Source organism: Plectropomus leopardus, chromosome 12 (assembly GCF_008729295.1).
Source record: "Plectropomus leopardus isolate mb chromosome 12, YSFRI_Pleo_2.0, whole genome shotgun sequence".
NCBI lineage: Eukaryota > Metazoa > Chordata > Actinopteri > Perciformes > Serranidae > Plectropomus > Plectropomus leopardus.
In genome coordinates, this window is record NC_056474.1 from 15594210 (window position 1) to 15665207 (window position 70998).

Sequence of the window (70998 nt, forward strand, 5' to 3'; positions counted from 1 at the left end):
ACTCCTTACTCCAAAAACAAGGTGGTGATGGCCAAAATCCCTAACTTGAGGCAAGTCCACACACCAATAGCTGACGTCACGGCAGTTGAGTCCACTTCTTCTTTATAGTCTATGGAGGAAGACAAAGAGACCGGAGATGTCACATTGTGGCAAAATCAAACATTTCAAGCATCAATGAATGTAACTTTACCTATGAACGCTGTTGTAGTGTAATGAGAGGCAACACATATCAACTGTTAAACCACTGAACACCATGCTGGGGATAGCTCGCTCTCTGTAGCCTGCAGCAACACTGAAGGCCAAGCAATCGACCAGTTTCACACATTTTAACAAGCACTACTCATAAATGGTGAAAACAAAGTCACTTGAAAAATGTAGTGAATCCTGAATTCTATTGCCTTGATTTTTATAGCACTGAAATGTAATTGTTACTGAAAGCCAGTTACAGGCATGGGGCAAAAAATATTATTATTATAAAATATTAAATATAAATAATTACATATTGTAATAATATTATATATCACAAAGCCTATAGTTAAGGTATCTTTCAGTTGGCAAAGCTAAACAATGTTTACTCAGGTCTGGCTGCATTCATACTTTATCTGGCCATTTGGGGGCAGCAGAACAAGGTGTAAACATCTGACAGTCACTATTGCCTGTTTACACGGTCAGCTGACATGCTGCGACATTGGCATTTTTTTGGAGTCTTGTCTTATGTCATTAGTCATAACCTATCACATATAAGCTCAGGGAGATAAATGCTGAATCAGAAGTAGGATCACAACTTAGAAAATCACCTTCTTTCTGTTTTTGGAAAAACTTAAAGCCATACCTGAGTAGCAAAAATCAATGCTGAAGCACCGCTTGAATAAAGTTAACAAGCTACCAGCACAACTGACACTACAGAAAGAACAGTGTTGGTCTTTTTAGCTCAAGGCTAGCACTAACAACTGAAACCACCAACCTGTCTTATGTGTTTTCAGCAGCCTTAAGCTGGATGATCTTGGAGCCTTTTATTTTTTTTCTCACATTCTCACCGATGAAGCAGTTCTCCTGTTTAGCCAAAGGGCTTTGAAGTCCCTGAACCCAGCGTACGGTACAAAAACTGCAAAGGCCACATTCCAACCAGCACAGACTGCTGTTGATTCATTTCAATGTCTCACACTTGTGGCTCGCAAGCTCACAACCTGATGTCTTAAAGAGCGACGAAGGATTGTGAAAACCCAAATAACTTTGATCCTGCAGTCAGTCACTCTTTCAATGAATTCATTCAAGACCGTCTGGTTTTAAGTCATTATTAAGTGCTGCAAAGCAAGCCTGAAGTTAATAGGATGAACTGAAAGTCAAGTGTAAGGTGATCTCAGTGATGTGAACGAACAGCCAAGAAATGGGGAAAAAAAGCAAAGACGTGACTCAGTTGACTCTGAGAGTTCCAAGAAAAACAAGAAGACAATCCAGCATGGACAAGTTAATACGTCTTCTGACTCTGAAAGCAATGGACGAAGGCATAATTCCATTTTGTGAAACTTAAGAGAGGATGAAGGGTCTGACCACTCAAATGGAAAAAGAGGTGGGGAAGACAGAGCAGGCAGAGAAGAAGCTACAGTGAGAGTTTGGAAAAAAAAACATCAGCTTGTGACAGCCTCGGCCACAGCCCGAGACAAATGCGAGGCAGTATTGCTGCACCTCTACAGCACTCGATCACCCCAGAGCCTGCAGAGTGTCCTCAACATCTCTTATCATCAAACAATGCCACGCCACGATGTGACAGGTCAGAGACCCATGTTGCTGCTTCCTGACAGAGCACATCAGTGGCGGTGGAGTAAAGTAGGGTGGAGAAAAGAAGCAACCAAGCAGAAAAGAGCATACAGACTCACACTCACTCTCTCTCTCTCTCTCCCTCTCTCACACACACACACACACACACACACACACACACAAACACAGAACATGTTCGGCAAGTTTGTATAGTGATAACTTTGGTGGTTTTTTTTTAACCTGGACCTTATTTTCTCATACTTTTGTGTTTCAGTGACTAATGGAGACAACAATTTTTGAAATATTAACAGAGACCTTTCCAGCTAGTGGGAAAGATCGGGCTGCAATGTAACCACTTGGGCATTTGTAAACTTTTACTTTCAGTCCAATTGTAATTGGCTGTTTTTGCCACTAACAGGCTCAGATTATTATTACAACTGACAACATGATGGGTAGACTCCCAGAGGTTTTTCTTAATGAGTAAGATTCTTTTTGTTTAAATGGAAAAAGTCCTGAATTTGCCATCACAATTGGTCTAATTGGTTTAAATACGGGTTAATTTCACACAAAACCAGAGCTGGATGATTGTTGGAACAGTGGAAATATAAACCAAGACTGTTTTGTGAGTTTTACTTGATTTCTGTTGACTTTGAATAAAGTGTTTCATACAGTACTAAAGTTATTGATAATTTAAATGGAATCTGTTGGGTTTGATGATAAATGATTTCAGAGTTGTTTCTGGGCTCAAAGAAAGGATCTTAATCTCAAACAAAAGAGTCTATCTCTCTAGGATCCTTGCCATAATGCTGTCAGATGCCTGCGGCAAAAATAAGCACTTCAAGTGGACGTAATTGGTGGTGCACAAATGCCCCAAGTGGTTACAATACAGCCTGTTTGACTGCTGGAGGCTGTAGTCACTCAGACACAAAACATAGGAAAGTTATAAATTTACCCTTGAATAACAATATAATAATAATAACAAAATATATCTTAGAAAAGCAAATTTTCTTTTACCCATATATTATGTGTGAGATACTAAGACAAGAATGCATTTTGCAAGTTTTAGCTTTATCAATGTAAAACAATTAACTTGGAGAAGAAAATAAATCGAACAAAAGTGGAATAATTTGTTTTATTTGTGATGGACAAAAAGCTCTTCATTGGATTTAAGACAGTACTTATTTCTTCTTATTATTTCTTATTTCTTAGTATTAGACAAAAGTGTCTCCCAGGGCTACAGTGCTTAATTGGCCTTTATAATTGTATATCATCTATTCGTCTTCCGGCATGTCTTCCCCAAAAGAATGTAAATAATTCTTTCTACTTTTACCTAGCATGTCAATCAGTGGGTGTTAGGCATTTTAAAAGAGTCACTATTATCACAGCTGTTGTTAGCATATTTGATTGCCAAATTGTTCATATACCAAGCAAAGTTACAGAGGGTCATTTAGAGAGTAAAGCTATTCCAGTTCCAAAATTCAAGCCTGTCTGGGACTTTAAGTGTTAATTTATAATCATCCTTGTTAAAGTGGATTGTCAGCATCTTGCTAATTATACAGGAGAATGTTGTTTAATGAGTTCATCCACCTAATCAACCATCATGGCAAACAATAAGAAAATCTGTCCTTGCATCATTGTTGTAATTAGAATTTCCTGTTTATAAATCCTGAGCAGCACATCCCTAAGCCTAAAATCACAGATAATTGAGTCACAGTCGAAAAAAAGAGGAAAAACTTTCAGATCTGTGTAAGGAATCAATGCACGCTGTTAATTTAAGCATTTTGTCTTACATTTCCTCCTCATTTCCTGGTAGATTTATGCACCTCTGAAATCACTTTGATATGCCTTTGATAAGGACGGCCTGTGTTGTACCTTGCATTGAAGCCGTATAACCTTGTTCTTGTAATTTTTGTTCTTTCTTTTCCTTTAATTTAGCGTTGGAGCAGCACAGAGGACTTGGCATGACGTTATTATGAAGATATTGTGGGGGGACAGAATCAGAAACAGACATGGACAGGGTTTATTATTAGTCTTTTAACACGACAAGAACACAAGAGACTTTTACACTGAATAAAGTATGACCTCGGTGTTCCATCTTTATTATTTCATAGACAGCTGAGCATGTATGGCGTTGCACAGTGTCAGCATGCATTTGGCTTTCCCATTTCCTCTCGCTTTCTCATCGTCTCAATTTCAGCCTCAGGAGAGTTATTTTGAGAGATGGCTCAGCCAAGAACAAATTCTCTCTCATTGTTGCTGTTGACTTATTCAGTTATTCGACCATGTGGCAAATGGACACAAAATCCACAAATGGAACCTTCAGGTCTGAATGATTAATTGTCAAAAGCCTGGTGGCCATTTCTAGCTGCAAGGGCTGTTTTAGTGTCAGCCACAGAACCGTATGGCCACTGCTAAGATAAATCAGCAGGACACTCACACAACAACAAAGAAAATGCTGCAATGACTGAATGTAATTTCACTTTATATTAACTATTTTTAAACCAAAATAAATGTACTAAACCTGCTGGAACAAACTGTGACTCAGTGCAGGATGGAATTGGGCCTGATTGCTAAAAGAATTGACTCACATTATAAGCCAGTTATCTAATTCTCTGAGAGAATGTTGACTGCCCCAGATATTTATGAAGGAATAAAAATAAGGATGAATAATCCATACGGCTTTCCACTCACATACCGTGGATACTGTCAAATGTATCTTTAATAATTCAGTGTATTTTAAATGCCTGAGTTAATAAGATTACGTTAGCTGTGTTTCACTGCAGCTCCAGGACTTCTGTGTCATCAACAGCACTGCACCACACGGAGAAAACTGACAGTGATGATACACACGTGGACATAAATGCACACAAACCCTCCACACCCGACACACTCTTGGAGCAAAATTCCTCTCTTAAGCAGTTCATCCCAGGTGGAACAAGCCACAGGTTTAACTGATATATTGCCATGCCATAACAGTTTAAATGAGACAACATTTTGATCCTACTTGGATCTTTCCACAGGTCAAAATGTTTAAAAAGGTTTTGACTTGACAATGTCTGAGTAGGATCAAAACATTGTGTCAATCAAACTTCTGTGACATGGAGAAAAGTGTATTTTTTCCTCAGTGTATGCTGTCTTTTTATAGCCCCGCACCTACGGTGTGTGCACATAATTATTGTCCCTCAACTCGTAAAAACTGCTAACAGAACGATCTCACGATTGAGCTTCAGATCATTTTTGATCACAAGAGATTGATCACAGCTACCAGAATGAGATTTTCCCTTCATCACGTATGGACATTCACACATTTTACTCAGATGATACTTGTATTCATAAAAAGCACACAATCTGGATCGTCAACTCATCCAAGTATTTGACTTAACACTTATGAGCAGGAATGTACTTGGACAATAACTGTCTTCCTGGGAACAGATGGATTAAATTGTAGTTCAAGACTAAACTCTGCGTACCTACCAAGTTAGGAATGTGTATGAGTGCTATTTTAACCAAACTGTAAATAAGCATGTTGTGCAAAACTGCACACACTCCACTCCTACAGCAGCTCCCTGGTCAAAGATGAAGCACAATTCTACCAAATACAGTTGTTGAGGTCCTCCGGCAATGTAAGAGTAGCAATCTTATGCACAGCCATTATCTATTTATAGCACCAATACTTAATTAATCCTCTGATTCATCCCAAATGCACCTTTACACCCTCGTTAGCAGTAATACTGTATCTCAATCACTGTCAGCAAACATTGGAAAGTTAATTTATTAAACAACAGTAATACTTTATAATAATACAAGGAAAAAAACAGTAAAAAGATCAATAATAAAATGGGACAACAACCTAAAAAACGAAGCTCATAATGCACATAATTTAAATTACTATCTGTGCAGAATGCAAAATATGCACTCTTGAAACACCCCAAATGGTTAAGAATGCATATTAGATTCGGTTTCTCACATTATTTTTCCATCTCAGCTTTACCGCATCATATTCTGCTCGCTCCAGAAAACTGTGCGTATGCATGATTTGTAGTGCATGTGAGGTACGCACATTCTTTTCTTATAAATATGACAAAAATGGCATATGCATGCTTTCTGTGTGTGTGCAATGTTTATGCATCTGCCCCCTGGTGATGAGTTTGCACAGGTTAGCATGCAAAAGCACTTCCAAATAAACACTCACCGCTGTGTTTACTGTATGTGTGACTTTTCTGTATGTGCTGAGAACAATCTGCCAAGTTCCTCTGCGCTGCTGCCCCGAGCTTGTGTGGTGAAAGCTGGCACTGGCACACAGGATGATGCGGGGGCATTAACCTGCTCCACTGTCACCTACAGTGCTGGGCTGCAGTATTTCTAATGCATAAGCCAGAGTAGTGAGTGGAACCAATGCTGGTGTGATTAGTCTGGCTGGGGGGTAAATGAAAACCATTATCAAGGTTTTTCTCTCTGCCGCATCCTAATGCAAAGCACAGGGGAGAGGTGATTTGAATTGCTAAAGCTGCACTGGCGATGCTCATTTGGCACTGGACAATCTCGATCGGGGGCTGCCTTTCTACGTGCTGACTTTGTTTTGTTTTGTCATGTGTCTTGAAATGAGCATCATTATCAACTGTGACACTCTCAATGGGCTGATGTGCCACTGGTTGGGTCCCACGGTGAAGCAGCCTTGTAATTTTGGTTAAAAAAAAGTATGACAGAGATAAGCCATTACGTTCCAATTCATTGATAACTGAGAAGCAAATGAACTGATAAAATGAACATGTCTGCCACATTGTCAGTCAAAATAACTTTGAATGCAGAGATTATGCTGTGAACGTGTTTTTTCAGAGTCTGAATAAATCAATCCTGTAGCACCTTGTTCCGGGACTAATGTCCATGCATATTTAATGATCCACTATCTGAGGCAGAGGTTGTTAATTCTGCCCACTGACTGACTGTACTGCAAGTTATCGCTGAAAAAAGAGACAAATATAGAACTTCCGCAGCATATTTTCTCTTCTAAAAGCACCCCCCATCTTATAATGAGCCCCATATTTGAATATGTATTCTATTTCCTTAATATGCCAGGCTCAATTACAATTGTAGCCTAGAAAATAAGACATCTCAGAGTGAATTAGGGTGTTCAAGTAACTGTCTTTGTTTCCTAACAAGAATGAAACCTGCAGGAATACAGCACACACAACAAAACACGCTGACAACAATAAAGCACAAAGTCGAATCCACAAAACAATTTACCATCACAGTTTCTCTGTCATCGTTCCAAAAACAAGATATGTATATTTCAGAGAATAAAAGTAAAAACACATTGTGTGCTCGTCTATGCAAGTGAACTGGAGTAACTACAAAAGTACACTCACTGAGTGCAGAAGCATTAATGTTGTGCTATTGTGGCTAGTTTTTTTAGTTTTCAATTTGTTTCAGCTTGTAATAATCCCAGATTTTAGACACTGTCTGCTTTTTTCTTTGGCTTGTCTCTTTTCCTCTCAATATTTTCACTCCCTTCCTCCATTCTGCCGTTATTATTAAATCATTTCATTCATTCAAAGTGTAAGTGCACTATATGACAATAATAATCATTCATGCTAAACACAGTGTGTTGTACATTATTCTATAGATTAAACAAAGTTTGATGAGTTTTAGTAATCAAATTTCAAAAGTACTTGTTAAGCCATAATTGTGAATCGCCGTAAACACCAGATGTCCTTTAACATAGTCATATATGTGCATGCAAAATATTAGGCAGACAGTAGGGTGCAAGATTAGTTGCAGACAAATAGGATAAATTGATCCTGTGCAAATATGTAGATGAAGCCACAAAGTGGAATAAAATGTTCTCAAAAAGTAGTTTCTGTTTTCATTGTGGCAAATAGAAAATAATCTTAATCTGTGTTTCCAGGAATCAATAGTTTTCCTAAAAGCTCTATAAGTGATATTAGCCTGATATTCAATTTTAAATATGTAATTATATTATTTTTCATATGTATGTGACTGCCAGGAGTTGCAGTCCACACCCTGTAAAGTTCTAGAAAAGAAAACATCCAGAGTCAATTTGCCTAATAAGATTTTGGCCTATGTGTATATGAGTATTTTCTTTTAATGAGCAGTGAAGCATAGTGTGCTGAGAAAAGCTTAATAGTCAAAAAGGGACCTATTTCGAATGATGAAAGAGACTAATCCTAAAGACGACTCACTTCCAAGAGAGAACAAAAGCTTGTGCATGAAGAAGCCTTTCTTTGGCAAACACGATAAGCAACGATTTGGACTATGCAAAACAAACTCATTGTTAGCAGGAGGGTAAGTACACAAAACAGCAACAACACTTGTGAACAATGCAAAATGGCAGAAGCGCTGGAGCTGCCTGCTTTCAGCAAATTCCGGCTGGCTTCCTGGTGGTTGGCTACACCTGTTTTCTGTTTAATTGTCATGAAGCGAGGGGCTCTCTCCTCCTTTTTCTTTCCAGCCTTTCTCCTATTTTTACCTCCTTGTACTCCCTTGTTTTTCCACTCTCCCAATTTCATTGCTGGGCATCCTCCCATGTATAATTCATGAGTGGCATGCTTGTTTTTACACACCACGTACCAACAGCCATGTTGTGCCGCCCCGAGGGGGTCTCAACTATGCCTGCCTGTAATCTGCTTACACACAGAGCAACCAGCTCACACCTCTCCTCACCAATTACACTCAATTCCTGGAATGGCCCTCTCCCTGACATGAGGTGCATTGTGATCATCGTGTCCTTCAAAGAGGCATAGACAGAGAGAGTAACAACACGGCATACATGTTTATGTGTGAAGGGGAGGTAATTGGTTGAGTACTCAGCGCTGGGGCACCGCACCCGTCCGACAAAAGCTCCTCTCTGAATTTGACAGTTGGTCTACTCAATGCAAGGTTAGAGGGCCTCGGCAGCATCAACACACTATCTGACCATAGAGCTCATTCAGCAAGTCAGAGACTGCAATCCAACCTACAAGTGCTCACAATTTATTGTGTACAAACGAAATCATCATAAGCTCCGCGCACCAAAACACGCAGAGTGACGCACAAGCACACACCCTAGACATTGCAGGTAAATGGGGTAGAATGTAGTGCTGTGTAGTGGGTAATGAGTGCTGATTGTTTGTGACGGGGCTGTAGTAAGGCTGATTTCCCAGCTGAGGAATGGGGGCTTTGTACACATCACAGGGCTGTCAGGGAAAGACAGAAAATGGGCGCATGCCTCACCGCTCTTCAGAAATAGACAGCCAGAACCACTTCACTATTTAGCTTTAGAAGGCAGACACAGGCAGAGAGCGATAATGTGAGTATTTTAAATATTTTGTGATGCAATTCTAGCCTATTTGCATGGAAATGTGCACTTGGGTGTTATACATTTGAGATGTAGGGGGGGGGACATGGCTGTTATTGAAGGGCGTAGTCAATTACTGACTCACAGGCAGTATTTATGCTCAGATTTGCATGACATTTAGGTAGACATACAGAGGAAAATCTCTCTTTTTTCCACTGGGGGGGTATTTTAATGGTATCATTATCAACCCTGTGATTAAGTATTGATTTTTTTTAAAAACAATCCACAGGCTTAGAGTGCCACACATGTAAGGTTTCTTCAAAACAATACAGGCATTTTGCAGTTTCCCAGAATCTAAAAGGCTGCTGTTGAAGAATAAGTGCACTGTAAAGATGATTTCTTTGTTTTCTCTTTTATTGTGCCCAAGTTACATTTATATTTTGTCAGGGTAATAATTCTTTTGATTAGTGACCATATAAAGTAAATGGATTTTGTTTGCATACATTGCATTACGGCCTGGATTGATATCACTTTTTCATTAGGGGTTTCCTTACTTGATGACACATAGTCAATAATTCATCGATCCTGGTGTGTTTTATTCATAAGTCTTACAGTGCAGAGGGGATCATTAAAGATACTTTTTGCAAGCTTTGACTACCACTCAATGGAGGCAAATGATTCCTGCTGAATATGTGAGCAGAGCAGCAGCCTGTTGGTGTTAACTATCCGTATTATCTACGCTGATGACCCACTATAAGCTGTGAGTTCAAACAGAGTTACAGGCTAATCCACTCAACAAAAGTCAGCAACAGTAAAAGAATAAATCTTTGTTTATGTTTTTGGTTTATCTGATCACTCCCAAGGAGAATGTAAACAGTTCACGTGGAAATGCCTGAACTAGACAGACAGTATGTCGTAAGCAGGTCAAGAAGAAAAGGCGATACGTGACCTGAAAATGGGCCAGATGACCTGAATTTATTTTTTGAGAATAGTTATTGGACATAGATTTTGTACTCACTGGCTGGTCAGATAGAGGTGTACCTAAAAAACAGCCTTAAGTAAAATGAAAATGGAGTAAAACTATAAACATGAGGTTAGGTCAGTCATTCAGTGACTAAATCCTCAGACTCAATCAAGCCAAAATCAAAGATCCTCTTCTGCCCTCACTATTACGAATAAGGGGTCAAAGGACTATCAGCCTGGCCAACACTAGGGGCTGATATTTGGCATTTTGCCAATTATCCGTATCAGCATTTTATTTTAATGATCACTGAGAAAATTAATAAACTAAAAAGTGCAAAGAAAGTGTCAGCATGGGAGGAACTTTTACTTTGTAAAACCTCAGAGAGCTATCTCACTATTACAGATGAACTGGGCGTTAAAATATTGCTGTAAACTTTTGGGAACGAAATGGGCAGTGCAGTAACATTATATTGATTTATATTCAATCAGCACTGCCTAGTTTTGCCATTTAATCACATTTTGGTCCATTTAAGAGGGAGAGAAGGGAGGGTAAGTCTCTTGATCCAGCTCTATACTGTTTGTGTACGCAGTGGCAGCACGGGTGGCGGGCAATACAAAAATGCAGAAGTACAGCCTGTAGTTCAAGCAACAGCCTGAGAGCTGTGGGGGGAGGAGGGATATCTTGGCATATCTTAAATAGAGAGACGTTAACCACAGTTCATCTACATAGGGTGCCCTCACTGTTTTGATACAAAGCTGGTTGAAAGGAAAGTATCCCTATAATTAGTCTAAAATACAGCGTTGTACTCAGTGTTCCTAGTAATAAACCACTTTTGTCACAAACGTCACCAACTACCTTGTTGAGAGATGGCCGCGCCCTGAGGGTGAAAAGGTGAAATACTATCTAGTTTTCCGAGTAAATATGAAGTTACATTACGTTTTTATCTGAGGTAAAAATCTAAGAAACCACTGTAGTCAGATTGTTCAGTCTATCTACACTTGAAAAGTTACTTAAGTAACACACTCACCTCAGACTGGTAATGCCTGGCTTGGTTTCCAGAGAACTAATTGCAGGACATTAAATAAATAATTTACAACTAAATCCTTTTTACTCATTTGGAAAATACTGCAAATAACTGATCCAATCAAATGCAGTTTTGGTGTCCAATTTACATAATAATTGCAGGTCTTCCATCACTGTAAAAGACAAGACAATGTAGAGCTGCCAATTTAACATCAGACTTACTAAATTGACTGTAATCATACACTCACACTCATGAAAGTTGACATTTGAGGGTGTTTGTTTTGTTATGTTTTTGCAGTAATTTGAAGCTGTTTGAGCAGACTGACAGGAAGCTCTCTTTGTTGCATGTTGTCCAGTCACATGCATTGCCTCTCACAGGACCGCAGCAGATGGTGAGTAATCTGACGGGCTAAACAAGTGAGTTATGACAAAGAAACAGCGCCTCACTCATCTAGCTTGCTATATATGAAGTTGTCAACGCCACACTGTGGTCTATAGCCTAGCTCTACTGCTTCCAATTAGGGGCACCACATGCCAATTAAATATTCCTATGATGAAGCATCTAAAGCACTTTTGCATCTTACATCGCAAATTAGTCACTATTTCAACAACGTAGTCCCTTTTTCTTGCAAATCAATGCCAAAAATTAACACAGCGCATTGTTGTTGGTATTGAAGAGTACGAAACATGGCATCTAACCACAGAGAAGTGACATTTGCAGGTGCATTTACATGCTGTTTAATGTGCTGCAGCTGAGCCGCTAATTAGCAATGTAGCCTTCAAACTGCAGTTTGCAGTGCACTTTTCCCAGATGGATGTTTGTTTGGTCACTTCAACAAGCTAAGCTGCAGGTCAAGACGTGTGTTTGCTCATGTTTGTAAGCTGGATAAGAAGGAGAGTTGATCAGTAAAGCTAAGTGGTTACTGTTCAAAGTTGTTCTTGTGCTCTTGTGTTGTGTAGCAGTTGCAGTCAAGCTCAGTGTACTCGGCTCTGCCTATGACAGAATACTGACGTTACGCTATGTTGCTTAAAGGCATATTTTGTCGATTTTCAACCAGCTTTGTATCATAACAACAGAAGCAGATCAAGAAAGAGACCGGTCCATCTCTCCTAAGTTTAGACCAAAAGTAAATGTTGCAGTGCTGATCAAATATAAATCAAGGTTCTGTTTCAGTCAGCCACCATATTGTTTCCTGCTCCAAAACAGTTTTATGAAAAACTATCTTTCTAGCAGTGATGTCCTTCTTTAAGATTTGATTGCCTGTATCAAAATAAGATAGATGCAGGTACTGAAAAATCATTTCAAAACTACGAACTAGGGGCATCATCATGAAACCAAAAAAAATATAAAACATACATTTCTTCCTTATACTGTCTGATTTTTTTCTCAACTGAGAACACAGGACAGGTAATTTACAGGGCATATATTTTACTGTAGCAGACCTAAAAAGCAGTTTAACTTTCAGTTGGACTTGTTGGATTTGTTAACGACTTTTATACCATAGTGTGTGCTTTATTTTAAAAGCATTTTCTTTATTATTTATATCTCCTCTGGCTTCAACCAGCAAAGGTAACGCCTGCACACTTACTCCATGGCATGGAGTAAGTGTGTAGGTGTTACCTTTTTTCTTCATGCAAGTTTTTTGAAAGCTCTGCACCTACGCAATGTGCGTATAACTATCCTTTTTTCAACCAGCGTTGCCCCAAATGAGTAAACTAAGCTCTTAAAAAGTGCAATTAGCTAAAAAGTGAAATAAAATACAATAAGGTCATTATTTCAGTATAACTCTAATATGCTATAATATGAAAAGGTTGATAAAAAAGTATTGCTGCAATTCTGTAAGTAAGCATAGTTATATACTGCTTCAAAATGTCTCTTTTTCTCTCTTTTCTGAGGTGGAATCTGTCTCAGGCTGATACACTAGAATTAAAGGCACTTTCTCATGCAGCGCTTTGTGCCTGCTGTGAAGAAACTCCCCTGTGCCCTCTTGCCTGGCTCCCTGTTTGGACGTCTGTATGCTGCTGGATGAGGCAAAATCGTTTCGTAATTGTGTGCGCATGTGTGCGTGTGAGTGTGTGTGTGTGTATTTTCATGCAAGCCTTTGAAAGTGTGTATAATTAGTCAAAAGACTAAAAAAGAAAGAGAACACCCGAATCAACAACCTGCTAACATAATGAGAAATCAAAAAGATTACCACAACATAATCAACAGCACAATTTGAAATTTCACAGTATTTCACTGAATGAATATTCAGAATGATTTTTGTAAAGCGTGTCCCCATCCAAATGCATTAAATATGCAAAGTGTCCCACCAAAGGATATGGACACAGAGCATCCATGGACCATATTCCAAATAATATCCATTGCAGATCCTATTTAGCATCTGTTGATTACATCTGCAAAGTTGAACACAAGAATGGCATCCAGCTTTCTGCAACAACAGATCTCAGGGAATAAAACATTTACGTATGAGTAGTTTAAAATATAGATACTGTTCCTTCATTTGTTGTTGTTGGAGATACTAATTTGCATCTTTAATAATTCAAACAGCATGACGAGAAAACACTGTTACTTTTTAATATGAAGACAAAATGATGCAGTGTACTGTAAACACAACATTTCTGACTTGGAAGATCCCAAATCTAGGGATGAAATGATTTCAAGAGAGGGCCGTAAACACACCAAGTAGCGGCAAAGTGCGTATTTATTTCATGTTTATCAATGGCGAGGACATTTTTTATAAAGTAGGTCAACATGTCACAACAGGGGTCAGAAGACTGTTTACTGTTAAGGTGCAAATAATCTCTTCCTACAATTTGCTGCTAAAATCTAACCTATGCCTAACTTTTAGTTTGGTCGCATTTTACAGCAGAATAAATGGCTGCAGCTCGAAGCGGCTGCCCCAGCTTTCCATAGCCACTTCAGCTCATTGCTGAATGCATTTTGTTGCTAATGTATGTTTTAGGCATGAAACACATTGAAAGTTCTCAGCATAGTTTAGTTTATATAACTTTATGCTTCAGTATCTCTGCAGAAAGCATCCAGTCTACGTACGTATGTACACGAAGCAGACCGAACACAAGGTAACATTAACATTTGCATATAACGTAAATTAAAATCATTGCTAAATGAGATGAACCCACCTCCCAACACCGGAGTTTGCACTGGCTGAATTCAAGGTGCTACAGTGTGAGAGTGAGGCACCATGCTATTATTGTAGTTGTGTAACGTAACTAAGTACATTTACTCAAGTATTGCACTTAAATACAAATTTATAGTATTTTAAGGTACTTGAGTCTATTCTTTACCCTTATTCCATCAATGAAACTTATCTAGTATTGAAAAGTATGATTATATTAACCACAGATTTAAAACTGCACACCTTCCTATTCTGCTCCTACATAAGTTGCACTATGATGATTTCCATCCAAGATGCTACTGATGACATTTGTATCAATTATTTATATTTGGTATTCATTTATGCTCAAAAACAACCACAAGAAAAAAATACAACACAGAGGCAGGCTACATCAACTTGCTGCCCCAGTCAACAATACAGGATTTACTTTTGCATGAAAGAAAAGCTCAACCCCTGCCTCAGGAAAGATTAGCGCTTGTCTCCAAAGGACTCACCTGTTTACTTGCATGTCTCACTGTATGTGTGAGGATTTTGCCTGAAAGAAAGGCTGCGCATAACTTTTCCCTTTAAGGGACAATAACGATAAAAATTGCTTTGACATTTAGCTGATGATGTGCCTAAAAAAAAAAAGTTGGGTTATCGTCATGTGTCTTGGCTCTGATAGCCGAACACGAAGACAGGCAGAGTTAAGCTCCACTCCCTGGTACAACACCAGCAGGTGGATAGTTTTATGGTCATTATGACCCCCAGTCTGGTTAGGTGCAGTGTCAACTGGTCTGTGTGGGTTAACAAGCAATGGTGATGCAGTCATTTAAGCAAAAGGAATAGTCATCCAGTGGCATTTTGAGCCCTCAAGTGCCATTTCCACTCATTTGAAGAACATTTTTGGGGCTGCAAGGATGTAGCCAAATGGCAATCAGCTGTAATGAGCTACCCTCAAAAAGTAAAGTGAAGAAAATGTGCAGGGAAGCCACTGGAACATGAGGTAAGCATGTTACCGCGTAAGCCACCAAAATGTGAAGTAAACATCTTTTAAATCTAGCGTGGTAAACCCTAACTGGGTTCTACTACTTCCAGTAGCTTTTTTAAGTCTTGGCTCCCACCTCTTTAGTGTGAGCTCCCCCTGTGGTCATTTAGTCAACTTTAATGAGTCACTGCCAGGATGCATAAGAGGTGGCTGTGTGGGGTTTAGTAGAAGCTGTTTGTGCTGGTAATGCTACCACCTTTCTGCCATGTTGCACTTGATTAGACAAAAAATACAAGAGCTGAAATAATCCTAACCTGAGCCTCCTTGCTCATCCGCCTGATGGCTGAAATGACACAAATGAAGCTCTGGTGATAATTCAGTCAGGAAGACTATACTTTGCATGTTTAGGCTTGTGATTAATCTCTCATATCATCTGCCAGTCACTACTTGAAAGGATGCTCATTCATGGTATGTTGCTGTTATTACTGTCTGAGCCAGTCAACTGAGATATCAGCTGTTCTATCAGCTAGCACATTTAAACAATACCTGTGGTATTGTTTAAATGTGGGTCAAAACACAAACTTTTACAAATCACAGCAACATCTCAGAAAACACACCAACGTTTCAAAAAACACCACCACATGGCATGAAAATTGTAGTGTTTGGTCAAATGTAGTGTTTTCTGAAATGGTGCTGTGTTTTCTGAATTGCTGTAGTGTTTTAGTAAATGCTGCAGTGTTTTGTGAAATGTGTTTTTTTAAATGCTACTTTCTGAAATGTTGACGTGTTTTGTGAAATGTTGTGCTTTCTTAAATGTTGTAGTATTTTGTGAAATGAGTCTTTTAAGTGTTTCTTGAAATGATGTGTTTTCTGAAATATTATAGTGTTTTGCAAAATGTTCTGTTTTCTGAAATGTTTCATGAAAAGTTGTGTTTTCTGAAATGCTTCAGTGTTTTTTGAAATGTATGTTTTTTGTTTGGTATTTTTTTTATGTTTCAGCATTTTGTGAAATTTTGCTGTGTTTTCCGAAATGTAGTTTTGTTTTAATCATAAGGGCCATCGTAGATAGCACAGCAACACACCTTCATTGTTAGCCACCATCACCTTTCTGCTGTCTTTTTAAATATTACTCTTTCTGCTTTTGGTATGTTCTTGCTGCAGTTGTGCACACCCGCCACCTGTTCACAGATTCGTCAAATTTATTAGACTCATCGGTCTACCAGTCTCAGCAGAGTGACCAGCTACCACCACCAGAGGCTGGACTCCATGGGGGAATTTCTCCTGCTGCTGCTCAGGGCAGACGCTGCTCGATTACTAACAAGTCTAAGAGCAAAAGTCTTTCTGATTTTAATCATCTATTAAACTGTACACCTGTAATCTTCATGAAATAATTAACTATACCCCATCCACACGTCTCTTCTGACTGAAGTACATTAATGGCAATCAATATGTATCCTACATGCACAAATCAAGTCTCTTATTTTCCTCCTCTCTCTTGGATAAATCTGATATGAGGAAGCTAACGTATGTCCTCTAATCGGGTTTGTTAGCATGTAGTCCCCTCCCGTCATCTCAGAATTTACCTTTTCCTGACATTTGCTCTACCATATACTCTTTGCTCTCACATGACATATTGTTCTGAATGTTAGTGTCCAGAATCATGTGTAAGTGGTTTCAATTTTATTCACTCGCACTGCGATTGCCATCCTTTTTTACAGTCCATACCGTGACTCAAATTGTCCTTGGGGATGCGACCGGGGCAGAAAAGGAATGGCCCTGACCTTTGTCACCATATGCCTCTCAAAAATATTAGCGATCTGCATTCATACAGTGTAATTTTCCATATGGCATCAACAGCAGGCCAACATAATGTTGTAGGCCTCTGACTACCTGGTCACCTTTTATATTTATTTTGCTCCCTGGCGTCGTAGCTTCTTGTGACCTGGAATCGGCTGGTTGGTCTCTGACCTTGGCTCCGTGCCTGTCCACAGTGTCTAATCATCCTTTAGCCATGGATTGGCTCCACTCTCCCTCTATCTCGCTTTCTCCCCATTGATTTTGGTAATTTTATACCTGAACATAGTCATTAATCTGATTATGACTGTGTCTGGGTCCAGTTCATTAGTCTGGCCCAGCTGTAGTACAGGCAGATGCCTGCTGGGCCATAAGGATTCATCACAGAGCTATTGAGCCCTGAAGAACACACCACATAGGACAGCACCACACATATATGCACAGACAGACGCACTAAAGCTTTTTCCCAGATTTTGGCAATATGAGAAAGTTACATTTGGAATACTGATAGACAGATAAAGGCTGAATTATGTTTCTGCCTCGAGGCGTTTTGGTTCCCATTTGCCATTGCTCTGTACAAACAGGGTTCCACCATAGCTGTCCTGCACCTCTTCAACAGTATGACTACATAAGGGATTGTTGGAAAACATGTAGCCTGTGGGTTACCTTCCACTTCTCCATCCCTACATGGTGCATTCAAAGGTTACATTATATTTCGTTTTTTGGTTTGTACATTTTTCGTCGCAATTTTACTTGCTATTTAAGATAAATTAAAATCGTGATAAACTGCAATAGAAGCCACATATAAAAGAATAAAGCCGTTACTTTTATATCAACAAAGATCAAAAGGAAAACCTGCCTTATTCTAAATCAACAAAACACATATAGACAGATTAAAAAAAGGTCGCTTTTGTTCCTTAGTCCTTTCTACAGAGAGATCGCGCTGTAGTGCAACTACAAAGTCCCTTAATTACAGCGTCTTTTCTTTTATACATAGAACCAAATGACAGCAGCAACACGTCGCTAGATTTTAAAATACTACATTTTAGATCCCAAAGTAAAAGAGGTGGGACAGGGTGGAGGGTCGGACAGGAGGGACGGGCAGGTCAGGCGATACAGGCAGTATGGGCAGGACAGCATCTGCTTCTAGTAAGATATATAGCATACACGTCAGCAGTGTTTTGTAAACAATAACAATGGCTTAAAAATCATTTACCGCTCCTGTTCGGAGGATATGTTTTCGGACATCATTGTTTTCCCAATTTGGGGGCATTTTTGGCCACTGTTCTTCTTCTTTAAGTTGGCTGATAACTGCTGACAATGGCTTTTAAAATCTCACACGGCTCGGTGGCACACATTACTGTCCCTTTTACACTGACGTTGATTCGGCACTGTAACCGCCTCCACTGCTGGCTCAAAGACTAAACAACCCTGTCTGCTCATTCTGTGATCGTATCTTTTACAAAGAACAACAAGGTGGAATAACAGTGTGACATTGTCGCCTTGAACTGGCAGTGTAGAAGGATTATCTTGATTTTCTGTGAGAAGTAATCGATTACTTTGAGTTTTTTCCAATGTAAAGTCTGGCTGTGAATGAGATACAATACAGATTTTTCAGAATCGTCCATATGATCATGATGACGTTATCATACTGAACCACGGCTTCCAGCACTTAAGCCCCCTAAGGGTGCCGTGAGCGTTGTGATACCTCCACTGCTTGTTCTTACAGGCTATGTAATGTAAGGAGGACCAACAAAAATATCCTATGCCTTAGATATTCCTGTACCTCTGGCAGGGAAATGGACCCACCACTAGAATATTCCATCACAGTCTCCTTATCAGGAAGCATGTCACTTGGGGTTAAAAGCACCTGAAAATGTTCCTTCCATCCTCCAACAATAGCCTCTCCAAATGGGATTAGTATTGCAGGACAATGGTGGTAATGTAATTGAGTACATTTGCACGTCAGTGATTTTACTGAATGATCTAGACAGTACATGCAGTGTGTAGTGCTTTACTACTCTAATAAATTACTGAGAGGTTATATCATTCCTGTAAGATTTCATACATCTGCAATACAAAGTATTCGTCTTTAGAAATCATTTTAACATTGATCTGGATGGCACTGTTGTGAGAGAATCCCCCTCGTTCGTTCCCTGAAAAGCTAAGAGTCTGGAGTAGAGGCATTTTTCACAATTAATGAGTAACTAGATATTACAACATAACTATTCTTATATCCCAAATAATAACCCAATGTACTATAAATTACTTTAATCTTCATTAATGTTTTTTGGTGATAACTAGTAAACAGTGTGATTGTTACGGTGAAAATTGGGATTATGGATGTAAATATCATCATAATTTCATTACACCCAGATCATCCCTCTACCCAGTTAACATATTCCATTTACTCCCAATAAGTGACCCATGAAGGTCAGGTGAAGTGGATGATTATTTACCACCACCTGTGAGGGGGCTGTGCACAGAAACCTACTGACTGTGTATAAATAATGGACCTAGCCACTATGACAACACCTATTTGTTTGTGGACTCGTGTTTTAAAGCCTTCTGTTTGGCATTTTGGCCATCACCATGTTGTTTTTTTGGAGCCAGAAGCGACCATATATGGAGGGTGGAGCTGTGGAAGGTCGAGGGGTAGACCTTACTTTATGATTGGGGATGGCTGGCAGACAGCCTGTCTATCAGAGTGTACACATCCTAAATTATGCATAGCTTTAAGCTTCAATAAAATGTAAACAGGTGAATTCACCACCCATACACTTGTCATAAATGTCAAAATTAGCTATAGAGATAAAAACTGCTTTTTGTAACAGACTGTAAACATGTTTATTTATGCTGTGAAGTTCAGCATTTTTATATTGGTGTCTATAGGGAGTTTAGTCTCAAGTGGCAATTCAAGGAACTGCAGTTTTTGGTACTTCTGTAGTGGCTTAACTTTTTTTTCAGCCAAGGAGGTTGCAGTTTAAATAGACTAGACTCAGAGACACTTGTTTACTCGAAGAACCATGTTTATACGGGTAACCATTGAACTTGTAATGATGACAACTTGTAGTAGACAACAGGTAGTTTTAGCAGGCTCAACTTACCATGCTGTTGTACCATGGTACTTGAATTGTCCATTAAATATTAAAACGTTTAAATAATGTCTAATCTAATGTGTTGCAGAGCTGTCAAATATCAACATTCTGTTGGCACGAAGACTGTGAGACATCATCATGGTTAAAAAATTCCCAGTCATACATACTTATTACCAGGGGATCTCATGCGATTTAGAAATTAGCCCCCAAAGTCTGTGTTCTGTGCAGTATATTTGCAAGTGAAGTTTGCAGTTTACTCACATTCTCTAACCTCATCATGCAGGTATGTTGCACATAATGATTTTTAACTCCACTCTACTCAACAGAGTAACAATCAACAGTGCTTTTAGTAGAGATGTACAGTATAAACCTTTTTTTCTTAACTGTTAAATGTGGGTTAAACAAATGGAACCGATTCTGCCATTGCGCCAAGTCATCAATCTCATCATCTTTTAAGATTTTGCACTTCGTATGTTTTTTACCATTAAGTAAATATATTAATATACTTTTTGGTCCTTCCGTGTGGTAAATTAATTTTGTGTTTTTTTGTATTTTATATTGTTTGTTTTGGAGTTATATATTTTGATTTTGTACTTTTCCTTCCATGGTGTCTGTCTGTAATTTATGTTGTTGCTTGTCATGGCCAGGATATTCTTGAAAAATAGATTTTTAATCTCAAGGGTTAAATTTTTAAAAATTAAAAAAAAACTTGATTTTTCTTCAAATGGTTCTCCATGCTGTGTAGCAAGATGAGCCTCCTGCACCCAACATATTATGGAAACTTTAATCTACTGCCCCTGCAGCCTTGTGTGACAACAAATCACATGACCTCTGTGTTTGGCGAAATATAGCACGTCATTTGCAAGGGAGTTTATATTTGAAAGATTAGGGACATGGCAGATTTGCACATGTCCCCTGAGGATCACAGACATCCTCCGCAATTATTACAAATCACTAGAGGTCCCAAGATAATACTAGTCTCATAAGAATAGAGCCTAACTCTTATTCGCTGAAAATGTCCAACACAAGTTTGTTTATGATCACCATTTTAGATATTATTTAATGACCATGTACTATACGTTTATGTCCTTGTTAATATCTAAGATGTGCAGGATGAAATCTTTTCCTATTATGAGGAACATAGGAGGTTCAAAGAAGACGCAAGGCACCATAGGGCCCTAGAAACAAAGATGTGCTCGCCTCGGGGGAAGAGAAGATAGCTGGTGGGGAATAAATGATGGAAGAAGGGGGACTGAGTGGATGGGGGAGGTGTGCTAGATGTAGAGAATAAGAGATAATGGGAGGATTGGTGGTTGGACTGCTTGAAGGAGGCTATGGAGGGGATGAGAAGGCTTGGTTTGATCAGAAATGGGAGGGCCGAACTCCAGAGGGTAAAATATTAAACCAGACTGAATGAAAATGGTCTTCAAAGGAAGTGGGAGAAACAACAACATCGTTGTCCTTTTCTTTATCCGTCTTTCTCTCTCTCTAAGCACCAGTTTTGATTTCTGTTGTGTTAAATCAATCCTGCCTCTGTCACTTATTTGCATTGCTATTTTTGACTTCCTGTGTTAATAGCTGATGGAGATTATTGCTGGGATTTTGTGGTAAATAAGAAACCGAGTGTTTCGTTTAAGCCTCTTTCAGCCTGCATAGCTCTTTCGATACAATTTTTTCCCCAAATTGAACATTTCAAAGTGTTTTCATTTTAGTTTACTTTACTGCTTTTCATACACTACAAGGATTTTTCTGCAATTTCTTAAATAACCGTAGGGCCTTACTCTGTCACTTTGTATCCAAGATGGAAGGAAGCCCATAAATTGGGCATGGTGGTCAAATGATGAGCCCATTTTGAATCAATAGAACACCGCACCCTTGCAACAGCTTTTTCATTTGACATTTTAAAAGGACGTGTTTGCTGGGTGGGCAATAGAATGGTGGCTATTGTTCCTTTGTGGTGCTCAGATTGTTTATCGACTTGGTGAGCGTGCACCCAAAGCCCTCTGTCAGTGTTCGAGTCCTCTGGAGACAACTGCAAACTCACTGTTCATCTGTGCATCAATACACGAGTTGCATCAAAGAGGTGAGGGTCAGACAAGTTTTACCAGTAATGCAAACACATATATGGTACATGCAGCCTTTAGGCTAAACACACAAAACTCACACACTTACACACTTTGGTAAGCCACGAAAAAAAAGGCAACCGGACCTCCAAGGCAGGAACTATCTTTCTCAGTTCATGTAGTCAACCTGATGCAAGCACAGAGCAAACCACTGTAATAATCCTGAATGGTGACAGGCCACCAAAAGATTAAAATTCTTCCATTCAGAAACACATCAAGTATTCATCCCCATTGTTCATTCTGTTTTTTCATGGCAGGTCTGACTTCAAATCAGTGGCGATTGAGCCTGATCATGATGCACTATAGGATGCCAGAAATATCTGAAATAGGGCGCATCAGTCAGATATTTTCACTGTTGTAGCGTCTCACCATTCACTGAGGTGCTGCACTCTCCTGCTACCTAATTACCATCAGCAGTTATAGATGGGTGCTGTTAGTTATACACTGAGGGGATGATTAAAAAAGATCCCAAACATGCACCCACTCAGATAATTACAAATTAGCTAGTATTTGCATAAATAAAGCAGCGCATCGATTATTAAAACATACCTCCTACCATGCCTATTCTTTATGCATCTCTTATGAATTGCTTTCATTTTGCATTCAGCGCTGCGTTAGGCAACTTCAAATTAATGCCATTCAGTTCCCAAGTCTAATCCCCAATATCATGATTAAAATTCCCATGGCTTTCATTCGCCTTATCACAGTTGCTCCATGTTGAGATAATGTGCGTCTTTGCGACTCTGACAAAGTTGCTGTGCCATTTGTAGCTTCTCCTCTGATATTTGACGGTTGACATTCAAATGCGGTGCTTTCTACCTGGTTGCGGCTGCTCGCTGTTATCTGTTTCAGCTAGGTTGAGCGAAAAGGTGCATAGGTTGGGTGCTGCAGGGGAAGACGGATCTTCAAAACATAATGAGGGTTTGCCAGGGCGCCTCTGTGCCTGGCCCTTTTACAGAGAAGGAGAAAAATACTTTTATTATTCCTGTCAGGGCACAGAGGCCCTACCTTGGGCTAATACGCTGTTGTTTGAATATATGCAGATCACTCAGTAATTAGAATACCAAAGGTTTCGTCTTTTCACTGTTTTTCTTTTGCCTCTTGTTAAATGAAATGAAGGTGCTGCTCCTCTAAGTCCTGCTGGTTGACCATTACAAACTACAGTCACATATCTTTTCTTACAAAAATGTAAGAAAAGGGAACTAAAGCATAGCTAAGAAGTTGTACAGAGAATATGAGTGTATGTGAGAGCGTATGTGTGCGTGTGTGTGTGTATGTGTGAGCTTGTGTGTGTGAATGTGTGAGCATGTGTGTGTGTGTGTGTGTGTGTGTGTGTGTGTGTGTGTGTGTATGAAAGCTTTGATTGTTCTTATATGCTTGACTGCACAGGATTTTGGGCAGGCAACCTTTTTGCTTGAAGCTTCAAGACTTCTCTCCCCTTATCTCTCTCTCTCTCTCTCTCACACACTCTCTCTGCCTGTTTGTTACTTTTTTATTCCTCCCTCTCTCAGTGTAGAAGCTGTATGCCTCAGCTAAGGTGAAACAGCATGGATGTGATTTCTATAGCTCTGTTGGAGACCAGCATCTCATCACAAACTGGTCTCGGCTGGTTGGGTGAGCGAATCAAATCCTGGATAGCACGACCGAAACGATTTCAGTTTGAGACTGGAGACCTGGCCTCACATCTCAGTCATTGGGGCACATTCAATTGGATGCATTCGATTCAATTCAGCTCATATATGGGGAGGAATGGGGAGAGCGGTGTCGAAGGACAGCTGAGGTTATGAAACAAATGCCTGAGAGAGGCGTGGATACATATGGAATTTACTAGGAGCTAAACGATTAATCAAATACAAATCGATATTGTGATGTAATAGAACACAATGTTCAACTTGCCTTGTTCTCTCAATGAACTGTACTTAAGATCTACAACATATAAAACATCTTGTGAACTCAGGTTGGAAAGCGCCAGAGTCCGTCTCACAGAACACTTATGCCTGATGTTGAGCCATGATCTGACACGGCCATTCGGAAGTTAATTCGCCACATATTTTTACCGTGGCAACAACATGCGCTGGTGACACTGATTTCACCAATGTGCTAATCCATTCCACTTCCTACAAGCTTCTGTGATGTCCTTTTAAATAAAGTTACACTGTTACTGATACTGACAAGTATCACTGATTATGAAATCATTTCTCTCTTTTTTATTACTAAAAGCTGAATTACTCATTTGGCATCAATCTGTTATGTTATGTTTTATCAGTCATTTTAAAGTGCTTGCCACCCCACATGCAAATGTTCCACCAAAACAAGTTACATCCCTACTCCTTTTTGCAAGGACACGATGACTACATCCATGATTTCACACTGCCAAAGCCAATTGGTTTAAAAAAAATACCAACAACTTTTTTCCCATATGTCATGTTAATGTGTGCTTCCAGAACATTTCTCTATGAAACAGCACCGTGGAAATAGCTCTGGCTATGTAAATGAAATTGTATTTGAGATATTGTTTTAAATATTGCAATTAGATTATTTTCCCATATCGCTCAGCCCTAAATTTAACCTATGGTATCCTCTCTGTTAAACGTTTCTGAGAATCACTTCACTGGTCTCTCTCACGTATTGTCTTTACATGCAATTACCAAACAATACAGGATCACATGATCAAGCCCACTGGGAGAATAAAAAGAAAAAAAATCCAACAAATCACTGGCTCATACAGTTTACAGACAACTTTTTCATGTGCAACATGAGCACAACACAAAGTCCAGTATTAAATACATTCTTCATGCGTCTATAATTGGCAACATGACATTTCATTTATGTCTAATTCTGACTTTTTAAGAAATGTTTTAAGTGTTGAGGTTATCTAAGACAGAATGAGTCATCCTGTGGGTTTTACAATGCAGGAAGGTCCACTGTGTATGACATCACCACTGCTACTCTTATGCACTACTTTGTGCATTATTAATTGGGAGACTTCCTTCCACTCAGTGGTTAAGTGGCAGTTAAGTCGTCCTGGCTTTTTGGCTGTTTTCTCCCTCGACTCAGCCTCTGATGTCATGGTTACATCACTAGGGCTGCAACACTTTTAAGGTCTAGACAGTGCACTAGTGCGGTGAAAACATTAAAGTTTTGATCCAAAACAAATCTTTTACATAGTATTAAAGCCTCTATAATCAACATTTTTATAACAACAATGGATCAAATAACTATGTGTATGTGCAAGGGCTGGCTCATACTGACAAACCCATGAAGAAGCTCTATGAAGCATTTCAGCGTCTTTTGACTCATTGTTTTGGTTAGACAGCTCTTTGCTCTACTGTTTTGTTTCACCCTTACCACTCTTACATCTCATTCTAGATGCAGCAAGCCACTGTTTTTGGCGAAAAAGCTGAGATAACCCATGTTGGCTATCTGCCCAGCACCATCATCAGACAATAGTGAAGCATGTATTAGATTAAGAACCAGATGTTTTCCTTAGAAGCTGGTAGAGAGCAAAATAAAGCTACAAGGAGAGTGGATATGGACACAAACATATTTCCCACTAAATGCTATGTTGCTCCATGTCTGCTCTACATTAAATGAGTGACTGTTTGCTAACAAGTTTACTATATTAATTCTATATAAACTAGACTAACTATATAAAGTTAATAACATGCCAGTGTTCGTTTAAAGCTTGGCCCCAAGCAGCCAACAAATCAGCTAATGCAAGATTTACATAGCCATTTTTTTTACAAGCAGATCATGGAGTATTCATTGATTGGGTCTTCCTAAAAACTCTGTATTTCCACCAGATGGGCGTGGTTTTGCAGACACTTACACTTTAAATACCGACATTTTATGTTGGTGACTCGGTCTGACTGTCAACCCAGAAATAAGACTCTCTCAGCTATCTTCCACCAGAATTGCATACTGAACCTTTAATTATATTTAGAAGATTGCTCCTCCAGAGTTTTCAAATCCAACACGGGTGGGCAGGGAAATGTGGTCTATTTTGATCATGGTCATGGTGAAATGGCTCAGCAATTTGCAGTCTGCAAGTGACTGAACTCTACACATTTTTCACATTCTCTTTAGACCGTCGAAATTGGTCATTCATGTGTTCTTGTTTGTCTGACGAGTCCATCAGAGTACTGCATATTAAAGGAAATTTGTTGCTTTCTTACACAAGTATACCTAACATTGCTCAGAGTGCAACAGAAGTACTTTTAAATTCTAAACGGGCACAGCTGATGATTTGTTGTGTTTGGAGGACAGAAAGTGGGGCCACACTGACATTGGGCCAGTTAGCTCTGTAAACTACAGCTACTCTCTGTCAGTGTCTGGGTTGACCTTTTGCTGATTGTGAATTAAGTGTCGGTGAGTGCTTCAGGTTCTTGGCCTTTGAAGGTTATACAGACCAACTCTGCTCACTACTGGACCAATAAACAGTGAGTACAACTAGAATCCGTCCGTCTCACGTTCTTTCCCTCCCCACCCCAATGACCTCCTGTATACTTCTATCTTTCTGAAGATGGGATATTTTCACACCCACTCCCTGGGAGATGGAGGGATGCTGAAAATGAAAAGAAAAACAATTAGTAGCGCTGATGGGCCTGTGTGAGGTAATGAAATTGCGTGTCTCATTGTAGCGTGTAATGGAGAGCAGTTTGAAGTTAATTGAGGGGAGATAGGACACTGGGCCACTGTCTGCCGGAGCATTGTGGTTGGGTACAGGGTTTATCAGTGAGAGAATCACTGAACCCAGAAAAAAAACAATTCCTTATCAGACCTCACAAATGGGAATTATCTCACTGTGGCAGACTAGATAGTGAGATCAATTGTTATTGTAATTAAATTCATATTCTTTTCATCTGTTTCTGGGTCAGGTTCATAGGCATGAAAGACTCAGCAGAGCCCTATTAAATGTTCAGCCAATCCATGTCCAAATGTGGTTTTATTATTTCTTATATATCAGGTCCCTTAAATGTAAAATGAATATTCAATTCAGTTTAACATTGTGCATTTCTATCAGTGGTTAGAAATCAAAGATGTAGTTTTTATAATATGGTCTGGCTAGTAAACCTTCAGAAACTTTATTGTCATTGCTCTGACACTAAGGCAGTTTTCAGAAGGCAATAGAGTGCCACCTTCTGGATGAATGATGCACGGTGTCAATGTTCTGCTCCAGTGGCTTGTATTAAGAGTCCTCATGAATGTGGCTTGTTGAGAATGAGCTAAGCAATTAAAAAACTGCTTTAGGACAGTTGAAATAGCTCAAGAACATGAGTGCTTGAACCAGCATAACAAAAAACAACCCTGGTGCATAAATATGATGGCCTCATGCTTTGACATTTTTTTAAAACCAGTGCAGTGCTATGTATGATACTTACGATGGTGTCCACAAAATTTATTTTATGACTTAAGATGCTAATCTTGTCAGTTTCCCTTCTCTTATAACCCTTACACAAACCAACAGCCTTTAACTTTTCTGTTTGTTTTTGTGACTGGAGTACTTTCTAAGCATGCTGCATGTATCAAGAACCCAATAAAGGATCAAGAATGGAATAAACACTACTGTTCGGGCGGATGTGGTGGGTGGAGAATGTTCCTCTCTCCTCCTCACACAGAGTGTTGACAAAAGACAATTAAACGCAGCTTGCCTACAGTATTGATCATGTCTCCCTGATAGGCAGAGCAGAACCACAGCACCTGTATTCATTAAACAACCTGTTTAGCAACCATGCGGCGGAAGGAGAAGTCAGGCTCTGTTTGTGAAACGAAGCGCCACAGGCCAAGAAACACCTGCAAGATTGCACGGAAACTTTCCAGTGGAGCGTGACGAAAGGAAGGAACAGAAAGGAAGGGGAGGATGGCTCATGACCTTGTCTTAAGAAAAGGGAAAAGCAGGAGGAAAAGAAAAAAAAGAAAGCAAAAACATAAACAAAAACCAACAAATGTTAAATTAGGTGTGTTTAATGCAGTGATAACTGGAATGAGACAGAGGTTATTTATTGCTTTATTGCTTTATAAGCACTTGCTCACTTTTGGGGCTTGGGGGTGAAATGTTAACAAGTTTGACTTGTCCCTGTGAAATTAAGAAATGCTTTGGCAAGTCAAATGATTCAATGAATATTAAACAGACGCAGCGTACAGAGGCCTAATTTGTTTTGATAGACATGGGTTGTTTTTTTTTTTTCGAAAGACTGAAGTGATTGCTTTAACCTATAGCTTACCTACTTTACATTCCCTTCGCTGCTTTCTTTCACCCCTCAGTGGTAAATCTTCATTCTAAAAACCTCATTGAAAATAGGTCATTTTCCAGCAGACAGGCTATAAATGGCAGCTCCTGTAAGACTGTGCCCATAAATAGTCAGGGGATTTAAAATGCAATGTTATAGACCCACTTAAGCAGTTACGTTTGTCCTCAACATTCATGTACCTATAGAATTTACTACTATAGTTATCAAGTATATTATTATAAATACATACTATTTAAGTTCAAAGCATTCAATCCAGCTTTTGAAGGCCACACATTATATTCTATAAACTTTGAGGGAGTAAAAAAGACATGATGTGCAGCATTTGGAAATGCCAAAACATTCACACACACTTCAAAGCTGAAAAAGGTGCTATTTATATTCCTTAGGCTGCAGAAATAGGGCATCAACAGAAGAGCTCAAAGATTTACGTTAAAACTTGACACACAAATGAGAGCCTGTCGTCTGGCCTGCTCTCCCACTGGTTTCCATCTTTGATAACCTTGACCCTACATACAATCGCTGGACATTGCCTCAGAAAGCAGAAAATAAATAAATAAATAGCAGTGCAATCCCAGTTGTCCTGATTTAATTCCCACATCTAAGAGAAGGGGGCGAGTATATGAATGAGAGCTCAATAAAAGTATAAGTGCTGAAGCTCTGACAAGAGGGAGAGCTCAGCGTACGCCCTGTCATACCCTGTGTAACCTATCAACTGTGACCTTGACCTGCTGCTACATCTGAGGGCATCTCCAGGGACTGCAGAGTGCGAAGACACAAGCAAACTGGAGGGATGATTTTCATATGCCATTGACCAGCCTATTCATAGATGAAAGGCTGCGTTGTGGATTGATTTTTCTGTTTTCCGGCAGGGGTGACCTCTGAGTACAAGTCTGGTATAAACTGAACTGTGACAAAAGGTTGAAAAAATGTATGAGTGGTGGCAGACAGTTTTCCAAGATTAAGGGGCAAAGGTTTTCCAAGGGGCACAACAGACGTGGGGTCATGTGTGAAGGTCAGGATCATGACGTGTGTCACGTGAGGGCTGAGTTATAGAAATAGTTTGCATGTTGTATGACCACTGTGAAAGAACAAAGTGTTCATAGTTGTTTGTTCCAAACAGACACACTCAAAGGCTCAAAGGCACCCACTGGTCCCGGGGGCTGGCCGCGGGTCGGGCAGCTAGTTGGAAAATATTGTGGGCTCTGGGCATGTGGGTCATTAAGTGACAAAGCAGCATTCTGAGTAAGTTATTAATAACTTAGATAAACATTGTGCAATAGTCCACCTTCTACATTCCCTTCCCCTCAATCCATCTCTGTCTCTCTCAAACACACACAGCTTATTATCAGCTTCTCTGTGCTCAGAGTTTCCCGCTTCTTGACCAGGAAAACTTTGCAACATCGTTTAATCTCTCCGTTTCTTAATGTAAGGTAAAAATATTTTCTCTGAGATTATGTAGGCCCAACTCAATGTCTAAACAGCAAGCAAGCGTCTCTCTGTTCACACTGGATCGGTTAAATATACACAAATCATGTAAACAAACTGTTGTACCTATCAGCTGTGTGCTCAAGTAAACAAATCACGTAGGATATCCTAGGTGCATTCAAGATCAGATTTTAGACATACCCATTAGGAATGATAAGAATTAATCAATACTTAATAATCAGTCGTTTAAAAATTAATCGAACAAGTGAAATTTAATTGATTAGTCGATGTGCTATGTAATGCAATGAAAGTATATGCAAAACGTTGCTGTGGGCTTTGATTGAAGAACACATTTAAAATTTAGTATTTTTTGAAATAATCAATGTTTTTATGTTTTTGTCAAATAACAATTAATTGATTCATCATTAATTTTACTAATAATAGATTAAGGAACGTGCTAACAGTTTGCAATGTTTGTACTCACTTAAAAGATGGGTGAGTACTTGCTGTCTTCCAACATGTGTCCTTCTCAAACAAAAAACATGTCTGACCGACAATATAGCCAACAGCAAGTAGGTTTTTATTAGCGATGGTAATTACTAGAAGATTTCAGCTCTGTGGCAATCTCCTTCAGGCCAACTGCCACCTTATTTTAGTTTTGGGGTTTTTTTGCAGTGAAATGAGGGGGTATCATAAATAATGCTCAGAACAAACTTCACTAATCAGCTTTATCTCAACCAGTGGCTTTTAAAGCAAGCTGCAGGAATAAAAAACAGAGCATCCAACAAAAGTTCAAAGCAGCATGCTGCATAGTGATGTGTCATTTAGGCCAGTTAGGACATTTTAATAACTTTAGCAATAATTGTCCTTGTCCCAGTTGTCATTCCTAAAAATTGTGCTACTAAAGTGCAGAAAGTTGCTGTTTTGTGGGTAAGGTTTGGGTGATTGATGAACACGTATGTTTGTGGGTCGTGTTGTGGGTGGAGTGGCTGTCATGATGGGCTGGGTTAGTGCAGGTTCTGAAAAATGCTGACCTGTGAATCATGACAAAGCGCCATGATAAAAATAAAATGGGGATCTGCTCTATCTACTGAGCCACCAGGCACCCCACAAAACACATCTTTGAGTCTCTCCTAGAAAGCATTTGTTATCTTGCACTTGTTTATACACATTAAAAGTGAGAGATACTAAAATTAAATAGCTTCTGCCTTTATTAAATCTGATTTCTGTTGGACTAGAAGAAAAAAGAGAGCTGGAGAGAGAACTTAAAACTCTGCTTCCTTTCACACCAAACACCTGGCCAACTGCCCTGTGTGGCCTGTGAAGGCGGTGTGAATGTTGGATTGTCGGTTTTGGAAAATTACAGGAATTGTTGAGTACAGCCTCCCAAATTTCGACATGGGAAAGGTGTCTTAGAGAGGGGCTTCCAAAGCTGTTTGACCATCTGATAAGCACTTCTGTTGAAACATACTCACCCCTTTACTCCCACCCATATTACACTTACACTGTATACTTGTCTCCAAAAAATAAAACTGTTCATAATAATCCTGTAAGTGCAAGTGGAAAATTTTACCAGTAAGATATTAGATAAGTCATGCATGTTCATCCGCTCATCACTAACACGAAACTTGCTTAGTCAGTTTTTGTTTTAGGTAATATTTAATGGTCTACTTTTGCTCTGCTTAAGAGAACACTGTAGGGGAGCAGGTCACACCATATCCTTGATATTTGTAAAATAAAAATAAAAAAAAAAACTTACAACATGGCATTCACTCCTTGTTTTTCCACAATAACATTCCTTCAGTTACTAAGGTGTTCTATTTTTACCTATGACGCAGTGGAGCTATAGCAAGGAGGGGATTCAAAGAGCAAAAACAGGCTTATTAACTGTTAGTCATGGATCAGGGCATCTGTGGTCCACAATGATCCTTTGAAAAGCCCACAGTATATTGCTTTGCACTTGGTCTTGGCCCCTTGTTGCTCTTTCTCCCACTTGCTGTGGGCGAGGTTGATAATTAATGACCTTTTTATTTGTTGACCGAAGACATGTTGGAGGTATGAGGGCAAGTGCAGGTTTATAGATTTATAGGTATGTAATCAAGCAGCATTTTCTGATTGATTATGTAACATTTCTATTTTTAACATTTTTACAAGGGTTTATCAATAAGGTTATTGAGTAGTACTACTGCATTTTGCCCCTCTGAGTGGGGCAGGAAGGTTGCTACATTGGTAACCATTTCCATTACCAGTAAGATGCATCATGATTGTTTACTCAGAGCTGGTTGGTACTTGATAAAGTGACTTCAACGCTCTTGACCTGAGGCCAGGCCTTATCAACAGATTACTCCCTTCCAGTAATTCTTATGACTGTCTGAAAAAAAGAAGCCTTTGATATTTATTTTACTGTCATTTGTTTGCCTATTCGGGTGTGCAATGTCCCAATTTACAAGTACCAATCATGTGCACAGTAAAAGGCAATAAGTAACCTGAGTGAGACAACACATTAACTGAATGAATTCAAGCATATATTTGCTGCCTTGTGTACATACAGATTTTTGACTAGACATCGCGGAGTCGTACATCATGTTAAAGCCAGTGAAAATATGAGTTCCTGCTCTGTCCTGACGGCCATGGGTCAGTTTATAAGTAACTCATGTCCTGTGGCATTCATCATCACCCACAGAGATAAAACCTTGATAATCTGTTAGAAAATCAGGTTGGTGTGATCTTACTGTAGATTATCTCTGTAGTTAAGATAGGTTCAGTACAGCCCTTTCTTTGCCAACAAGCACAAAAGCTCAGGAGGAGGTTTTATTCCCTGGATATTCAGTAATATTTTCAAACTGATCCCTAACAAAGACCTCTTTTAGGTCGAACAGTTTTAAAGAGCACCAATATTTGTTTTGGGCCACCCTCTCTATTGACACATACCAACAGAGCTTCAGGAATGTCACAATAGGTCGATCAGACAGCACCTTCCCACAATGTGTCTTTCTTATCACTCTTTTCCCACCTGGTCTTACAGTGTGCGCTGCTGTCAGGCCGACATACACTACACATACTCAAGCAGACAACTCTTAAAGCCTGTTGTTTTTACAACAATATTATCAGGTCACACATGCCTAGTGTACTTTCATGAGACTATGGATTGCATAAGTTAACACGCTTGGCTCATCTTTTTGTCTTTATCAGTGCTAAGTGTGGTGGGTTAGATGCTCTGATATGCAAAACAAAATATAAACAGAACACATTACGATATACCTTTGTATTAAAAGTTACCTCAGTAATATCCTAAGATATACATGTTTTAAGCTAAATATTAAAAACAAAACAAAAAAACAATATATATATATATATATGGGTATCTGTAAGGCTATAATGGTAACATGTCTCTAAAGGTGCCATGAATATTATTTGTGTTTGACAAATCTTACATCTTAAAGTATGTAACTGCTGTAAAGATGTCCTTTTCATAAATATGGGCTGTGTATACAGTAGAAAGACACAAATACCTTTGAAACAGGTGCAACATGTCCAGAGAAAACAGAGGAAAGGGGCTATGGCACTTGCTTTTGCTCAAGAGGCAGAAAACCTACACCTACCAGAATGCACTGCAACGCACCAGACCACCCACATCTCACTGGCAGGTGACGTAAAACAATCTTGTTTGAGACTTGTATAGCTGTAGCTGCATTCTGTTCAAAGCCTACAAGACACACCCCTTACAAACTGCACCCACCACCAGTACAAAACAAACTGACACAGAATTTGTTAAAATGCTAGTTGCAGTGATTAGATATCAGGCCAAATGTAGCAATAATCCACTTTATCTATTTAATGTATTCATTATACATTAAAATGTGATTCACCTTATCACCCTAATCCTAACCATAACCACCTCACTTTTAAACTAACACTTCATGGCTAGCATAAAGCAAACTTAGCATGGTCTTAGATGAACACAGTAATAGGCAACGCAGTAACAGAATACTGGTTCATATTTGATCAGCACTGCCTAGTTTTACAATTTGATCTCAATATTTTCAGCCTCCATTTTAAAAAAAAAAACAGGAAATTGTATGTCATCCACTTCCTTTTCACACATTCTTGCATTACAGCCAAACAGTGCACAAAAATCTGGGTCTAAAGACATCTTAGGGGAGAAATGGGAAACACAGTAACAGAAACTGGGCTTATTTTTGATCAGAGCTGCCAAGTTCTATAGTTTCCTAGGTTTTGTCGCTGTGTTTCATAGAGAGAGAGGGGGGGGGGGGGGGACATTCTCTTGATCCGTTTCTACACTCTTTGTGTCCAGTCCAAATATGTATATTTACTTTCAACAATAGTTTTAGAGCCAGCAAGTTCCACTGGATGACAGACTCTGGATAACAGCTGAGAGATAAGCAGAAAGATCTGGGCGCTGATAAGAAGGAGGGGTTATCAGAATTGACGTACACCCACTACGCACATCGTTATGATAAAAACTTGGATGAAAATCGGAAGTATCCCTCTATGTGTGCGCAAGCATTAACACCACAATAGACTGTTGTCCAAAGGAAGGCCAGCAGAGGAGAGCAGCAACAATGCTGTAGCTTTTTTTATCATAGAGAAAGATTGACAATAGATTATGAATGTGTATGTTTTGATGATAATGATAAGCAGAAAAATACAACATAATGTTTCTGTCTTTTAACCTCTCTGTGCAATGTTTAGCTGCAGACTTTATCTTTGTCATATTACTTTTCTTCCATCAAAAAATGATCAATTTACTCAATCTGTCCTTTTTTTTTTTTGCCCTAACCAAGTTTAACATCTATTCAGTTGCTTGCTCAGTGCTTTTTATGACCCCGACCTTTCCTATCACTATTTGCCGTAACTGTGTTCGCTGCTGTCATCACTTGTAGAATACTTTCATGCCACCCACTCAGTCCAACCCCTTTGATGTCTTCCTGTCCACCACTCCTCTCTCTCCACCCACTGCCAAGGTTACCTGGACAGGTGGAGGGGCTATAAATGCTTAAAAAGCCACCGCTCTGTTCTGAGAACAACACAAGAGGGTCCACGCCTCTGTGCTGGCAGCTACAGGGTCCCATAAGCTGTGTTTCCACAGAGAGGCTCGACAACAGCAACTGCTCATCATTCATTCTTCAACTCATCAAAGAGGAAGAGAGTATTAGAAACGGGAGAGCAGCTGAGAGGCTGCCGTTAAGAGATCAGCCATGCTTGGAGGCATCCACACAGATTTGTTGGTCACAGTGACTCTACTCTTTCTAACTCAGACAGGGACTCAGTGCAGGTGAGTGTCGAGATAATTAAGCCTTTGACAGTCAATGTGACAGTTGATGTGTTATTTGAAATATTAGTATACTTGTATTTATTTAATTAATTGAAAAGTGAATGGGATTTTGATTTGTGGTAAGGTTTTGCTTTAAAGTCAATCACATTACTGTATATTAATTTATGGCAAAAAAATTGAAAGGAATCTGTAATGATTGTCTTCTTATTTCAGGGCTGAAAAAGACTTTTCATTCATTGCTTTACCCGATTGGAGGCCAAATGCAGGTATGACGTTTTACAAGTCTTGTAGATAATTACAACAATTGCTTGAATACAAATTTGTCACAACAGCAAGGGTTTAAATAAACAGATAAATACACAGAGATACATGCATACTGTACTTGATAATTAATTAACTTAATATAAACCCTTTCTTTTCTGTCCCAGAATATGTGTCACAGTGTTTCTACGACAGACACGACAATCTGATATGTGACTGGAGCCAACGCAAATCAGGTACAGATGATTTCTGCAAAATACCACATAATGGCTTTCACTAATCGAATTTAAAAATGAAATTGAAAGCCAAATATAGTCAACATCCTATGACACCGATATATTATATATATATATATATATATATATATATATATACATACAAACACACAAAGTTATCAGGTTACAGTTCAGTTAGAGTTCACTTTGACACAAAGAGATAACTTAACTGTAGTAACCTTTCATTTTGTCCCACCCCTTAGAAGGGGATTTGGGACATTGGTTCACAGTGCTGTTGTAATCTACAGGCAGGCTGTGAGTCAGTCTGTGCCCGATGCCGCGTATCACTAATTGATCTGAAGCAGGCTAATAATCTTTTATAGTCTGGTGTTCTCCCAGGGGCAATCAAAGTAGAGACTCTGCACTTACGGTTCAAATTTAGCACAAAAACACTCCAAACTGCTATTTTGCATTTAATGATAATTGCACCACAACAGATGTACTTCCTGTTTTATTACAATCACAAAGACAAGGAAATGGTTTGCTATTTCTGATGTGATTAAAGTCATGATACGACATAAAAGCTCATCCCGAAACCTGCATAGTTAAAAATATATTTCACTATTTATATTGTGTGATTCACAGAAAGGCGTGGTGATCGTCATTGACTTTTTAGAAAGTGTTAGCATTAGAACTATTTATAAAATAATCCAGTCACTTTCTATTATATGGATTATGTGGATCATCTGGTGTACGACATTTTCTTGTTGTCCTTTTCCCCTTCAGATGATTTTGTAGTGACTACTTTAGAGAGTGGCCCTCTGGGGCTGGAGGGCGAGGCCTGTCTGGAGTTCTGGTACACATTGCCAGTTGCAGCTAATGGGTCAGAACTTCGCGCTCTGCTGAAAAGCAGCACTGGTCTGAGAGAAATCTGGACTTCAGCTGTTCCCCTAAGGGATTCTTGGAGACAAGTGTTTGTCCCCTTAAACATCATGGAACCAGGGACCCAGGTAAAATTGTATTAAACCACATACCTATTATGAAACTGTAATTAAATATATTTGTTTATATTTAAATTGATAATCTGCTTTTCTATAAGGTTGTAATCGAAGCAGTGTCCAAGGAGGGACAGTTCACATTTAACCGGATAGGTGTAAACCGAGGCTCTTGTGGTAAATGTTCTTTTACTCTTGATGATAATCATTATGCAAGACATAAACCGTTACTGTCCTAAAACTTCCTAGATTACTGTCAGTGAAATTGAAAAATCTTTCTGTAGCTTGAAAATACAAAAAATGATTTAACTTTAAGACTTCAGAACTTTAAAGTCGGGAGTTTAATTCAGTGGAGCAGTAAGAAAGTTTCTCAATCCTTTGAGGAAGAAGTATCATGTACATGAATAAAAGGTTGGACAATTCAAATACTAACTTTGATTTATTTTTCAACCTGGACCCTATTTTCCTCTGTTTTAGTGTCTATATTACAAATGGGAACAACAGATTTTTAAATTGTTATGGTACTAAGTGAGAGCGCTGCAGACAGTGAAACAGGCTGTACTGTAACCACTCGTGGCAATTATGCACCGTAAATTTACATCCACCAGAAATACTTGTTTTTACCACTTGCCACTCAGATTTCTATTATAAGTGTCGGACAATATTATGAGAAGGATCCCTGCCCAGGTTAATTTTGTTTTAAAGCATAAGATCCTTTTTTTTCAATCAGAAACAGCTTTGAAATCATTATCACCACAACCACCAGATTCCATCTAAATTAACAGTGATTTTATCATTGTGAAACACACTTCATTCAGAGTTGACAGAAACAAAATAACACTAAACAAAATAACCTTGGTTTGTCTTAACATGGTTCAAACAATCACTAGCTCTGGTTTGGTTGGAGTAAATCCTTAATTCACCCAGTCACATGAGATAATATGCTGGCTCTAAACAGGCTAAAATTACTGTTTATTTTTGAGGAGTCTGGCGGGTTTGGTGATAGTGATTTTGGGGCTGTTTATGGTTACACGAAAAGGGATCTTACTCTTTTGCATATAAGTTTATCTCTGTGGGAATCCTTTCCATAATGTTGTCAGACACTCATAATAATCTGATCCTGTCAGAGACAAAAAACAAACACTTTTAGTGGACATACATTGACAGCGCCTATTTCTTCCAAGTGGTTACATTGCGGCCTGTTTCGTAGCTCCCGGCTGCAGTGTTGTCGCTCAATACTGGGCCAGTTTCAAAACTTGTTGTTCCCAATAGTAATTTTACATACAAAAGCATAACAAATAGGAAAACAGGAGCCAGGTTAAAAAAAAACACACTTTAAGAGGAGTCCATATAGTACTAACACTAATCATTATGTTACTAATTAGATATTCCTAGCCAGATGGTGTTGTGATTATACAGTGATTGTTTACTCAGTTGCATCTCCCACAGGACCCCAGTGTGAATCTAACACAGAGCTATGGACAGACGAATCCACCCGCTGCCTCTGTTCTGAAGGCCAGTTCTCCTGCTCTCCCTCTCAGTGCCCTAGAGGCCAAATCTGCGGTCCTCAAACAGGAAGCTCCAGTGGGATTTCCACCTCTGGGACGTGCACTATACACAGTCACACAGACTGCAGCACTTTTGATGGAGTGCTGTTCCGCTTCATGGCTCCCTGCACCTACACGCTGGCTAAAACCTGCTCACCCTCTGAGGCCCTGCCCATGTTCAGTGTGGAGGTAGTCAATGAGCAGATCTGGAACTCATCTCTGCCAACTGTTCAGCAGGTCGTTGTGGACTTGGAGAACTTCAGAGTGTCCCTGCTGAGAGGGCAGACGCACCGGGTTGTGGTGAGTGCACTTTAAAAGGATAGAAATTTAGGTAGGCACACTGTGATTCATTGGTGTATGTTGCATCTGCAAATATATGAGCAATTCTCCCCAAAAGCTAAAATGTCACGCGGTCATCCAAAGCTTTCCAGTTTTATCTTATCTTCATAAAAAATTATTGCTGAGCCTACATATCCAAAAAAGACTTATTTAATGTTTTTTTAGTTGCTGTAACCATCTGGCTATTTACTCATTTTTGGCACTCTAATACTAATTTATTTTCAGTTTACACACCTAAGTTGTTTACCGACAGCATGCAGTTTTATGCACAGTTTTGTATCGCAAGTATCGCATTAGAAAAGCTTTATGGGAATGTCAAAATCTGACAAAACTAGGGGCACCAGGTTGCTTACCTGGTAGAGCAGGCACCTAATGTGTTAAGGCTGTGTCCTTGCCAAAGTGCTTGCCAGTTCGACTCCAACCTGCAGCCTTTGCTGCATGTCATTTCCTCTCCCCCTTTCATGCTTAAGCTGCCCCATATACAACACATGTAAAAGCCAAAAAATAATTAAAAAAAAAAAAAAAAGACAAAACTTTCTCAACTGTGCAAAAAAAAAACAAAACTGCACTCACAGGGTGTTTCTGCTTTTGTCAAAAAAAAGAGTTGGGGGGATATGGTAGGGCTTGTGAAGCATTAATTCTGAGGTACCAAACATTAAACTCACATGACTGATCAGCTGTTTCCACTGTATAACCATCGTCCTGTAAATAAGAATTATTGCATTAATTTGTATTTTGTCTCCAAAAAGCAGATATCATGGCCAATACTAGCTGATATGAAAGAACAATTGAACTTTGCCCGATTAAAACAAATTCCAGAGGACTTCTCTCATCTTAGGATGCAAGGAGACTTGATTTATCTCCGGTCCGCATACCTCTACTTTTTCTACTGTGTTTACTGGGAGATCGAATTAGTGCCTGAAGTCTTGCCTATATCGCCAACATGAGATGAAACTACGCTTTATACAGGATATTTGCACCACATCAGTTGACTGAAGCACTTCTAATTCACTTTTTTGCGACATTTCAAAAGTTTGTCAATCTAAATTAATAAAAATATAACCGGTTTGACAACACACATTTGAGGGTAATGTAAGTATTTTACATCTGTTAAAAAAATACAGTAATCCTATCCCCCTAATGTCCTTTTCCATCAAAATAAGCGCGCGTATGCAGGTTTTCAAATGTGAGACAACCCAACAACAATATAAGATATAAGATATATATATAAGATATAACAAGAAATATACTGTGTTTTAACAAGTAGACAAGTATGCCTTTTTTGTTCTCTTTTTCCTGGTGTGATACGAATGATGTCATGGACAGGCTGGAAAACCGGTTATTAAACAGCAAAACGTAGCAGAAAGGCAAGTGAAAATGTTTCGGTAGTCTTTTTTTTATCTCTATTTATTTAATCTCCCTATCAAACTTAGTGCAGACTATATGTATGTATGTTTGTTGAGTGCCTCTAGTATGGAAATGGACAGTATTTTGTGGTGGCCCTTTATTGCATTGCGCAGGCAAAGGGGCTAAAATTAGCACATCCGCCCAGGTGTCCTATTTCCATCACTGCCAACTAAAGCTCATCTGAGTTAAAGTTGATAAAGACTCGTGACTACTGCCGTCATTTCACCCTGGAGTGAATGCTGACTGTAAAATTATCCAATAAATTAAAAAAAAACAAAAAACAGATGTTAGTGGGTGTTAGTGGGTTTTTTGTCCAGTGGAAAAGGGCCAGTCTGTCTGTGAAAGTACTATCTGTGCAACTTCATTTTTGTGGCACCTTGCCATTATGCTGTAATAAGTACTGAATTGAGCAGTTTCCATATCTACAGCCCATTCTACTGATAACTGAGATTATCGTAAGTGCAGAGTTTAGTGACGTAATGTCCTGGACTTATCTGCCTTATCAATTTCCAAAGATGTTTCTCTCTCCAGAATTCAGATTTTTATGAAAACTGTCAGATACAGTAAGTCCACACTGAAGATAGCTGGTAAAGAAGTCTAAGGGGCCGTACACATGCTGCATTTTTAACAGCCTAGAAAAGCGAGCTTGAGCACTGTGTGCTTCTCTTGATTCCAGATTTGTTTGTTTGTCATATGCAGGTTAACACACAGTCAGCAATGCAATGAAATATTATGGACATTAGCGTGCAGGCACGTTGCATCATAACGGCCATAAACATTATAACCCTCTCACCAGAAATCCTGAGTGCAGAGCAGATCTTGTTTCAGGTGTTTGTTAAGTGTGTATTGGGCCTAAAACATAGTCCGTGGGAGAGATGTTCAGGTTATCGCTGCATCAAAATAAGCAACTACTCCTACTGATATTTAAGGAAGAAAGGAAAGATATCTGCCAGCTGTGACTGGTTGTTCCTCATTACATGACATGCAGTGCACGCTGCTGCGTTCCAAAAGCTGTGTCTCAATTTGGGGGCTGCAGCCGTTGTGCCCTGAAAAATAGGCACTTGGAAACGCATGCATTTCACAACAGTGACTAAAACTTTCGCTGTTTTTCAGGTTAATGGTGTCTGGAAGACACTTCCACTGAGCCTCAGCACTGTCAACATTAAGAGCAACCCTGCTGCTGTTGAAGTGGAAACCAGTTTTGGCTTTTTGGTCACCTTTGACAATGCTGGTGCTGTCCATGTCAGGCTACCACCCACTTACTCTAATAAAGTCTGTGGCTTGTGTGGAAACTTCAACCACCTCAGAGGAGATGACTTCAGAAAGCCCGATGGAACAAATGCCCCAGATGCCACAGCTTTGGCCAAGAGCTGGCAGACTGGAGCAAACACCTCGTCCTGTGAAACCATTCTAGTACCTCATCAGTGTGACCCACTGGAAGAGGCCGAGTATGCCAGTGAGCTGTACTGTGGAGGTCTCCTCTCCAGCACAGGGCCCTTCGCTGGCTGCCTATCAGTCCTGGGGGCAGAGAGCTACTTCAGGGGCTGTGTAGTCGACATGTGCACTGCTCATGGTGACCCAGCAGCGCTATGTGAGACATTGCAGGTCTACGCAGATATCTGCCAGGAGGCTGGAGTCGCCATACCCACTTGGAGGAACTCTACATTCTGCCGTATGTTGCTTTATTGCTTCCTGCTTTTATTTCTCTCCCCCTATTTTCAAAATAAGGGAAATAGTAGCAAATAATGACTGCAATAACACAATGACAGTTAAGTTCATACCCTTGCATCTTTCCTCCCCTCTCTTGCGTCCCTCTTAGCCCTTCAGTGTGGTGATAACAGCCACTACAACTCATGTGCTGATGGTTGCCCCGAAGTTTGCTCCAGCCTGGATATAGTTGGCTCCTGTGGAAGCTGTGAGGAAAGATGCGACTGTGACTCTGGCTTCAAGTTCAGTGGGGGGAAGTGTGTCCCGGCAGAGGACTGTGGGTGCTGGTACAATGGAAATCACTATGAGGTAAGTCAACAGGGAACAATTTCATATTCACCTATTCACTTCTACTGTGTTAAAATTTATTCACCATCTCCCCTTTGCCTGCAGAAAGGAGCAACGTTCTCAGACGGAGAGTGTGTGCAGCAGTGCTGGTGCATGGGTAACAATGACGTGCAGTGTACCTCAATGCAATGTGCAAAGGATGAGGTTTGTAAGGTCCAGGATGGAGTCAAAGGCTGCTTCCCTTTCAAACCTGCCACCTGCAGCGTGTACGGTGATCCACATTACATCACCTTTGATGGGATGGCGTATGATTTTCAAGGGGGCTGCAGTTACACACTGATGACCACGTGCGGTGGACAAAGCTCGGTCCAATTCACTGTGATAGGACACAACATGCATCCCCCCCTTAACAACTTCACCCGGTCCAAGCTGGAAGCTGCGACCCTTCAGGTTGAGGATCTGTACCTCACCCTGAATCAGAGTGGAGAGGTCTATGTAAGCATGAATACTCCTCGCAATTCTCTTTTATAGCACATGAATGCATCACAGGCTGTTGTGCAAATCTGTCTCATGACCTGCTATCAACCTGCAATTGACCCATTTACTGGATCTAATGGCTTTGGTATCATCACACCCATGTTTATAGGGGTCAATTATTACTCTGTAACATGCCACTGAGGGAAGTAACTTGTTTGCCACAAAAGTCTTACAAAAATATACAAAGTAATTGCTAATTGTAAACCTATATGTGAATTTGCCCTGAGCAGCTAATTTTGGTTGCATCAACTATACCAATAGGGGAAAAGAGCATTTTAAATAAACTAAATTCTCATAAGAACAAAATCATTACAAATAATGTATTGTCCTCTCTTTAGGTGAAAAATAGCCGTGTCCATCTTCCCTATTCCACCAGTGGCTCTTACGGCTTAGTGTGGGTCTACCTGAAGAAAAAATACATTGTCTTGGAGACAAACTTTGGCCTCAGAATGACCACAGATGTGCAGAACAGACTCTTCCTGCAGGTGGATGAGCGCTACAAGTATGAACTCTGTGGACTGTGTGGCACCTACTCTGATCGCCAAGACGATGACTTCGTAGCACCAGCAGGCCAAAATGTCACTGGGCCATTTGAATTTGGTGACAGCTGGAGGGTGCCAGGCGATGATAAGTAAGCTATCCTACTATGAAGGGTATCTGCACACATTTTAGTACAAATTAAATAAGTGTTATGACTTTCTAATACCTCCAAAAGGGGAAAAACATATACAAATTAAACAGTAAATGAAAAGAAAAAAGTTTTTGTAAGCCATATAAGCAGTGAGGCACAAATAATATTTCCATCAGCTTCAGCTATACTTTGTGTCTAATGCTACTTAGCAAATGATAGCATGCTAACAACCTAAAGTGAGGTGCCGCACATGTACAAACAAGTACACAAAGCAATTGACACTTGCAGAAGTAGACATGTCAACAGTTAAGATATTGCTGCTGACTGCTGAGAATATTTCTGACCAGTTACACATGTCAGTCTATATGTTAATATTGCTACACTTCAGTTTACTGCATTGCACACCACCCAAGTCTGGTGGGAGCTAATATAAGCTAGTGGATCCACTAATTCAGCAAGTACGGCTTGTAACGCCTTTCCAACCCAACAGTGCTTGAAGAAGAATAATGAATACAAATATCTAAATCTCTATTTAATTGTCTAAACTTTCGCCTTTAGGTGTATTTCCCATCCAAATGATCCCAGAATCTGTGATTATAATGAGGAGGATGAGGCCTACAACGAGTGTTACACCCTGTTAGGGGATGCCTTTAAGCCCTGCCATGAATCCATTCACCCGAACATCTTCCTCAATAGTTGTGTGTATGACTACTGCGCCACAAATGGTGATCGACACACCCTCTGTGAGTCTCTCAAGTCCTATGCAGCAGCATGCCAGGTTGCAGGAGTGGACCTTCCCCACTGGCAGACGGACACAGCCTGTGGTGAGTGTTTGAGTCGGGCATGAGAATTATGATAATAGCATGGTGGATTTGTAGTATTATGATATCTAGTTGTGCCATTTTTTTAACAGTATTTCTAATAAATTCAAAAATTTGGTAATCTGTTTGCGCTTTAGATTGGATGAAGTCGTCCTGTTATTTGTCATGTATTTATTACCTAATGATTCTCTTTTCCAACAATATCTTCAACTCACTGCTACTTCTTTTCGTTGTTTGGATTATGGCACAGAGCCAGCCCACTGCATGAGCAAATTACAAAATACACCAATTCAATCGTTTCTTTTTTTTGTTTGTTTTTTTTTTTACTTTGTCATGAGCAAATTGGAGAAGATGGGTGGTTAAGATATGGACAGGGTTGCCTAACACAAATACCTCCTAGGGCGCCAAAAAAGCTAAGGTGGTGAACTCATTTCCTTTTTTTTGTTTCTTTGGCTTTTTGTTTTGTTGTCCCCCATTTCAGCTGAGTTCCCAACCACCGCAACACCACCAACATCTCCAACTCCTACAACACCAACACCAGATCAGACTTGTAAGGGCATTCATGGTTGGGAAGGTTTATTTGTTACTAGTTTGGACTGTCAGTGGCATAATCCAATAAAAAATTAATGATTTATTTTAAAATACAAATATATTCTCATGCTGTAATATTAATGTGAATAAAGAGCTCATAATACATATGATAGCCATCGTGTGTATATCATTTTTCTTAGTCTGTCCCATAAACTGCGACTTTGAAAAAAATCTATGTGGATGGGAGCAGCTCATACAGGACAGTTTTGATTGGACAAGATATTCAGGACCAACCCCAACAAGCTTAACCGGCCCAAACGAGGACCACACCACTGGAGGTAAAACCAAACATCAGGCCACATAATCACATCTGTTGTGTACCTGCATTTGTATTTCATAATTCATGTTTATCGTGCTATTTTCTTTAGCTGGGTTCTACATGTATATTGAGGGGGACAGTGCAACCCATGGAGATCCAGCTCGTCTGTGGAGCTCAATGTGCCATTATAATGGCCCACTCTGTCTGAACTTCTGGTACCATATGTATGGTTCGGCCACAGCGATGGCCCTTAATATCTACCTGCTTAAAGACAATAAAGCTATTAAGCTCTGGTCCATGATGAACAACCAGGGACCAGATTGGCATCGAGGAAACGTTGATATCATAGTGTCTGGTCCATTCCGAGTAAGTCCGACACTATATTCAGACAATAAATTGACCTAAAAGATTAATGTATTCTAATTCATGAAAGATGTTTTTCAATTGGCTCTTTCAGATCATAGTGGAGGGAATTCGAGGCTCTACTGGTCAATCAGATGTGGCCATCGATGACATTTCCATCCACTTTCGCTCATGCTCAGGTAAAATTTACCTCTAACTAAAAGGGAAATAAAACATTCTGAATCTGACTTAAGATATACTGTATCATAAAAGTATTTGGTGAAACAATTGAAATGGTGGAGTAACTTTCATCCCGAATGTCACCCAGATATTTCTGAGTTTAAACAAAGTCTATAATCACTTCTCTTTAGCTGGCTTCCCTGGCCTGATTGGTGGAACTCAGCTTCCTTCTATAACTGCAGAAGTCCTCCCCTCACACTCTGGTAAGTGCCTGGTGCCAGGAAGTTGTATTTTATGGGCCACTTGCTTTGCATCAGAAAGCTGAAGCGTGGTTACAAATTAACATTTATGTCTAGTGAATGAACAATTTCTAATGGTAATAGAAGTTAAAGATTGTCTAAATTTTTAGGAAGTTGCATAAGGGCCTCAGTACTTACATATTTTTTTGCAAATGTTTCCTTTATAGTCTGCAGTATGGACTGTAGCTTCGACCGCAGCCTTTGTAACTGGAATCAGATGATCACAGATGCTTTCGACTGGACATGGACAAGTGGTTCCACCCCCACTGCAATGACTGGGCCCTCTAGTGACCACACTGGAGGTAATAAAGTTTTTGTCTATGTAATATTATAAATACATAGTGGTAAGGAAAAATTCTTTCTCCCCATGGAAAGTGTCTCTGACAATCATTGCATTCCTCTTCTTAGATGGTCATTATCTTTACATCGAGGCCAGCAGTGTGACATACGGAGACACGGCTCGTCTCATCAGCTCTCAGTGTTCTTACTCTGGTCGTCAGTGTCTGCAGTTCTGGTACCACATGTACGGTTCAGCCGATACAATGGGCCTCCATGTCTACTTGTACCAGGACAGTTTTGCCAATCCTGTTTGGCGGAAGAAAAATGATCAAGGAAATATGTGGCGCCTGGCTCAGGTGGACATCACAACAACTGGACCTTTCCAGGTCAGACATCTCCCAGAAGATTTTCGATTGCCAAACAGTAATGGTATTATATCTAATGAAAGATCAATCTTGTACATGATATCAATACTGTTCTCCTATCTCAGATCATCATTGAGGGGCGCAGAGGCTCCAATGAAGAGTCCGATGTAGCAATTGACGATGTAAAGCTTTATAGAGGAAGATGCTCTGGTAAGAAATATGCCCAATGAACAAGTTCCTCTAAACCCTAAAGATTTGTTGCTTCTGTGTAGCATGATAATGTTTTAAATATCTGCAGGTATTAACCTATCTTAAATTGTTGTAGATCTGAGTGGTGTTGTGACAACAAATCCTCCAAGTGTCACTGTGCAAACCACTGCAGCCCCAGACCCTCCTCTGGTCAATGTTACTGTTATTGAAACTCCTGATGAAATACAACAACCGCACTCAGGTACAGTGCTAATTCCACAGCAGCTCATGTACACCCCTAGTGAATTTTCACTTTTCATTTTTTTCCACATCCAGTTTTTTTGTGATTTCTAGTTATCTAAATATATGTCTGACTTTTGTTTCCAGTATGCCACCTCGACTGTAATTTTGAACAAGATCTATGTCAGTGGAGTCAACTTCTTGCTGATGTTTTTGATTGGACAAGGCAGAGTGGCTCCACTCCTACGCTGATGACCGGGCCCTCTTCTGATCACACCATGGGAGGTAATTAGCCATCAGGCCAAGTAAACTTTGTGTAGAACTGACAGGAAAAACATAGAGCCACGGTCACACTTTGAACTGGGGAACGAACGTGTTGTTGCTTGCTTAAATAGTTCATCCTTATAAAACCACAACGGTAGACTGTCTGGCCAAGAGTTCCAGATATACTGTATGAAAACATTATTCCTTTAGCATCCTGAGCCAGTAAAGCCACAGCTTATAAATTAAGTAATTTTTAGTCTTTCTGTGTTTGAAAGACATTTGCATTGTCAACATTTAGCATCCAGTTTTAGCTGCAACTTGGCATCCCTTGAAATTCTAACATTATTGAAGAAAAGTTTCTAATATGCTATGCATTACTTGAACTTATCTTACTCTTCTGTCCTTAACCAGATGGCCACTATCTTTACATCGAAGCCAACAGTGCGTCACATGGAGACACGGCTCGTCTCATCAGCTCTCAGTGTTCTTACTCTGGTCGTCAGTGTCTGCAGTTCTGGTACCACATGTACGGTTCAGCCGATACAATGGGCCTCCATGTCTACTTGTACCAGGACAGTTTTGCCAATCCTGTTTGGCGGAAGAGAAATGATCAAGGAAATATGTGGCACCTGGCTCAGGTGGACATCACAACAACTGGACCTTTCCAGGTTAGACATTCTCTACCAGGCACTCAGATTATTTAAAGATTGTCAGCCAATGATGCTGTAATGATAAAATATTAACAATGGGAGACATCTTACAAAAGTAACAAATCAATTATGCTTGCTATCTCAGATCATCATTGAGGGGCGCAGAGGCTCAAATGAAAAGTCCGATGTTGCAATTGATGATATAAAGCTTTATCCTGGTCGATGCTCTGGTAAGAAACACGCACAATGAATAAGTACCTCTAAACCCTGTTAAAATGTGCTGCTTATCATAAGTCTGTACAGTTTGATAATGTTTTAAATATCTGCAGATATTAAGCTATCTTAAATTGTTGCAAGTCTGAGTGGTGTTGCGGCAACAAATCCTCCTAAACCTAACAGAAACACAGCTCATCTAAGTGTCACTGTGTAAACCACTGCAGCTCCAGAGCCTCCTCTGGTCAACGTTACTACTCAGCTACCTGATACAGCTCCGCCCCCTGTAGCAAATGCCACCATACCTCCCATAGTGGAAGCAACAACCAATTTCGTCAATAAGGACAATGTTACTGAAGCTGCTGATAACGGACAACCACCACACTCAGGTACAGTGCTAATCCCACAGCAGCCTTTACACACCCCTGGTGTTGGGATTTCCACATTTCATATTTTTCCACATCCATTTTTTTTTGTGATTTCTAGTTATCTATATATATATGCCTGACTTTTGTTTCCAGTCTGCCACCTCGACTGTAATTTTGAACAAGATCTATGTCAGTGGAGTCAACTTCTTGCTGATGTTTTTGATTGGACAAGGCAGAGTGGCTCCACTCCTACGCTGATGACCGGGCCTTCTTCTGATCACACCATGGGAGGTAATTAGCCGTCAGGCCAAGTAATCTTCGTGCAGAACTGACAGGAAAAACATAGAGCCACGGTCACACTTTGAACTGGGGAATGAACCTGTTGTTGGATGCTGATAAGTTCATCCTTACAAAACCAGAACAGTAGACTGTCTGACCAAGAGCTCCAAATATACTGTATTAAGATATCATTCTTTTAGCATCCGGAGCCAGTAGAGCTTCTGCTTATAAATTCAAGTCATTTTTAGTCTTTCTGTGTTTGAAAGACATTTGCATTGTCAACATTTAGCATCCAGTTTTAGCTGCAACTTGGCATCCCTTGAAATTCTAACATGATTGAAGAAAAGTTTCTAATATGCTATGCATTACTTGAACTTATCTTACTCTTCTGTCCTTAACCAGATGGCCACTATCTTTACATCGAAGCCAACAGTGCGTCACATGGAGACACGGCTCGTCTCATCAGCTCTGAGTGCTCTGACTCTGGTCGTCAGTGTCTGCAGTTCTGGTACCACATGTACGGTTCAGCCAATACAATGGGCCTCCATGTCTACTTGTACCAGGACAGATTTGCCAATCCTGTTTGGCGGAAGAGAAATGATCAAGGAAACATGTGGCACCTGGCTCAGGTGGACATCACAACAACTGGACCTTTCCAGGTTAGATGTATTTTCTCCTTGCCTGTCTAATGTGCAAAACAGAGAGAAACACCAATATTGTACTATCTGAAACAATAAATGAGAGTAATTGGACTAAATGAATCTCAGTGCTATAGAAGCCATGCAATGCTTTGATATTAACCCTTGCACTTTATTTTAGATCATATTTGAGGGGCGAAGAGGTTCCAACGATCAGTCTGATGTTGCCATAGATGACGTATCACTTCATCATGGGAAGTGCTCAGGTATTTTTGTCTTCCTAATGGCATTCAATTCAGGTCATACACACAATAAATGAAAATTAATGTGACTGACGTGAAATCTAGTTACTGACATGGCTAAACCAACAACCCCCACTCCAACAGCCTTGAATCCAGTTGCAACAGAAGCTCCAGGGCTTCCTCCAGCAACACCAACTTCATCAACAACCACCACCACAACAACTGACACCACCGCAACTGATGATGCACAAACCACTACAAAGCCAGCAACAACTGCAACCCCAAGAACTCCAAGTACTGATGCTCCAACAACAAAACCCCATCCACCAACAACAGAGCACCCAAGAACTGAGACTTCAGAGCAACCAGAACCTGAAGTTACAGACAGACCCCAAACAACAGCAAGACCAGAGCAACCAGCTACACCTAATGAACCTCAAACAACAGCTAAAACCCAAACCCAGACTACAGAAAGTCACAAGCCTACAGCTGGATCACAACTACCACCAACAGCTAATCCTGAATCTCCAACTGACAGTCATCCCGAGGCACAAACCACAGACAAACCACAACCACCAACTACAGCTAGACCACAACCTCCAACTGAAACTCAGCCACAAACAACTGTGAAACCACAACCACCAACTACCTTTACAACAACAACTGCCACAACAACAGCAGCTGCAACCGACTGTGATACACAAACCACTACAAAGCCTATTACTCAGCCACAGACAACAGTTAGACCACAACCACCAACCACAGCCAGACCACAACCTCCAACTACAGCCAGACCACAACCTCCCACTGAAAGTCAGCCACAGCCACAAACAACAGTTAGACCACAACCATCAACCACAGCCAGACCACAACCTCCTACTGAAAGTCAGCCACAGCCACAAACAACAGTTAGACCACAACCATCAACCACAGGCAGACCACAACCTCCGACTGAAAGTCAGCCACAAACAACCATTAAACCACAACCATCAACTACAGCCAGACCACAACCTCCAACTACAGCCAGACCACAACCTCCTACTGAAAGTCAGCCACAGCCACAAACAACAGTTGGACCACAACCATCAACCACAGCCACACCACAACCTCCGACTGAAAGTCAGCCACAAACAACAGTTAGACCACAACCATCAACCACAGCCAGACCACAACCTCCGACTGAAACTCAACCGCAGCCACAAACAACCATTAAACCACAACCATCAACTACAGCCAGACCACAACCTCCAACTACAGCCAGACCACAACCTCCTACTGAAAGTCAGCCACAGCCACAAACAACAGTTAGACCACAACCATCAACCACAGCCAGACCACAACCTCCTACTGAAAGTCAGCCACAGCCACAAACAACAGTTAGACCACAACCATCAACCACAGCCAGACCACAACCTCCGACTGAAACTCAACCGCAGCCACAAACAACCATTAAACCACAACCCCCGCCTACACTTAAACCCACAGCAGCTACATCACAATCTACAACAACCAATAAACCACATTCAACAACAATCAGACCTCAGCCAACAACTACAGATGTACCAGAATCGACAACAACAGCTAGACCAAAACCACCAACCACAACTGTACCAAGTAAGTTAGAAGTTTGTATTTCCTTATTAAGCTTGGGCAGCATCTTTTTCTTACCTTCCTGAAATTTCAATGGCGTATAAAGTATGTAACAGTATTGATGTGCGGCGCAACATACATGTAATACATCGTCAGTACAGCATCTCAGTATGAGTTTAACTGAAAAGGAGTGTTTGTATTTTTGGCAGTATTGAAAGTCATACCAGCAGGATTACTAAATACCTTGGTATACCATAATACCGTGATACCACCCAAGTCTTTTCCCTGTATAAAATACTGACTGGGTCCCCCATAATGTATAGCTTACTTTATATATTAGATGCCAGTGGCATAACTCACTGGTGAGCTAAGACGAAATACTCTTTCTCTCTCACTTTGTCTCTCTAGCACCCTCTTGCCCAGCGAACAGTCATTACACCACTTGTATGCCTGCCTGTAGTCCAACCTGCACCTTCCTAAATGGCCCGCCACACTGCAGAGATGATGATGGCTGTGTGCCAGGATGTGTATGCGATAAAGGCTTTGTGCATAAAAGGATGGTTTGTGTGCCTATCCAACAATGTGGATGTGTGGACAGGAATGGCACCAAACATCATGTGAGTGATAGAATGACTCTTCATCAATGAGACAACACAGCATCAAATCCTTACTTTCTAAAAGCCCAAGCATTATTGCAAAAAATGATGCATTTGGACATTGATGTCTTAGCAGTATAATGACTCTGTCTCTTTTGTCAGTTCAATGAAGTGTGGTACACCAACCACTGCAGTCAGAAATGTGAATGTGAAAGAGATGATGGCGTCGGGGAGATTGACTGCGAAGACCAAGATGAGTGTGATGGAAATGCTGTCTGTCTTCAAAATGAGGAGGGCGATTATTTCTGCCAGTCTACAGGTGCTACGAATGTCAACATTTGACTGTGATTTTTGAAAAACATGTTACATCTTGTTCAGTCATTTATGAATTGCTGTACACTTGTTGCTCCAAAGGCTTCAGTGAGTGCACCATCAGAGGAGACCCTGAGTACAGAACCTTCGATAAAATGAAGCATGACTTCGAGGGTGAGCACTCATATGTACTGGTCTGGACCAACAACTTGCCAAATAAGCTTCCACACGTCTACATTGAGGGCATCAATGGTGTACATGATGACGATGATGATGATGATGATGATGATGATGATAGTCACCATCATGATGACAGCAGCAGTGAAGAAGACCACAGTCGCAGAGTCAGGGATGAAGATGAAGATAATGATGATGATGATGATGATGATGATGATGATGATGATGAAAAACATGATGACACCAGCGAAGAGCATGATGAACACCACAGATTAAGAGAGCTTAAGATCAGAGTGTACAATCACACCGTGGAGTTCAAGAGGCGTCGAAGGCTGGTCGTAAGTATCAGGGGCATTTTTAACAACACACATCCTCTACCTTATTTTCCTGTGGCTCCTTTTCAGCAGACACACTATGGTGTTCATGGGATAATATCATTATATCTTTGCCCACCCACAGGCATTTATGAAAGCACTGAGGGAAATAACCAGCACTGCCTCATATTTTCTCTGTGAGGTGTTACGACAGCAGTGAGGCAGATGATGTGTGCTAAATTATGCTCTGTCATATGTTATTTCCCTGTTGGCCCTTTACACGTGTTTGTGTGTTTATGAGAGCAAGAGAGGCAGAGAGAGAGAGCATGTTAAAAAGCTGCAATACTGACATTTTTTTTCAGGGGTCAGACTTCATTATGTCTGAGCAGTCTGAGATATGTCATTTTAAGGCCTGCCCACAGTATATTATATTTAACATCAAAGAAGCTTGAACATATTTTTGAAATTGCTATACCTTAGGGTATTTTTTTCCAAATTTTAATAATGTTCTGCATAATTATTTGTTTAAAGAAGTCAAATACATAATAAAAAAATATATTTTTTTAAAAACTGACTTTACCAAGGTCACAGTTATTTTCAGAAAAATTGAAAAAATATGCTTTTAATATTACCACTAGAACATCACCTTTTAACAACATTTGAGAATTTTAAATATAGACAAAGCTAGACCAAGAGTCTACAGCCATGCTAGCAGCCCTGTAGGGTTGCATTAACTAGGGAATCTAGTTGTGTAAAAATGCTGCTGTTCTCACTGTCACTTTTCCCCTGCTGTCCAAACACAGTGGAGGGGTAGGACAAATAGCCTTCCTAAAATACAAACCGTCAAATCTTTCCAGTACAACTGCTAAACAACAACAAAGATGGAAGAGAAATATCTTAATATAATGTAGGGTGTATATTAATATATATTTCCTAACTCAAAATCTCATGAACCCACATTGACCAGTACTTGTGTTCAAGCACACTTTCAGGGATAATTGTTAAAATTTAAATGTTTTATTGAAGAAGCGATGTTTAAGTACATGGGATTTATTGTTTTAGTTTTTTATTGTGTCATTGAATTGGGTGTCAAGAATCTCACTGGAATTTCACTGGCACTGGTATTGACTACTAAAGTTTTAGTATCGTGACATGGCTAGTACCAACGCACAGTGGACGTTTTTGCTAAATGCTAAAATAAGCATGCTGATATGCTGATGCCGAAAAGGTAGAACATTTACCAGGTTCCCCATCTTATTGCGCCAGTTAGTACTAAACTCAGCTTAAGTCCAGCTGAGGCTTAGTTTTGCATCTATTTGGCTGGAAACGAAAAAATTTTGATTTTGATCCTCCTCATCCTGACTGAGACAGGAATGCCTTTACCAAATTCCATAAAGATTCACTGAATTACTATGGAGACAATTAGTCATAATAAAAGCAGAAAAAAATATCAGCCTTGTGATGGTGCAAAAGGAAAAGTCAGGGGATGATCCAAGTCAGTATGATTGATCTTGTGTGAACCGTGAATATGTTATTTCAGTCTGAACAGCAAACAAACAGCATGGATAAAACTGTATGTTTCACAAATCCCTGCACAAAATATACATACAAAAAAAAACATGCGATCAGACAAGTCTAGTTAAATATGATAAATTCCATCGCACTGACACATTCTCTTCTATGTCTCCCTCCAGGTGGACGGAAGGAGAACTAATACTCCCACCTCACCAACTGCTGGTCTGAAAATCTGGGCGCACTCCTCTCGCATCTACCTGAAGACTGACTTTGGTCTCTTAGTGGAGTTTGATGGACACAGTAAAGCAGGTAACTACTCTTCACCTCCATTAACAGGTTGAATAGAATTAGCGGTGTTCCTGGAATTCGTAGGATTCATTCTCTGAGAGACATTTATGCAATACATCAAGTGAAATTGTGTATTTGATGTTTTTCCTGCAGAGATCACTCTACCTCGCATATATAAAAGGAAAGTGGGAGGTCTGTGTGGGAACTTTGACGGCCAAAAGTGGAATGACTTTATGAAGCCCGATGGTACCAGGGCCAGGAACGTTCAGGAGTTTGGAGAGAGCTGGAGAGTGTGACGGACGATCACACGGATGTAAGGAAGAGACATGGCACTGCGAAGGTTTTGACCACTAGTAGAAATATCACTGTGGCAGTTTACAAAAAAACTCCACGCTGATTACATATGTCACTTTAGAAGATAAGAAAAGACTGAATTAATGCTGATTTATTTTTTTCTTTAACTGAGCATAAGCTGCCAAATATGACTAAGCCTGAATTTTCTTTAATTCCAGCTCTTAGGGGCAATAAATACAAAACAATGACAACTTTCTGCTGATTTACACAGTAAAGTGTATCATCTACATATATCAAAGTGCATCATAGTCTCATATCAATGTCTCTTTTTAAAAGACATGTTTGTACTCTATTTATTCAAAGGTGATGTTCTTACAGCTGTACTATTTGTCACTATCCTATGTTCTGTTGGAAAGCAACTCTACGTGCAATAAATGATTATAAAAATGTCGCTTGCACTTGGTCATAATGTGTATTTGAATGTCAGTGCATTGGTAGATCTTCTGTTAAATCACTGCTGTTCTCATAAACATGCACTGGTGCGTTTGGGTCACCATCAGCCATCAGTCTAGTCTTCCTGTCTGAAGCGGAGCCATCACTGCATTCTTGACATATCTACAGTCTGACTGCGCTCTAATCATTACAGAAAGAAAAAAAATCATTACAGAACTTCCGTAACATGATATTACTCTCAGTAGACAAGGTTGCTGTCTTTCTCAGGCAGACAACAGGACTATACTTGTCAGGAGTGTACCTGTACAAATAAGTCTTACATTTGGCAGCCACACACAGGCATGGATGGGTTTGCATTGTGCTTTGTTCTCCTGCTGAGGTTGCTACTTCTGTATAATGGTGAGTGAAATATTATCACACTTAACAGTTTACAAAATTAAAGTCATGACATAATTATCTAATAATACACAATTAACAATTTAAGATACACAGTTAGAGTGAGGTTGATTAATAATTGCATAACTAGCTATCTTTATTCTATTGTTCTTTGACCTGATTGTGAAAAGCATCTATTGCCAAATGATTAAATAATTCAAATACTACATGACTAAGCAGATTACTCTCAAAAAATTATGGTAAATAATAATTTAATGGGCCTCACAAGTGCAGCTCCTGCTGGATCTGGTCGATGTCCTTGAGTGCTAAGTTTTATTTTTAGCTGAATCTCTGACTCGGTTTATAGGTCATAAGCAATTAAAGTAGTAAGTAAACAGCATCCACCTGTTATATTACATGCTGGTGAGAGGTCATTTATCAGTGCTAATTGTAGTGACCTCAGTCTGAAAATAAACCTTACAAATAGGCTTAAGAATAACAAATTACTCATCCAGTTTTTATTGAGGTTAAGAAAAGACACTTAATTGTGTGAAAGTCTTATGTAAAGGTTTGGTGTAGACTTGATAATGGTAAGTGACACGATTATTGGGAAAACTGTTATTTATACAGTGACAAATTAAAGAAAAGGCCTGAATATATGTTGCATAAAATGTCAATTACAACCCTTTCTTTGACTAAGAAAAAAAAGTACAAAAGACAAAGGAGTAATTTCTTTAAAAAGTATTAGACTTTTGAAGAGCCTGTTATGATCTTCTGTCAAACCTGAAAATACACTGTTTCCTATCTGTTGTAACTGATCTCATCTAATCTTACAGGAAAGACCAAAAAAACATTAATGCCACTGACAACCATCTCAGTTTTCTTTTCTTTCATCCCAAGCAAATGTTTAAGTTAATCCTTTTATACATTTATTACAATCAAGTCAGTCAAGATATTTTCAAGTGTTTTTTTTTTCTTCCTTTAGGCATGAAAAAAAACATGCATTCCCTCCCATTTTTCTATTTTTTACTGCATTTAACACACACACACACACAGACACACACCTTTTGTTAGAGTGAATTTTTTTTTCAGTCAACATTTCCTACAAAAAAAATCAATCCATTTTGTCAAACTAATGTCTTTATTATAAAAAATGCAGTAATTCTAATAAAGTAGCACAACTGATGTAAAGCCAAAAAAAAGTTACTGGTGAGGTACTTTCAAGAATAAAGTTGCAGCAATTGTACCGATTGTAGATGGAATACAGCCAGTGAAGCATGATGTAGTTATCATGACAATAATTATGTGAACAAATGATTAGCCACAATTTCCTCCTGACATAAAATCAATACTTAGAAATTTTGACAACTGTGTGACTCCTTACTTATTACTTAATGCCACCAAATTGTATTTACTTTCAGGGTGTCTTATGACAGCTATGGATGCAATGTATGGCATGACACAACAGGGTCTATTGTAGTGGCTAATGTGCAACTAGCATCAAACCCCACACATTTACAAGAAAATGGCTTTTTTAATGGCTTTCACTAGCAACCAGTGTGTAAAAAAAAAAACTTTTAAATGCTGTTTATCCTGCATTACCATGGAATGACATGTCACTGTCCCTTTCATTTTGTTTTTTTCAGCTCAGCCAGCAGTGCCAACAGGTAACATTCACAACACCACCTCATACACTGTGCTTCCTGCTCACATTCCTCCAGTGCAACATATTTTACCTTCCAACTCAGCCCCACAAAAATCAGACACGTCCCTTTTATGTTTCTCAGTTGCATCCACACAAGATGCATCAAACTCTCATTCTGACTGAGTGATCTTTTCCAACCTTTCCTTGGGCTCTAACAGCTCCACCAGGCAGCCACAAAATATCTTACAGACCTTCAATCTAGAGGCCCTAAGCTACAACTACTACTACCATCATATCTGCACTACTTGCTCGAGCACAAGCTGTGCTACTAGTCATCCACTTTGCTGCTGTTTGTTACAGTCTGACAATCATGATTTTTTTAAGGCACCGTGGTGATCTTGAAACAACGCAGTGAAATTACAGTAATTGCTTACAGTTGTGCTGTGTGTGCTCCAGGCTGTGCACGTCCACCTGTGCTGTGTTGTCCCGGTCAAAACTCCAACTGTTTCAGGGGCTGTTTCTGTGACGAGGCCTGTGTGACATTCAATGACTGCTGTTCTGACTACAGGTCAACCTGCACACAAGGTAAGTGAAGCACACTACCAACTGAAATAAGATTAAGATATTACGATTTTTAACAAAAGTGCTAAAAGGTAAGCTAAAGCCAAATCAGAGACGTGAGCATTTTTGATTATTTTGTAACGGTTTTATAGTTGAGTGTCATAACTGTCTTTAACCTTGATATCTTACTTTTGTGTCTTTTTGTCGTTTTTATGGTAGCTGTATGTTGTAATTCTATGCTACATTGATGTAAATATTGTATATATTTATATTTAAATATTTTCTCCTTTTTTACCATAATTGTTACTGTATGCAAACTAAGCAACTATGCTAACAAAGGACAGGAGTGAGAAACTTGCAACAGCTATTATATCTATATGTGAAACATCAGTTACTGCAGCTTGTGTGTAACAGGCTGACGTTATACTATGTTGATTTGCATTGTCTTGAGCAAATAAACTATATAAATAATTAAATGAATAAACACGAAAAAACAGAAAGTGATTTTGGCATGTCAGTTTAGGAATTGAGACTGAGATGAGGTTATATTTATTGTGCAAATATTTCTTCTTGATTGCAGATTTTCCCACTGAGCTCCCAAGCACAGCCAGCACAACAAGCAGCAGTACTTCAACTACACTGGCAAATGATGTCACAACTTTCTCATCCGCAGTTTCGTCAGCAAGAATACTCAGTTCAACATCTGCACTTTTAAATATGAGCTTAACCTCAGCCTCCATGGGATCTACTACTACAGGGATCAGCCAAACAAGCAGCAGTACATCAGCACAAGTAGATAACAGTACGACTTTGTCACCCGATATAACGACAGCACCCAGCACAACAGACGACACTGCGGCATCCACACTGGTTGAAGTGAATGCAACTTCAGCATCTACAGTCTCTGATACTGCAGCAACCAGACAAATCAACAGCAGTACATCTACAACAGCAGCACCCATCACAGCAAACAGCAGTACTCCCACGATGCTTGCAATTACCAGCACAACTTTAGCACCCACAGTCACTGATGTTAGCACAACAAACAGTAGCACATCTACACCAGTAGATGACAGCACAACATCCTCTACAGACTCTATTTCTCCAGGACCCACAACTTACAGCAGTACTCCGTCAACACTGGCAATTGTCAGCACATCTTTAGCACCCACAGCCTCCGACACAGCACAAACAAGCACAAGTAAAAGCAGTACATCCACAATGACAGAAATCTCGCTATCTTCATCATCTGCTGTCTCTTCGACAACAGCACCCAGTACTGCATCATCAGATGTGAGCACAAACTCAGTGTCCACAGTTTCTGGTACAACAACAACCATTCAAAAAAGCACCAGTGCATCTACACAACTAGATGGCCTCACAACCTCAGCATCCACAGTCTCCACAGCTAAAGGTTGGTCATTATGATCTCTGCGGAAGCAATTTAAAAAAAAAAAAAATCACATTTGAACAAGTACATTTTACATATTTATGTCATCTTTGAAAATGTAGCAATCCGTATTTTGTCTCTCCAGGATTTGGTAGGTTGAAATACATGATTTTACAGCAGCTTTTCTAAAAAAAAAATTGTGATACATGTTACAATGTTCACAGGCGTTTATTTGCAATGAAATTGCGGTGGCAAGTGAAAAGTGCAAAAATTGGACTCTGAGTTCATTACTATGAGCATTTGGTGTTTCCCACAGAATTAGAATATATTTGGTGGGAATCAGGGGGCCATGGTGGGGGCATCAACAGCTATTTGCCAACAATTACTGTGGTTAACATCCAGCACCAAGCTGTTAACACCGATATCAAAGCCGCCCGACTCTGTTGTTAAACTTGCCAATACCATAGGGTAACGTTAGTTATTTGATGTTAATAGTTTGCCCTGTCACACTGTGTGTGAGCAAATCATTGTGCTGTGCGCAGCTCTACAATTAAATGAGATTTTCCCCATTTTAAGTAGTAAAATTTGCAGTAAATGTGATTGTGATGATTGCACAAAAAAATTGCAAGGTTGCACAGAAATCACAGAGTTTGGCTGAATCTGCATTATTTGTTGCATTTCCAACATTGCTACAAACTGGAGGGACTGACATTATTATTATTATATTATTATTTATAAAGCTCTCTAATCTTATTTCATCTTTTGTCAAAACTGATTTTTTTTTAATTGCTTACAATGATGCTCAGTTAGCATTTCACCTCCTTTGGCATGCACACTAATAGTTCCCTTGTCCTGACAACAGGGACAACTCTGAAAGAAACAAGTACATCTCCGGATACCAGTAGTGTCACATCTTCACCAGCAGATGGGAGCAAACTTGGAGAGTCCAACAAAATCTCAGATTCCACCACAAGCTCAAGTAAAGGTAAAGTCAGTCACAAGGACTTGTGTGCTTCAGTTATGTCGTTTGACTTACATTTTTATTTGAACTTTTCCTTCTACAGATGCCCAAATAGTGACTGTTCACCTAAAGATATCTGTTTTATCCCGGAATGAGGAAAATACGATTTTAGAGGCTTTGTCTGATGTAAGTAGCTACAAACAAACTTTTCCATATAGTTATCAGAAAAAAATAATAACAATAATATACGCACCTCTGTCGCTAACCTAATTAGCGAGTCTTCTCGCTTTCACAGTTTGTGTCCCAGAGCCTTTTCCAGCAGAACTGTGAGGGCTGCACTGCGACGATCAGACACATCAAGCCCACCTAAGAAAGGACCTGGCTGCAGCTGCACTGTGACAACAGGCCTCACAACTCTTGGAAACAACACAAATATATGTTCAAACTAATTAAGCTATTAAAGATGTAATGTAGTAATCTGTAACGCCTTGGGTGTTAAAATGACTTACAACCACATAATCTATCTGTTGAGCGTTAACCTTAGAGCAGGCAGAGCAGCCAGGAGCAGATCGAGGTAGTGCTGTTTGGCAAGAAAGGGTGTGTAAGTGGTATTTCCTCACTTCAACGGAAGATGATGAGCCAAAAGTTTAATTATGCTGGCAGTGGTGGTTCTGGCCCATTTAAACCACAGGGGCCAGTTAAATTAGCTCTGAAACTAAGAGCTCATTTAGGCAACGGGGTGGTTCAGAAGCCAAATCAGCAGGTCATTATAGTATAGGTTATAACAGCGGGTTATTTCAACAACAAAAGTTAGCAAATTCAGATTTGTGGTGCTGTGCCATTGTAGTGCAAAGTAAGTAAATAAATAAATAAAAACAGGACTGCAGCTTCATTATCAATAAAATTGTTGATAATTTTCCTGATTAGTCATTTGGTTTAAAAAGTAGTAACATTCATTGCATTTCCTCTAAGCTAAGGTGATATTTTTGTTTAAACAACAATCCAATTAAATAGTTCATGTTCAGATAAAAGGTTTAGAGTGTATGATTTAGAAGGATATTTTGGCTGAAATTGAATATAAAATTCATAACTAAGTTTTCATCTGTGTTCAATCACCTGAAACCAAAAAGTGTTGTTTTCTATACCTTACAATGAACCACTGATACAAACATAGGTACATCCTCCTCCACAGATTCCACTACTCGGTTTCTACAGTAGCCTAGAATGGACAAACCAATTACTTAGTTGAATAACACATCTTCACTCACCCCCCCTTATACAACAGTGAGGCCAAAATATCCAACAGAAAGTGGTTCTAGATTTGTGAAAATTTCCTAGAGCCAAGAAAAGCGATTTAAAAATCTGTCATGTCATACTTAGCTAGAAAACTTTTTGAGCATTGCGCCGATATGTGCCAGTTGATTACCTCCATAGGAATGAATAAGCATCATGGTCTGCTGTCTAGTTATTACTGAAGTCTGTGAACAAACCAAACAGCTGCTCTAGAGGGTCATTCACATCAGCCACTGTAGTTTTGCTACAAGCTCTTCACACAAGAAAATGTTCAGTTGGTTGCAGTCTGCACTCTAACCACTACATGCCTCTAGACTTAAAAAGTATTAATGCATGTATCAAATACATGACTTCCAAAGTCTTTATGCATGGTCTAACTAAAACAACCTTCTTAACTTACACAAGTTTACAGCTCATTCTGCAGCACAGCTTACAAACAAAACAAGGATAAATAAATTCTCAAAAGCAACTAAAGCAAACCTGCTGCAGGCTCTTTCACAAATCAGTGAGTGGACAAAAGTGCAAAATTATAGGAAAATTCCACATTAATCATTTCTCAGCTGTCTGTGAGGAGAGCAGCAATAACACAGAAGCTTTTTTAGCTTACATGCAAGGCACAGTACAAAAAATAACCTCCACAACATCAGCAAATACACACATCAGCTGCAACACAACAGTGTCAGAGGCCAAACAACACATTTAATTCAGCGACTACACAAGAAATACATAACGCAGAAAGCTGCAGAGAGACCAGCGGGTAACAGAAGACACTAGCTAGCAAAGAGACAGTCAGAAGTTGAATTTCACTTACTTTATTCGACGTCCAGGTCAATTCTCCTCTCCGTCATGGACGCCAGGTAGTCAACATCCCCAAAATGTCCCTCTGCAAGTGTTGCTGTGATGCTAATTTAGTTTGTTTACTGAAAAAAACTCCTCGTGTCTTCTCTCTATCACTGCTACCGTCGCATAACGGTAACTGGAATAACATTTGCTACACTAAAAAAACGCCAGCTCCGGTTTATTTTGCTGGAAAATGCGGAAAATGTTGTTGACTTTCTATCTTTGCTCTTTTCCTGGTGTCGCGAGGCCACAGTGCAACTTACGTCACACTTTAAGCTCCCTTTCAAATATGAGTCCGCTGTTTCACCGCCGGGGTTAAATTTACCGTAGTTTAACTTTTAAATGATACCTATTTTAACTTTGTCTTTCCTAGTGTAGACCATGGATGTATTGGTGTAGACTGCACGTGTTGTGGCTGCCATGATGCAATGTCATTAAACGGCCACTACGGGCGCTGTTTTCCTAATTTGAGAGAATCACAATCCTTCACTATAAAATGCCACCGCAAATTTTGTTACTTTTGTTAAGTTTCGGTTTTAATCAGAACTCAGAGTTTCGTTTTTGTATGACTCAAAAACATTATTTGAGTGTATTAGACATAGATATTAATATCGTGTCAGTGTCATGCATGGTAATTTTTAAAGGTGATGCTCTTTAGTTGTGCATAAATGTCAGTGTGTGCACTGGTTACATGGGTGCTCCAGCATACACATGACATTATTAGACTCCAAATTGACTATCTGATGATGTTGGTAGAAAAAAAATGCAGTGTGCAATATTAAAATACTGCTGACATTTGGTCTTAATGTGTCTGAATGCTTGTGCATTGGAGATTTTCTAATTTGAGTCAGGGAAATACTCTTTATGCAGGTACATTCATAGAAACATTAGTCAAGTGTAGTCACAATCATAGATGTAGATTTTGGGGGTGACACAGGAGAGATGTCCCCCATAGTATTTTGAAAATGTTCATTTGTTTCTCAAAAAAACATTCAAGAAATGTAGGGCTTTTGTTTAGGCATTCAATTCTGCTGGTTTGCACTTTACTTCCTGCTGCTAATAAGTTTGCTGCCTCTCCACAATTATGAGTTAAACATCACTGTTTAATTCTAAACACTTGAAAAAAAAAGTATGAAAACCCAAAGTAAAAAAAATAGCAGTTGTGTATAGGTAAGACAGAACAAAATACATACAACACATAAAAGACAATAAAACATTTTTTGAATATTAGCCCATGTTGTTTGTTCTTTAGGTAATCGATTAGATGTATTTGACACTTAATAAATACGTGTTTATCCTTTCTTTAATGTTCTTATAGATGATTTTAGTGTACGGCAACCCCACCTCCAGCCCAGACTGTCTCTTCCTTGTGTTGGTCCATGCTTCCCAGTAATGTGAGATCTCTCACAACACATGACGCTGTCTTTTTAAATGATCATTCATGATGGTGGTCAAGATGCAATTTGACCCACCCACCAAATAATATGCATTCAGTGTAAGTCAGTTTAAAGATAGGCCACAAACATTTCTGCTTGACTACAGCTTTCATTACTGCACTGTCAAAATGTTCCAGTGTGTCAAAAACTGAACTACACCAGAAGATGGCGGCAAAACCACAGCGTCGAAAGTCTCCTCTGCTTCAACACCTTGCACCAAAGATACACCAAGAGATGACTGCAGGGCTTCAGCATTCACCAGTCATGTCCAAAGTCCAGCCCAGGGGTTAATTGTGGCCTTTAGGCTGATTTTAAATGACCCTTGTCTTCTGAAATATATTAACACAATATTGGTTAATCAAGCAAAATCAGTTTGCATTTATGTTATTAACCTCACAATGGCAGGACGATCCTACAGTTTGTAGACATCCACCACGCAGGAACTTAACAAGCAAACTAACGATTACCTAACACCATATTTTCTGCAAGGCAGCAGATTTGGCCACAACAAAAAAGCATAAAGTTGACAGCAAGTGCCACAGCTTTCAGGATCAGTGGAAGGTTGAATGCTTTTTTACTTAAAGATTACACAAATGCACTTGTGTCATTTATATGTTTTTTTGTTTGCTTTGTTTTGATTTGAATAACCTGTATAATGCAACTGACAGCTGGCCCCCAAATATTTTCACATTATCAAATGTGGCCCCCCATTCAAAAAACCTGGACACCCCTGGCATACACAGTCTCCATTACTACATGCATGTTATGAGGTTTTTCTAAACCAAATCTCGCCTTTGCTGAAATACATCGGAAAATGTATTATTGTTCTCAGTGTCTGAGGCAAAAATAATCTTCAGTTGTTGTGTTGCTGCCACACCTCTGGCTTTCATTTGTTTCTTTGTGCTTGTAGAAGGGACAACACTGTCAAAAACAAAACTCTGGGTACCAGTAGTGCCGCATCTTCACCAGCAGATAGCAGCATATCTGTAGATTCTGACCAAAGGCCAAACTACAACACCCCATCAGTTCAGGAACAGTAAGTGAAACTGATATTTGTCAAACTCAGTGATGCAGTTAAAAGTTTGAAAGGTGAGACAAGTTTTATTTGTCACCTTCCTCTCTGGAGATGTCTAAAAAGGGATTGTTTAGACGAGAAAAACGGAGACGTTTGGTCGACTGGATGTGCATGCAGTTTGCAATTAAACATCATGAAGTTACAGTATCGCTAAGGACCATCCATTATGTGCTGTTTCCAGGTGTATTCAGTGTGTTTGTGGTTTCGCTCTGCTTCCTAAATTTGTAGGCTATCCCAAGCTCTTCTCCCACAGAACTGTAAATGCTGCAGCCTGAAGACAAGACACATGAACCCATCTGAGAAATTTCATCCAGTAGATCATCTGCAGCTTCACAATAGAGAGATGCAAAGGGTGCTGTAGCAATCCTCCACCCTTTGGGTGAGGTATATTATTTGTATTCACCCCACCTGTCCCGGTCCATGTCACCCATGAAATCTCTTGTTTTTATTATTGTCCAGATGGTTTCCGACAACATTTAGTACAGTGTCCTGTATTAATTTGTCCGTTGGCCTTTGAGATGTTGTGACAGGAAGGTTTGGATTGGAGTCAGACAGCCTCGAGCAAAATAGATTGAATGTAGCTTTCGTCCAACAGCTACACTTAAAAATGTGGTTTCGTCATCTGTCTGTGCTTGTTGTACTGATGACGAAAGTAGTCTACATTTCTTAAATCTGCTCTTTTCATACCGTCATATTGTTTTACTGACATAACAAGACCATGTGATGCTGACCAGGTGTGACTTAAGATGTTGCAAGTCTTTTGCACGATGGTGTAATTGAGCCATACGGTGCTGCTGTGGTTTTATTCACTGAATCACAAATACATGTATAAAGAAATCCACATTTCAAAGAAAAAATATTGTGAAGTAGGGATACACGATAAGGTGTGGAAAAAATGCATATATTGATATGCAAAATGATATGTTGTGATATATATGTGATATGTTGTTGGTGCTATATCGGCAGATTGAATATCTGCAAAAACATCCAATATCGAGCATCCCTATTGTGAATGGCTATTATCATCAAGGATCATGATGCAGCTCCCCGTAACAAATTAAAATCCTCTTCAATAATGTCTCCTTCAATTCCATCCAACAATAACCTATTTATAAAATTAAATGCACGAAATAAAATGTAGATATGGAGAATTTTTTTCCATTATTCCCTGTTTTTGTATTTAATGATTAATGAGCACCTCAGAAAAAGTTTCCTCTGGTCACCAATTGTGATTGGCAACAGCTACACTGTAAAATCTGACAAGCTGAAATAAATCTAGGAAACTGATTGCCTTAAAAAAAGTAATTATATATAACTTTTAATCTTAAATTTACGTTATACCTAGTTTACTTAGAATTTAGCTATATGTGCTTAATTTTGTGAAATTGCTGAAATGTAAAAATGACTAATAATTAAATAAATCTTTAGAAAGTTTTAGAGACGCCAGTAAAGTAAAGTTCAGTAAAATAAAGTTTTACTGCGCTACATACGTATGTGTGCTCTGCTGGTTGCAAACTAGTCAATCATATTTGTATTCTCTTAAATATGTTAAAAAAAACTTAAAATATTAACACTTAGAAAGAACAAGGTAATTTTGCTTGTGATTATAGTTTGCAACAACTTCACAAAATTAAATTAATTCAGCTACATTTCGAATAAACTGAACACCTAGATTTAAAGTAAACATAAATAACATTTATAGTTATATTTCCGTTTTTATAAAGGCAATCAGTTTCCAAGATTATGCTATTTTAAGTAAGATCCACTTACAGCTAGACCCACAGTGTGAGAACAGACTGAAAAAATATGAGCTTTGTTAGTTAAAATGAGAAAATATAAATGTTAATGATCAGTGGTCGAGTCTGGTCAGAGTTAACTATTTAGGGAAGCTTACCCAAAACATCAAGGCAGTGTTGTTTGGCTGGGGTTAGAGCTACACGTGGTGACCCCAGCACTTCAAGGGGAGGATGAGACAAAAATTTAATTATGAGGGAAGGAGAAGAAACACGTCCACATGGCCTCGGGAGCTGCGAAACCTTTAGGAGCGGATAGTTCAAATTAGACCGGCATTGTCACCTTTGACCCGGGTGTTTTAATTTAGTGCAAAAGATATAAATGAGTTTCTTTCTTCTGCCTTTTTTTTTTTTTAGTGCATCTGCGCGATCATACTGGAGCTGTCCAGCTGCCAGCCCGTTAATCTGAAGCGTCCTCTTCGCTCCTCCGCAGAAGTAACGTTAGCGACGTGTGGTGCAAATCAGAAGCGTGTGTTTCTCTCTGTGAGCTCCTCTCCACAATCCCCGCTGCGCAATTGAAGTTAATTCTGCAGAGTGAGTCCCAGGTTCACGTTTCGCCACAGCTTTGTAAACTTAGATCATACGGGGTCACCGGGAGGTTGAAGCAGCCTGCGTCCAGTCTCCAAAGATCAGTTACAATGTAATGGCAAAGGAATGTCGCTCAGTCCTGGCTGCTGCATGCAGCTCTGGGGCTTAATTAGAACCAATTTGAGAGTGGGGTGTCATTTTTATTTCATTCAGGAACACTGCAAAGTTTCACATTGTTGTAGGCACATATCTTGGCAACCATTTAAAGTGCAGGCTGATACTGAAATTATTGTACACCTTAAAGTGAAATTAAGTGCCGGACCTGGCTTATTCGGGGCCCCGGGCAGGCTTCTCCTGGTGCCCCCCAATCCACCCCATTCCCCCAAAATAGTAATAATTCTGACTATTATTGTTGTTGTTATCATTATACTTATTGTATTTATTACTAACAAACACACCAGCTAATAAGAAATAACAACAAATAACTAACTTAGCTAACAAACATCAATAATTAATAAGCACTGCAATACAGTATGCAAAATTGCAAATATCATTCCTTTTTTGTTTTTGTACGGCACCCCAGATGAGTTTTGCCTATTCATTTTCTATTACTCTTTTTTTTAAGTATAGCCCCTAGTTTATTTATTTATTTTAATAAAACCATATCTCAATTTAGTTTAAATGTCTGGCTTTTTTCTTTTTCTTTCTTTCTTTTTTTTTTTTTACTAATTATTCAATGAATCAAAGACAATTAGCACAGTACAACCAAAACCAATATGGTAGTAGTCAAACTATTGCAGTGCACACTGTCTAAAAGGCAGATAAAAAATAAGAAATAAGAAATATAAAAAAAATCATTAAAAAAAAGCTCTCTATATACACTCCACCATTTCCCTTGAACATCAAAAAAAAATCTTTTTTTTGGTGAAGATTTTAAAAAACTCTTTATTGATTCATACACAAATTTCAAATTCTTATATACATTATCTGAGCACTTTTACACTTAAATGCATTAAGATAATGTAAATCTCTTATTTAATTTGTTCAGTTTAGCTAAACTTAAGTCTGAGAATTAAAAATCAATTGGCAGGTCAATACTCTCTCATTCACACACACACACAATCACACACGGTGTCCATGTTGTCCACACCATCAGTTTGTCGAGGTATCCCTGCTCCCCTGTGGTGTGTGCATGTCGAAGGCCCCGGTGTTATTGATCCTGATTGGGCCTCACAGGAGGAGATTCCGGCCTGCCATTGACCCACACTTCTCCATGTTTCCACCCTTCTCTCAGATCATCAGAGGCAGCCGTCTCCTCCTGCCCTTCTGCTTGCGTGAGATTTCTGATTGTCAGATGGAAGGGGGAGAAGGGGAAAAAATGAACTTACTACAGTTTTTTTTCGCAAAATCACTAGCAGGTCTTGCCTGAGTAGTCTGCACTGACGTTTTTCTGGCTTGGTGACTGTCAAAACATCCCCCCATGCGTTCATACTCTCCCTCCTTAGAAAGGCTCACAGGCTGCTCTCCTCTTCAAAGTAAAACTTCTCCACCATGTGGCCTGTGTTTTGTGCTGACGGCTGCCCAGCGCTCATGAACTCCTCGTAGGGGTCCTTTTTGTCCTCGTCGCTGCCTATGCACTTGAAAAGTGTCATGGCAAGGAAGGAGTAGAAGATCATGACAAACAGGATGTAACAGTAGGCGTTGTCGTAACTCTCCCTGGAGTTGGAGATGGTGGACGCTGGACTGGTGCTGGACTGAGGGCTCACTGTGGTGCTGGAAACAGTCATGTTGATTTGCTGTCCATTGACGTCCACACCAGTGTCCTCGAGAATCTGCTGGCATCTGGAGAGAAGAGACAGCAGGAAGGTCCGGTTCATGTGTTTCATGCTAAAATTACAGATGGTGACAAAAACAAAATAAAAAATTAGACAGAAAACCGGCAGGGTGACTGAGAAAAGAGTACTGATGGAAAGTGCACGAGGCAGACACTCACCACTTTAGGAAAGGCACGCTGTGAGTCATCCACCCACTCTTCAAAGACTTGATAAGGCGGTATTTCAGAGATAAAGACTGCTCCCTTTATGTCCTGTTGGATGCAGCCAAAATCTCATAAAAGCACAATTATGGCCTCATTTTATGAATGATTTCTGCAGAATTGTCTGTCATTTTCATCAGAAATGAATTTGAATCATTCACACACTCTAGGATTTCAATTGTCCCAGCACATTCTGACTCAAAGTATTTTCTAAAGCTCCCTTTTAACTCTTTTTTTCCGCCCTATCTTTCTTCTTTTCTTTTTTTTTTCAGCCCGTCCTCTTTGTGCTCCTTCCTTCACTTTCAATTTGGTGTCTTGGAAGCTGCAGAGACGCTTGGATTGTTGTCAGCTCCGGTCAAGTAGTCTACTCATTTCAAAGAGTGTTGGGGTCAGAGGTTAAGTTGTCTCCAGTGTGTTGCTGCTTGACTGACACTCCACTCCAAAGCAACCCCTTTGGCTTTTTCACTCATTGTGTCATACAACTTGAGCACTTGTAAAATAAAAATAAAAAATGTTTGTAGACAGTTAAGAAAATATAATCTTGCCTTAATCTTATCTTTTGGACACCAAGCATAAACATGCAAACAAACCAAATACTAACACACAAATACACACACACAAAAAGTATTTAAAACATTTTTAAACAAACATTCAGTGTTTTCTCATGCATGCACACTCTAAACCATGAATGACACAGACAGCTGCGTACCTGATCCCCTAACCCTCAAAAGGAAAAAAAAAGGACAGGGAGTGATAAAAATGCACCTCTGATATCTGTAACCTTTTGAGGAGTCTGCCAACTGGGTGAACAGTGTTTTCGTTTCTGTTTGGCAGCGAGAGCCAAAACCCTTCTGAACCCTGCACAGCCATGTCAGTGACTGATGTCCCGGTGTGACTATGGGCCGCTGTGCTTATATAATTTACAGCAGCTCTGCTTTAGTCATTAAGGGGTGTGAAGGAGCCCCCAGGGAGCAGGAATTTGTCCAAAAGGAGTGTTTATGAAAGGGGATATATTTATGATTTAGTGCTCAAGGAGGAGTGTGCTTGAGGGGCAGTGGTGGAATGTAAAGTACTTTTACTCAATCACTGTACTTAAGTACAAATTTAAGTTACTTTTACTTTATTTGATATTAAATCTAATTTCACTTTCTACTTTTATTCCACTAGATTTTAGAAGACAACTCTTAATTCACCACAATTAATTGATAACTTTAGTTGAGAGTGACTTTACAGAAGAGTTATATGCAAAAACTATATGAAAATACACTGTAGAGCGCAGATGAAATGATTAGCTGATTGATTGGAAAACAGAAACTACTTTGATAATTGTCATTTTCATGCAAAAACATTTCATGGTTCCAACTTATAAAATATAAGGACTTTCTGCTTTTCCTCAATAATTGTATTATTATTATTTTTTATATTTATTTACTTTATTAAATTTTATCTACATTGACTACTTTTACTTTTAAAAATTAAAAACGTTTTCCTGATTGTACGTTCATACTTTTACCTGTGTTACATTTTCAGTGTGGGACTCCTACAGCATGAATGAAGGGCGCCAGGGAAAAATAAAAAATAAATTTAAAAAATGAAAAAACAGTCATTTAACTAACAGTGAGTCACAGAAATTTAAAGAGATGCTTCAAAAGTTTTAATTAATTGAATTATTTATATCTTATTTATTAATTTTCCTGTTTAATAATACTCAATATTCATTTAAAGGTCTAAACATGAGGGTATAACTAATGTTTAAAGGCCCTCTCCACACTGCTATGAGTAAAATTCTAGAGAATAAATTCTTTTTTCCCCTAAAATCAGTCTAATTTATACATGCAGAGTCTAAAATGCTGGAATTAACTTAATAATACCCAACAGGTGTGCATTTTTAATTTCGGATTGTAAACTCAAACAAAGTACAGAATTAAAGCTATAGTTCATAACTTTTATGAAAATAACTTTGTAATATTTGCTGAAACTGTCACTTGTATGGGACAGATAATCTGTGGAAAAAAATTATGATATGATATGAATCGATGATCTACCTAGTGTACTGTTTAGCTGTAAAAATGAGTTTGTGACTTGTGACTGTGTTGGAAGCATTTGAGCAAAGCACCACCCACCAATCGAAGCAAAACTTTCATATTTCACGGCTAAACCGTTCACTAATATTTGTTTCTGAAAACGTTTAAGGTGTGAAATAGGCCATGCAGTAACAGAATCTTGATTCGTGTTTGATCAGCGCTGC

At 39.4% G+C, this 70998-nt stretch overlaps 2 protein-coding genes across 5 annotated transcripts; both read left to right on the top strand.

Moving 5' to 3' along the window:
• Nucleotides 1-34903: 34903 nt before the first annotated feature.
• Nucleotides 34904-54812, top strand: LOC121951504 (zonadhesin-like). Of its 4 annotated transcripts, XM_042497848.1 has the most exons (33): nucleotides 34904-35133; nucleotides 35347-35399; nucleotides 35562-35630; nucleotides 36396-36619; nucleotides 36709-36781; nucleotides 38054-38451; nucleotides 41011-41569; nucleotides 41717-41913; nucleotides 41998-42387; nucleotides 42768-43060; nucleotides 43619-43884; nucleotides 44363-44431; nucleotides 44613-44750; nucleotides 44841-45097; nucleotides 45189-45273; nucleotides 45445-45516; nucleotides 45720-45854; nucleotides 45961-46217; nucleotides 46322-46406; nucleotides 46522-46647; nucleotides 46773-46910; nucleotides 47301-47557; nucleotides 47685-47769; nucleotides 47980-48141; nucleotides 48274-48411; nucleotides 48802-49058; nucleotides 49219-49303; nucleotides 49424-50893; nucleotides 51278-51486; nucleotides 51628-51784; nucleotides 51880-52292; nucleotides 53963-54092; nucleotides 54225-54812. In XM_042497848.1, exons 1-33 carry the CDS (start codon nucleotides 35057-35059, stop codon nucleotides 54365-54367), a joined length of 7467 nt encoding a protein of 2488 aa, XP_042353782.1. In that variant the 5' UTR covers nucleotides 34904-35056; the 3' UTR covers nucleotides 54368-54812. The 4 variants fall into 4 exon arrangements, with proteins under 4 accessions (XP_042353782.1, XP_042353783.1, XP_042353784.1 ...); XM_042497849.1 differs by lacking the exon at nucleotides 44363-44431; XM_042497850.1 differs by lacking the exons at nucleotides 46322-46406; nucleotides 46522-46647; nucleotides 46773-46910; nucleotides 47301-47557.
• A 327-nt stretch (nucleotides 54813-55139) lies between these two features.
• LOC121952030 (cell wall protein DAN4-like) lies at nucleotides 55140-60607 on the top strand. Its single transcript, XM_042498540.1, has 7 exons — nucleotides 55140-55217; nucleotides 56840-56860; nucleotides 57295-57423; nucleotides 57980-58813; nucleotides 59652-59774; nucleotides 59854-59936; nucleotides 60046-60607. The coding sequence occupies exons 1-7, from the start codon at nucleotides 55160-55162 to the stop codon at nucleotides 60118-60120; spliced, it is 1323 nt and encodes a 440-aa protein (XP_042354474.1). The 5' UTR covers nucleotides 55140-55159; the 3' UTR covers nucleotides 60121-60607.
• Nucleotides 60608-70998: the final 10391 nt, after the last annotated feature.

What these genes read in the sequence shown, in the direction of transcription:
- LOC121951504 (XM_042497848.1), top strand. Translation starts at nt 35,057, where the DNA reads ATGCTTGGAGGCATCCACACAGATTTGTTGGTCACAGTGACTCTACTC. An exon ending in TAGTGTCTGGTCCATTCCGA is followed by an intron (nt 45,098 to 45,188) that starts GTAAGTCCGACA and finishes TGGCTCTTTCAG; the next exon opens with ATCATAGTGGAGGGAATTCG. An exon ending in CAACAACTGGACCTTTCCAG is followed by an intron (nt 46,218 to 46,321) that starts GTCAGACATCTC and finishes CTCCTATCTCAG; the next exon opens with ATCATCATTGAGGGGCGCAG.
- LOC121952030 (XM_042498540.1), top strand. Translation starts at nt 55,160, where the DNA reads ATGGATGGGTTTGCATTGTGCTTTGTTCTCCTGCTGAGGTTGCTACTT. An exon ending in CACAGTCTCCACAGCTAAAG is followed by an intron (nt 58,814 to 59,651) that starts GTTGGTCATTAT and finishes TCCTGACAACAG; the next exon opens with GGACAACTCTGAAAGAAACA. An exon ending in CACCACAAGCTCAAGTAAAG is followed by an intron (nt 59,775 to 59,853) that starts GTAAAGTCAGTC and finishes TTCCTTCTACAG; the next exon opens with ATGCCCAAATAGTGACTGTT.